The sequence below is a fragment of the Ahaetulla prasina genome, chromosome 5, assembly GCF_028640845.1.
Source record: "Ahaetulla prasina isolate Xishuangbanna chromosome 5, ASM2864084v1, whole genome shotgun sequence".
Lineage (NCBI taxonomy): Eukaryota > Metazoa > Chordata > Lepidosauria > Squamata > Colubridae > Ahaetulla > Ahaetulla prasina.
The window spans coordinates 88,132,890-88,200,371 of NC_080543.1; the positions used below are offsets into that span (position 1 = coordinate 88,132,890).

General features: G+C 39.1%; 1 protein-coding gene across 6 annotated transcripts; it reads left to right on the forward strand.

Annotated features, from left to right (window-relative positions):
• The first annotated feature begins 13,983 nt into the window (after positions 1 to 13,983).
• On the forward strand, positions 13,984 to 60,742 carry PNPLA4 (patatin like phospholipase domain containing 4). 6 transcript variants are annotated; one of them, XM_058186151.1, is made up of 9 exons: positions 13,984 to 14,100; positions 26,336 to 26,529; positions 29,090 to 29,213; positions 41,651 to 41,835; positions 43,874 to 43,968; positions 44,145 to 44,280; positions 44,849 to 44,914; positions 48,936 to 49,088; positions 56,794 to 60,742. In XM_058186151.1, exons 2-9 carry the CDS (start codon positions 26,377 to 26,379, stop codon positions 56,923 to 56,925), a joined length of 1,044 nt encoding a protein of 347 aa, XP_058042134.1. In that variant the 5' UTR covers positions 13,984 to 14,100; positions 26,336 to 26,376; the 3' UTR covers positions 56,926 to 60,742. The 6 variants fall into 6 exon arrangements, with proteins under 6 accessions (XP_058042134.1, XP_058042133.1, XP_058042136.1 ...); XM_058186150.1 differs by lacking the exon at positions 13,984 to 14,100 and adding an exon at positions 14,239 to 14,364 and having other exon boundaries at positions 26,339 to 26,529; XM_058186153.1 differs by lacking the exons at positions 13,984 to 14,100; positions 56,794 to 60,742 and adding exons at positions 14,239 to 14,364; positions 50,152 to 50,618.
• The last annotated feature ends 6,740 nt before the right edge of the window (positions 60,743 to 67,482 follow it).

Below are 67,482 nucleotides of genomic sequence, written 5' to 3' on the forward strand. Positions count from 1 at the left end.
AAGATACCATAAGAGTAAAAATATTTTTAGAAGATCCTTACACTTAAATAAACTTTTAGAAAAGTAGAACATTTCTGAAATCAAGTTTTTAAATATGATCTTAAACACTATTAATACAAATTCTGCTATTGTGATTTGCCTACACACCTTCCAACCCCCACCCCCCCCAATATGGTGGAGAAATATAATTATTTACAACACTTAGTCAAGTCTGTCCTATTTCTAAATGGAGAAAAGAATAAATTTAATGAAACATCTTTTTTATAAGATAGCTGTATGTTGAGTCAGATCAGTAAATAAAATAATTATGATAAACAAATATAGTAGATAGTTTTTAAATGTTATGTTAAACTATTGATACAGTTTATGTTTTGATACAGATGTGCCTGCCCACATGCACAAACACATAATCCATCCTTATTATTACTATCTATTCTTCCATCTCTTACATTTTTAGGTTTTGGGAGGCTTTTTTCATCACAGAAAAGAAAATTGTTCTATCCTTCCTAATAGCCAAATATTCAAATCAAACTATTTGAAATGTAGCCTTTTTATTTCTTTTACTCTCTTTTTCTTGTGATTTTTGGATCACAAACTAACTGCTTCTACCACAAATTCATTTCTATCTTTACTCCCTTTTACTTTAGTTTTGGCATAAAAAGCTCCCTCCACCTTTTACTATTTGTGTTTCTTAATACATACTTTTTCTTTCTAGGTCCTCCTTTACTGTATTATCTGCTCCTTTCTTCCTTCCTTCCTTCCTTCCTTCCTTCCTTCCTTCCTTCCTTCCTTCCTTCCTTCCTTCCTTCCTTCCTTCCTTCTCTCCCTCTCTCCCTCTTTCCTTTGAAACATTTTCTAATACAAAATGTTTTGCAATTTTCATTTGGAATGACAAGATGGCACAGTATCACTGCCTGTTTTACACTCAGATTAATTTAGCCAATGATTCTGGTATTGGAGAAAAATTAACAATTTTTTCCCAATTGATTATTAATGATCTTCTATTTTTCAAAGAGAAAACAAAGATAGGGGAAGTGATTATTAATTTCCATCAGTAAAACTTATAAATATAACAACTGCTTTCCATAATAACATCATTTTTTCCTAACTACATTACAAAAATATATAAATAATATTTATTTTAGTTCTATATCGTTTCAATTTCCTAATATTCTGCTTTTGACTGTGTTATCTACAATTAAGACATTTCACATTTGACAGAACAAAATTTCACTGTTATAATTCTGTTTTTCCAAAGTGAACAATTTCAGTTCATCTTATCTAAGCCAATACTGATATTTCTTAATGACCTGTCAATTAATTATTGTTTGAAGTTATAATTCCTCCCCCCACCAGGTACTTAGGACATGATTTTGATGTTATGACAGCTGCACCCACTCCACATTCATGTGATCACTTTTTGAGGTTCTTGGGAACCAGTTCATATTTATGGCCATTTGCACTGTCCCATGGTCACATGACCGTCATTTTTGACATTTTTTTGCGAATTTTGGCCATTTACCTCTGGTTTCTGGCAAAAACAACCATTGGATAAAATGGATTCACTTAGTGATCACCACATTCGCTTAACAATGTTGTAAAATGTGTCATAAAAATGGGTGAGGTCACATGGTGACCTGTTTAACAACCACAATGACTTATGACAGTAATTCTGGATTCAATCTGAATTGGTCTTTGTACACGTAAACAGCAAAACAATTTAAAAAACTGTGGCTGGGATATAATTAGATGAGACTAATATTCTTTACTGAGGGACAGAGAAGACAACCTTACAATTTCTACATTGGGATGCATAATTCTATAATAAAGAAAATGACTACATGCTGATATAGAATTAGAATTCTTAAGCTAAAGCTGCTCTTTTCATCCTTCAAAATTCTTCATCAGTTTTGGGCATAGAAATTGGTTGGAAATTTCTTTGCTTTTTTTTGTTTTGTACAATGATAAAAGACATTTTCCAATAAGTTATCAAAGGCATGGCTTCCCCACTGTAGTTGAAAATAGCATTCTGAAAGGAAAACAAAATTCCATGCAAGAGTTGGTTTGTTTATTGAATTTACACAATATTATCACAATATGCTGACTCTCCATTCCTTAGGGATCTCTGCTTTTGAAATTTAATTGAAGCCTGGGGAGTCAGGGAGGTTGTAGGAGGCAGAGTTCATTGCATATAGGACATGCACAAACTTTCATTGGCTATGTTGTTCACAAAATAAATACAATAATACCATCTTCCATTCACAAGAGCATTTACAAAATTCTTTTCTCTTTGAGAAGATTTTTCCAATGAATTCTTTCATTAAATTTATTTTAGAATTGATAAGAAAAATTAAACATATTTTTTTTCTTTCTCTTTCACATGCAATGATTGTTGTATATAAGTACAACGGAAAGCAGATTTTCACCAGAACAGAATTTCAGTCAAATTTTTAATAGTTCATTATGTTTCTAATGACAAAATATCACTAATGTGGCTGCTGAGAACCTCACATGAAGGGCTGTCCAATCCAACTTTTGTGTGAAGGGGAAAGTTGGATTGGATGAGACTATTGCCTTACACAATGTAAGCCGCCCTGAGTCTTTGGAGAAGGGCAGGATATAAATGCAAATAATAATTTTAAAAAAGTCTAGTGGCCTAACAATAATCAGCACCTGGATAGCACACTGACCGGGATTTAGGTTTACCTAATCACTGCAGGGGTATTTATTGCATTTCTATTTAAAATTTAGTAACTTTATTGTTTTATAAAATCTGTCACTTTTATGTATTTCATGCTCTCTATCTCTTTCTTCTTTGTTTGAAAGGTGAGGCATGTCTAGTTTAATGAAAAGAAGTACAAGGGAGTGACATGATAGCAGTGTTCCAATATTTGAGGGGCTGCCACAAAGAAGAGGGAGTCGGGCTATTCTCCAAAGCACCTGAAGGTAGGACAAGAAGCAATGGAGGGAAGCTAATCAAGGAGAGAAGCAACCTAGACTAAAGAGGAATTTCCTGACAGGTAGAACAATTAATCAGTAGAACAATTTACCTCCAACTATGGGTGCTCCAACACTGGAGGTTTTTAAGAAGAGATTGGACAATGATTTGTCTGAAATGGTATGAGATTTCCTATTTGAGCAGGTGGTTGGACTAGAACACCTCCAAGATCCCTTCCAACTCTGTTGTTTATTCCTTTTAATAGGAATAGGCAATTTAAGGCTTTCAAGATGTTCGTAATCTGCATTGCTCAGCAATGTCATTCCATACTTTATAGCTTCCTGAAATATTATTGATATCAAATACTTATCCAACTGTTTGGGAAAAATACTTGAGGATTAGCCAAATATTTCAGAAAAAATATTTCCTGTGAAAGTGAATCTGAAAATACATTATAATTCAGATCACAAATTTATGCAGGGTTTTGAGGACATACATTATATCAAATATAATATATGTCCCCAAAATTGTATATAAACATATGTCAAATCAAACGTTTTGCTATCATTGTGGGTTTATGCACAATGTTTGTGCTGCTGGGATTTATGATTAGAAATGTATAGCCTTGAAATGTATAAAAATGTATAACCATTCATTCAATGACTGAAGTTACAACAGTGTTGAATGAAAGAGACATATAATGGGACCTCATAGCTGCAGCTGTCTCAGCAGCCCTGTGGTGACATGACTGTGATTTGGGCATTTATTCACAATAGTAAAGAATGATTGTGGCATCCATGGCTATGGGATCATCATTAGCAACTTTCACTGTAGGTTTCCAACAAAAAAGGCAATGGGGAAACTTCCAGGGGGGCTCAACTGGCAATTGGGTAACTGCCTGATGCTGTAACTACCTAACAGAATTTATCTAACAATGGCAGCTGGAACTGCTGCAACTTCTATCATAAGTCAACATGGTTCCATGACATTGCACATGGGTTGCCAGTTCATATTACCATCTTTAAGCAAGGATTCCCTGCAATATATAATGTGGATATTATTTTATTATTTGTCTGGAACCCAAGTCTTTTTCCCCAGACAGTTGTAGCATCGAGTAATAAACAAACTAATTTATTCCATTGTGATCTAATAATAGAGTTCAGTTTTTCTTTTCATAATTGATGAGTAAGTATAGCATGATGGTAGGCAATATGTAGCTGCAATTCCCCCACCCCCCACAAGATTTAGGAAAGCATCAGTTATAGACCAAAAAAAGCCCTAATTTTTTTGAAAAAGCATACCAGTAACTTAATTTTCTTCCCATTTTTCTGAAAGTGTTTACCTAGGACTATATACTCTGGCTTAATTATTTCTTCATTCTATTTAACTTTGTTTAGGAGTCATATAATGTGTGCTTGAAGTGGGGCCATGCACATTGGAGATTTTCTTAAGAGCTTTTTAGTTGCTATAGATTACCTCCTCATTTTTCCAAACAGTTGGAATTTCAACTTATTAAAATAAAAATAAGAATAAGAATGTTTTACAAAGTTAAGGTTTCCATGAAAAAAAAGAATTACTTACGCCAAAATGCAGCAAAAAGTTTAAGCTTAAAAAGAACTCATTTTTCCACATGTGTTAAATATTTTGTCATCACTGGGGATAATAGAAATGCTTAAGAATTGCTGAGTCCTCATGATCAAGGATAGATTACATATAATTATACTAAAGTTTAAACATTTTGAACAATAATGTGAAAATAGGAGATACTGGGAAGATGAGGACTCTTGGGAAAAATAAAAGGAAAAAAAAAGCAAATAAGACTCAATGTGACTAAATATTATCTCTGATGATACAAGCATCAGCTTCCAAGAACCTATGATGTAGAATTCTGACAAAAGGTATCTTATCTGATCATGAAAAGTTATAGCAAATTAATGACTGAATATCAATATAAAATGAATTTGAAATGAAGCATAAATACAACCTCTTTTTCTTAAAGACAATTGCTGTCCTTTCTTTTAACATCTAAGATGATTTTTCTCTTGTTCAGCAAAAAGCTTTTCAAAAAGTATAGCATGCAGCATGATAGAAGCAAAGAGGATAAGGCTTTTTTTTAATGTCTTTTTTTTTTTTAACTAAAGTGAGCTTTACTGGACTATAAAACACGGAATAGAGGGAGGGAAAATCTCAAATGCCTTTCTGTTATAAATTTATATCACATAATCTGGGGAAACTAAATAACCTGGTATTCTTCAACTTTCTCTTTTATTGTGGTGCACTGCCCTCTGCAGCTGGAAACTAGTATTTTTGTTACTGAATATGAATATTTGTCTGTCTGTCTTTAGAGTCAGTCTAATATCTTTAATTTTATTCTCAAGTCTGAGGGGGGAAAGGTGGCAGAGAAGTTATAACACTCTGAATTTCAGTTGCCTTATATTTTTCACTACAAGATATTATAAAGCTTAACAAAGCTTAGTAGGATATACAAAATGAAAAATACCATAAACAACGGAATTCATGAGGAAGATAGTACAAAGGTTATTGAAAGTCATTAAGTGTCAATCAAATGATACAGCGTGTACTGGTTCATATTTCAAATCAGGAGATTTTTGATAAAACTATGGAAAATCAGAATCAATGTTATGACTGGGTTTTAATCATGAACTATTTATTGTATTATTTTTGATAACCATTAATTGGATATATTCTTAATGGTATTAATATAGTTTTTAATAATAAAATTTCCCTGGTTTTACATAAAGTGAGAATGGGAAATGCAATCAACCATTTCAGCTAATTTTCACTAATGAATAAACTAGTATCTAGATTATAACTACCTATATAAGTGAGTTCTTACAAGAAATCTCTCTATGGCCTACATTTGCAATATCTTTTTGGCTGATATGTACAGAAACTCCTGAACCTAGAAAACCGAAGAGAGAAAACACATCATTTTATCTTCACTGTTTTATTAAGTTCAGTTAAATGTGTCTTTGATTAAAACTATATTTAGTTTTCCTAATCGACTGCCTGCCAGTTAGGTGGGTTTTCACCTCCCATCATCCCTAGTGAGTATGAGATTGAGAATTTTAATTAAAAGCTAAAGAACAACTCCCTTTTTATGACCCTGTAATCCCTTAATTCAGGTTAATGTCAGGGGGACCGGATGAATCCAAGAGTTTACTGGCCAGATGCTCTTCCTGATGCCTATGCAGAGTTCACAGCAGACATTTTTTCTTGGCATCCTACCATAGGAAAAAAAAATCTGTCTCTATCTAGGATTGAACTCTCAACCTTCTGAGTGGGATGCATGTGTGTTCAACATTACGCCATGCCACTCTGAAAACTCTCCCATAATACTGATAATTCCTTTCCTTTCTTCACAAGGAAGGGGGACATATTTGATTCTATTCATTCGTAGCCCAATGGATTCTGCCCAATGGATTTTTAAGTCAGTAGCATGACAACTTTGTTGGCAGCATATCAAACTAGCACCTAAACTTACTGTAGATCTAATCAGTATTTGGGAAAAGAGAGTTTTACTCAGAATTTTAATTTGTCAGTTAAATAGCAATGTGCTTGGCAGCACCAGCTATAGCATTTTAAACTGTGTGTCTCTTGATGCCCTTGGGAGTGTTAAAATTAGATTTAAAAAAAAATTCTAGGTCATTGAGCCTTGACTTTAAATTTGTAAATAAGTGGTAATGACCATGATGACATATTGGAGTCCTATGGGTATGTTACTATTTTAATTTTACCATACTAATTTTAAAATTATTATTTGAAATCTTATGTAAAATAGTAATCTGGGAAACTCAGTGTCCAGCTACTTGACTGAGGGGAGACTCCATCTACTGATGGAGGAAAAATTATTTTCCTTTTTTGGCTACTTATTTTTTTTTTACTTTAATTTTTATTACAAGGCCAACTTTGTCATATTAGATATGGAGCCGACCTCTTTTTGCAACAGATTTTGGAACATCCTTAATATCCAATAACTTATCAATATTGTCATGTGCCTTAAAATAGTTTATTTCATCATTTCAAGTAGTCTTAATTGAATAACTACTCATTTGGTGACTGTTTGAAGTTATAGTGGCATTGAATGTGGAGGATTACACTAGGTCCTCATAGTTGTAGCACCCTTCTGGTCCTGTGATCATGATTCGGGCATTAGGCAAACAGCTTATAATTATATCATTGCAGCATTCCATAGTCACATCATCCCCATTTGAAACCTTCCTTGCTAGCTTCTGACAAGTGACATCAATGAGGAAGCCAACAGGGAAGGTCACAAACGGTGATCACATAATTGCAAGACACTGCAATTGCGCAGGACTTACCTAATGACAGCAAATAGGTCTCTCACAACTGCCATCATGTTAATGCAGTCATGTATCATCACACCACACAACATTGCTTAGCAACAGAATTGCTGATCACTTTACCATTGTTAAGTGAGGACTATGCATATGGAGTTTTGACTCAGATTCTAAATCGTTTGAGCAGTTTTTGCTTCAGCATAATCATGTTATTTCATGGAGTGAAATTATTTATTTATAATATCCCATAACTGCTTTTATTTATAATATAAACAATAACTTAATATAACACTTGTCACTATTTATGTTTTGTAGGACCTTAGCATTATAATTTCATTATGTTACAGTTATTTCAAGTGGGAAAACAAAGGCTGGTAAAAGAAATTTGTGCATTGTTGACCCAAGGGCAATTACTGACTCCATCCATAGATAAAACGTTAACATATAACATACCTGGCAGTTCTGTACAGTATGCCTATGAAAGGGTATGGAAGTGGAGTTAGTTTCCATAAAAAGTAATATTCTTATTATATTGTATTAAGGCAAATTTAAGAATACAATAAAAGGTCAGTTTTACCATTGTGGGAGAGGAATACATTCGGATGACAGTTTTCAGTCTATTATTTTAATTAGATCATACTGGTAGGATTTCATTCTCCCTTTTTGTCTAGAACACTTTCAAATAGAGAATGTATTTGTATATTTATTAACACATTTTGAACACTCTTCATTAAAAGTAATCCTCAAAGAGATGTATTAAAGAAAAGTTTAGAGTTTTAAAAAGGATGTATACAAGAAAAAATTATTCTGTGAGGGTAACTTGGAGAGAGTGAATTTTAATAGTGCACTTTAAAATATGCATGTTAAGAGGAAGTTAAAAAAAAGATGTATTAAAAGGTTTTGATTTCAGAAATGTTTTTAAAGAAAAATTTCGTGTTTTAAAATGGATGAAAAAAGTATTTTCCCTTTAAGGTTAAAGAATCTAAAAGAATTTTGTTAATATAAATGGTGATATTTTATAAAGATTATTAAGTGCAAATAGAAATAAATATTTCCACAGCAAGGAAAATAAAGCAAAAATTGTTAGATTGTTTTATTCATAGAGGAGAATATATTTAATTATGTTTTTTATTTGGATATCACTTCTATATTTTGTGCTTATGATGAAAAAAAGATGAAACTTTGACTTTGGTTTTGCTGATTAGATAGAATTGTTATAGAAATGGCTACCATATACACTAATGTGTAAAAGTAAAAAGTTGAGGCTGGAATGTTATCTTGTACTGTGCTAAAGAGTTGGAAGTCAATGCTTTTTTTCTTTCTTCCCTTGTACCTCATATTTTATTTCCCTCTTTTTCCTTCCCTTAATTTCCTATTTTTATTTTCCTTTGTATTTTATATATTGATAAAACAATAAAAGTCATTAAGTATGCCTTATTAGGCAATCTTCTATTTGCACTTCATAGGTTAATGAAATAAGTCAGGGATGAAATCCAGCAGGTTCTGACAGGTTCTGTGGAACTAGTAGCGGAAATTTTAAGTAGTTCGGAGAACTGGCAAATACCACCTCTGCTGGCCACAGGAGTGGGGAGGGAATGGGGATTTTGCAATATCTTCTCCCAGCCATGCCCACCAAGCAATGCCCACAGAACCGATAGTAAAAAAAAATTGGATTTCACCACTGAAATAAGTTCTGTCAGGAACTACTGTTGTGAGGGCTAAGAGTGAAAATGAATCTAGACAAATTGAAGTGGTAATAGTACAATCTTGGAGTCGAGTGATTTAGCCAGAAATAATTCTGCTAAAGAAAGTTGTTTTGAACCCGGTTTATCTTTTTATCTTTTAAAAAAAAGGCTAAAGCCACTTTTAATCATCTGTTTCTTGCTAGCACCTTTATCAATTGAGCTTCATAATCTGGAAACTTCACTACTGTGATATGTTCCACCTTGAAGGTATCTTTGTGGAACAACAGTAAAGCTTTTACTAGAGCAAATAGTTATAAATGAATATAAATTTAATAAATAAGTAAAGGCTGACCACCTGCCATGCTTCTTATGGATAGGTGATATTCTAGTCATATTCATTTGGACTCAACATTTAAATATACTGCTAAGTTCAGTTAAGGTGCTGATGTCCTTCACTGATAAAGTCTCACTATTTTTTTTTTTCTCTCACAACTGTTTTTGATTTTCTTGAGCTTTATGTCATGAAACAAAATTTCTATATCAGCCTTCTTCAGATGCATTCTAGATGTATTAATTAGACAATACTCACTGGCATTGTTAGATGAGGATGTGAATATTAGTCTACCATAATAGGAAGGCACTATATTTAGAAAATACGGCTTTAAATCAATTGCTGTTAGACTGTGAAATGAAGTCTTTACGTGATTCTTAGTGCTGCCTTATCAGCATTCTGGATTAAATAAAAACATGTCTGCTACTTTGCCTGTCACAAGTTTTGCTTGTTTTTATTTGTGACAGTAACTGCTTCATTTATCTATAAGTTGCAAACAAGTTTCAAATGGAATATAAATGTATTCTTATTGAATCTTAAATAGTTTTTATTAAACAGATGGTATTCAGGATGGTAGAATTTTTTTCATGTTGGTTTCACTGCTTTCTTTAATGTGGGATACAGCAAATCCATATTAATTAGTATTTGCATTATAAAAGAAGTAGCAGGCAATTAAACTGTTATAAAACAAATAATTAAATTTAAATTTACAGAGGAGACAGTGAAATAATTGTTTGTTGTTTGCAGATTTTATTGAACTCTTGAAGATTCTGTTAATGTAACCTTACAATAAAAGCAGAATTAGTTCATCCAGTCATGTTACCTTGGAGGGACTGACTTGCAAGTTTCTATTAATATAACCGTCAGGGTTCCAAGTAACAGGCCATAGGAAATCATGACTCCAAGGTAGGGTTCCTCAAAGTATAGATTTATTAGGCATGTCATATTGGCACAGCTGATTGAAGCAGTCAGTGTGAGCTTAAATAGTCTCCGGGAGATGGTAGAGGACAGGAAGGCCTGGAGGAAAGTTGTCCATAGGGTCGCGATGGGTTGGACACTACTTCGCAACTAACAACAACTATTGGCACAGCTGGTGAAATCCCAAATCTGAAGTCCCCCAGGTTTTCCCCACCTAGTTCAAAATCCAAAGTTCTTCTCCACATTACACACAACCATCACATGCCCCAATCAGGTCTCTCTCCTCATACTGGATGCGTCCCATCCGCACCCCTCCAGGTGCTGGTGAGAGTGTCCTTGGTTCTCAGGAGAAAGAATGTTATTTTGGCTACATATCCCCCTCAGCTATCTTTACTCCCCCCTCCCTTTCCGACAATTCCAGTGAGCCTTGCTGTGGCAACTCTGAAGATGCTCCAAAGATTGCTCCAGGGTTGACAATAACCTTATAATAAAGTAGAATTAGTTCATCTAGTTGTATTTCCTGTCTGGTTTATCTAAGAGGGCTGACATCAATCATGCAAGTACAAACTTCCTGCCACCACTTTTAACTTAGGGTGGATGCTTCCTAAGTTTCTGTCTCTGAATGTTAGTTCCTTGGGGCCCCTCCCTATCTTGTCTGATTTTTTTCACAGGCAGCATCTCTTTTTCCCATTTCCCAAGGCCATCCACACATTCAATTTCAAATGTAGATTTAAACTAATTAAATAATAAAACACTGCATGATATGCAGAAGTATACTAATAATCTAGTTCTGAGGGTTTTTTTAAAAAAAAGTCCACATAGTATATTTCTCAACAGTATAACTCAACAACAGATTACATTTGCTCATTTTAGCAGAAAGTGTAAACAAAATTGTTTCAAGATTAAATTGCAATCCAAATTTTACACTTTTATTCCAAAACTTGGGAATGTCTCTTTCAATCTATGAACTAGGAAGGTTTCCTTGGTCTGGTGTCTTTCCACCGAAAAGAGAAACAAAAAGTTTTGCATTTCTATGTTCTACTTTATCAGAAGTGTTTGGTAAAGAGTTTTTGAATAGATTTCTGTCATTTTCACAAAAAATCAGATCTGACAGCATCTTTTTAAACAAATGTTATTAATGTATATATAAGCATACACTTTTTGATGAAATTTGGAAATCAGGAAATATGCTCTCAGTCTGATTTTCTACCACCATAGACTAACGTGGCTCTATTCCTACAATGGCTTTATTTTCATGAGAAAAATTCAGGATCTTATTGTTACGAATACTGATCTCTTTGTTTTATAAATATAGATGCTAAGATTTCACAGCTATCTGGGCCTACAGAAATTATTATCTGTGCTTGGCTTGTATGACATTGTCAAGGTGGTGATAATGTTAGTATTTTAATTGATCTAATTGCTTTAACTCATCATTAGCAAAAGTGTTTTTCATAGGATAAGGGAGGCATGGGCTGCTGAGAAAGCTTTTAATATTCTTAAGTCTAATCGTTAATTGGCTGATTGGGTTGGCTTGGAGGACTATGTTTTGTTTAATTCATAAATAATTTATAATTATTAATGGTGGTATCATTAGCTTTGTTAAAGTGTTTAGCTGGTTTTAAAATATTTTACTGGTGCTAATAGGAAATGGATTATACTAACAGAAGCTTTGTATGAAAATCTGTTATGTCCAGATGAAACTTCCATTCCTGGACTCATTTTGATAACATTTTGTTTATTATTCAGATTATTGAAAACAATGCAATGGTTTACATGTGTGTGTGTGTGAGAGAGAGAGGGGGGGGAGCTGTATTCCAATAGTAATTTTAATTGTATTGGCATTATATGTTCTGTCTCTGTCTCTCTCACACACATACACACAAGGTATGCACGCATCTTGAGTTAATAGCAATAGCAAATCCCGTCGCTACCAGTTCACTCGTGGGCATGTGCAGAAACGTCTGGGCGGATCTTCTCCCCACCGCTGCTACCAGTTCACCCAATCCGGGGCGAACCGGTAGCAACCCACCACTGACTTAGACTTATATACCTCTTCACAGTACTTTTACAGTCTTCTCTAAGCCCTCTGTAAGAGGACTCTTTTACAGCCCTCTTACAGAGTCAGCATATCGCCCCGAACAATCTGGGTCCTCATTTTACCCACCTTGCAAGGATGGAAGGCTGAGTCAACCTTGAGTATGGTGAGATACGATCTGTCAAATTGCAGGCAGCTGGCAGTCAGCAGAAGTAGCCTGCAGTACTGCATTCTAACCATTGCGCCACCACAGATATAGAGATATAGATAGAGATATAGATAGAGATACATATATACACATACACACTATCATACACACACAAACTAAATACACACACAGTGTCACAATTCATTATTGTATTATACAGGAAAAATAGGTGTCTCTTTTGGCCACTGCTGATAAATACCATTTAACATTTCAATCATATGAAATAATTGCAGAAGACATTCTCTGCTTTTCTTTAACTTGTTTTAATGGCAAAAAGGACAATTAAAAAGTTTTAGAAAAATCCATTTAATTTTTGAATGCCATTTTGTTTGTGAGTTAAATTTCATATCCTTTTTCTTCCTTTTCTGCTTTTTACTTTGTTATATTATTAATTCATTCAAGTTAGATATGCTCCTCCACTTAACCACACCACATCTCTACTTTGTTAATTAGTTTGATGAAATAAAACAAATTATTATCTGGATTCAGGGCAAGTCATTTGTAAGACAATTTCAGCCTGTGAAAATATATTGGAAATGTGATTGTAAAAATATGTGTGTGGCCCCAGTGAGGATCAAAATTGAATTTGGGGTAGTTCCATGCTTGGAAGATGTATTAATCACTGCTTGGAATAAGAAAGCAATAATGGCTTAAACACACATATACACAAAGAAATGGCAGAGGAAAAAAATCATTTAGTGTTTACAATATACATTAGCAATCTAATTTTCTTTCCACGCTATATCCACATGATTTACTATATCTCCTCATTGTATATTTAAAACATTCTCATGTGTTTACAATACACAATAGAGTTAATTTAAATAGTTCTACATTTTCAAAGCTTGCTGTGTCAGTACAAACTTTCTTTTTTGAGCCGTAAGAATTAATAGCTAAGCTGACTTTATCTTCACCTCTGATTCTCTTGGGAATCTAAAGCTATCTTGTGGTTTTAACAAAAGACTATAAAGCACCAGTGTGTCTTTTTTGTTGTTTTATTTCCAGAATGCTACTATTTCCTCCATTTGAAAAATAAAGGCAAATACCTTGAAAATTTATTGAGCTTTTGTATAAGAATTGTAGAATTCTCTCATTAAGCTTCAGCCACTGTCAGGATCTTATAGATTAAGAGGAGTCAAACATTTTGAAAAAGTGAACATAGATGGAGGTCACTTGTAGTTACGATCCACCACCAGATGATGGAATTTATTAGATGTTTATGCTTTGCCACTCGGATTATCCTATTGTACATTTGCCTTTTTTAATAGGCAGGCAAAGACAGTTATAAATATATCTCTGGATGACAGCCACTTCTCATTTTTATTTTCTGGGAGTGTCTATATGGGGACATATAAATTTTCATTTATATATTTTTTATATAAATACTAATGTAAACAAACCAGTTATTACAGCTTCTTACTCCTTACATGTTAATAATGTCATCAACAAATATTAAATGTTCAGACTACCAGATCTGGGTTGGAGGATTTAGCAACCTGTAGTATCGTACGGGTCTTTATTTTGTTGGCGACTAGACGTTGTCCGCAAGCAAGCATAATAACTCGTCTATTGATAGCCTGCTACATCTTCCTCCTCCTTCAAATTTTCCCTTTCCACCCAATCGCAGCAGCTCAGACGGCTGTTTTACACTTGAGAAAAGGTAAGGATCTTTCGCGAACTGCTAAAAAGAGCTAATTAATTTAATATAGCAATTAATGTAAGAACCCCACTTGCGAAGGCCCAGCGAGAGTGGAATAGAAACAAAATTTTCCTTTCGTGCGGGATCTGTCTCTTTAAGAAAGACGCGGTAGCTGTGTGGAATCAGCCGCCCACATTAAGGTAAACGGAGGGCATGAAAAGCAAGACGCTGCTTTCTTTGGAGGAAGAAAAGAGGCGAAGAGACGGAAGGGAGGAGTAAGCGGAGGTATATTATGGAGATCTGTTCTTTGCCTTGCACTCCACCAAGTGCTGAAATTTAAAAATGCGGATTCAAGCCTTTTTCTCAGCCTTGGCTACGTTTCTTCGAAATTGATCCATTTAACTCCTTTCAGCTCCAAATGAGTTTCTCGGAATAAAATAAGATGCTAAAATAGATATTATATATAGATATATCGTTTGGAGATTTGACCTGTTGCTCGGGTCTCGCTTGGAGATTAACGTCGCCATTAATCATCAGGCTCTGTTTGCAGAGACGAGCATTTCGGCTTCTGAATATTGCCTCAACCCACTCTTTTCTACCTCTTGTTCAGACGTTCAGGGCCCTCTGGTGTTGGTCATTTGGCCAGCCGTGCTAGCTGTCAGTAGTACGCAAGGAGGACTCTGCCCCAGTGAGTCCTGGCTTTTAAATTGCTAGATTATACTAGTTCTATAGAGAGAGCGCCCGATTATTTATCTTTTTGCAGCAGGAAACAGTTGAGTTTTGTGTCACCTTAAAGGCCAGCACCATTATCCTAAAATAATTCCGTTGAATGCGATTCATTTGGTGGAGTGGACTTGTCATTAGTACTCTTATAAAAAGAACAAAGGTGAATTAATACCGGTAGTTTATAAAGGGGAAAAGTTGCTGAGATACAGCTGAATCTTTTTCCATTTCTCCTCCCTTATAATGGCTTTAATAGGCTGGAAGCTTTGGTTAAAGTGTATGAAAAGCTGTAGCAACATAAAAGGAATCTTAAAATTCAGAGACAATGACCTTTCAGCATTGATTCTACAATATTCCAGCAGAATAAAATTCATCTTTTGAGTCCAGCTGGGAAACCCCATTGAAAATTACTGCCAAATAAGATGGTTGTTCAGCCTGTGATTTGCTAGTTTTATAGCAGGCCCGATCAATATGGTAGCAATGATTTAAATTCAGTTACTTGACCAAGCTCATTAGATTTATTATTCTTGCACAAAAGCGCTGGGCTGTTTAGCTGAAAAAGTGATAAATTATAATGCCTTAAATCTCTGGACTGTTGGTTCAGTCTTTGTCCTTGTTAGTAATGCCTTAATAACCAATTGTGAGTGACACTAATGGCTGCTGCTCTGTTCCAGATTGAGGCATCTTGGCCTCAAATTCTTTATTGCTCTATTTTTTCTGTTGAATAAGTAAGGGAAAGCCAAAACAGATATGTTGACTACAGGGAAGAAAAATTGGTGCTTCATCTGATTATACCAACTGAAAGTTTGAACAGTGGCAAACTGGATGCTCTAATACTTCCTCATCAAGCAACATGGGTTACATGTGCTATGTGTTTAAAATATGTATCGGATTATTCTGTAGTCAAAAATAAGAAATCTGCACACTTGCAAACTGGCTCCTATCTAGAAGTGAAATGTGGTTATACCACTTCCCCAAGCCAGGTTAGTTGAATCAAAGCAGTGTCAGTTTTTTGCAAATAGTTTAGTTTTATTCATAGCTACATAGCAAAACAGCAATATACAAATTTTAAATAAAACTTGGAAAATTAGAAGACTAAGCTAATAGAAATCAAGAATGAATAAATAATAGGCTTTTTCTAACCTTGCATTTTGGTACAACAGCAAATATCATTTCTTGTGTTGTTTTGAAGTCTTGTGTCTTTTTAAACTGCTATAAGCAGAAATCTGATTGATAATGGTTTATCTCATTTTAATATTCTGTTTGATAAACAGATAAAGAAGTTGACTGGGAGAAAAGGCAGCCTGAAGTTATGAAAATTTAATATAACATTATTAAACATATATGCACTGGGTATCGAAAGTATAAATAGCCATTACCAACCTTGTTAGATCTGTTGTACTGGCAATAATTCTGATTTTTAAAGTGGAGCGTATGACCTGTAGTTCATAGAACTGAGTTGCATTGTTAAGGATATGGGAATAGCCTTACTAGATTAGATTCCTTAATGCTTCTTTTCATGCTTCTTTGAGAGTAAAATCTGTTAAACTTTGTGAGGATTACTTCAGAGAAGATAAGGTTTGAAATATACTTTATGTGTTTCTTAATATTCATGATTCTTAGCCATGAAGTTTATGAGATAGTTGTTGAATTTCCCCTCTTAGATTTAGTTTATGAATAATGAATTGCAACAATCTGTCGCTGTCCTCACCTTTCACTAAGGAAAGCTTTTTTAAAAAAAAATGCATTTCTGTTCTGCCAAAACCAATTAATAAAATTGTTGTTCTGGAAGAAAAATTTAGTAATGAAATTAATAATATAAATGCCTTCTTGGCAGATTCTGCAATTTGTATGCAGAAATGATAAAACTCCTACAAAGCCTATTTTTATTTAAAATCCTAATACTGGCATGACTAGGATATCTATTGCATTAAACTTTTTATGATATTCTGAGCTTGATTTTTATAAAATTTTAAAATCTTGTTTTCATGTATATGCAATTTGTGTTTAAGGCATGGGGTTGAATCTTGAACATAATAAGGTTATTTTTAAAACGGGGTCATCCTTGAATGATACTAAGGAGGCTTGGAACTTCTGATCTTGGAACCCTTAATGTATATATTTTCCTACCCAATTAGTTCATTTTTGTTGTATCTAGTTTACTGCAATTAATTACACAATTAGTTTATTATAACGTCTTGATAACCATTGTTTTATGTGATGAAGTCTGTTAGATTCGGGCAATAACGAGGCAGGAGACCAGGATAGTGACAACAGCTCTTTACTATATGGTGAACCCAGCAGCCAGTGCTGGGAAAAACCTCTCCTTATATACAGTTTAACCGGGGGCTTCAACCAATCAGCAACGTGCTATTTTCCCGCCAAAACTTTTAAAGATACATTACACTCCTTCCCTCCCAGAAAACACTTTACCACTATTTACATAAAAATTTACATATTATTTTTCAACGTAATCACGCAAGTAGACTGGGCGTCTCCTGACTCTTTCGGACCTGCGCAATTCATTCTCTGGGAGTGAGTCGAGCTGACCGGAGGGACTGTCTGTTCCTCTCAGCTCCTCCTCTAGGCCATCCGGCCCTGGATTATTTGCAGAGTCGTCCCTGCTGTTTTCTGACGGAACCTGTTGGCGTCGCTGGACCTCCTGGAAGTCAGATAAGTCCCGCTTGCCCCGGGTTTGAGTCAGCTGCGGATTCAAACATTGTATAGTCAGGGCCTGTTTCGCCTAATTCGGATTGTTCGTTATGCTTTCTTATTTGGTCTATGTGGCGCTTCCATACCCGCCATCCTTTATCTCCACTAAATATGATTTGGTCCTGTTATTTCTAGGATTTTCCTGCTAACCAGGTCGGGCCCTCGCTATAGTTGTGTGCCCACACTCGGTCGCCTATTGCCATTCCTCTTGTTTTTTCGAGTCCCCCCTTGTACCCGTCTGGTGTGTAGTTTGGGTTTAAACGGTCTAGTGGGCACCTGAGTTTCCGACCCATTAATAACTCTGCTGGGCTTCTGCCAGTTGTGACACAGGGGGTTCTGTGTTGGACGGCCAGGAAGGTATCGATTTTTGTTTGCCAGTCGCCTGGCTTGATTCTGGACAATGCCTCTTTTGCACTCCGGACGGAACGCTCTGCAAGGCCATTCGTCGCAGGGTGGAAAGGCGCCGAGAGGACATGCCGGATGCCCTCTTCTGCCAAGTACCCCTCAAACTGGGTTGCCGTGAATTGCGGGCCGTTATCGGATACTAACGTGTCAGGCAACCCATGGGTTACAAATAGGTGCCGTAGGACTGAGATCACTGCCTCGGCTGTCATGGATCTCATGAGAATGATTTCCAGCCATTTGGAGTAGGCATCGACTACCACCAGAAAGGTTTGGCCGTGGAAGGGGCCGGCAAAATTGATGTGGATCCTAGACCAGGGCCCTTGGGGTCTCTCCCATTCGAACCGGGGCCGTTGGGGTAGCGGTCTAGACTCCTGGCAGGCCTGGCATTTCCTACCCTCTCAGCAATTTCCGAGTCCATTAAGGGCCACCACACATAGCTTCTCGCTAGACCCTTCATCCTCACGATCCCTGGGTGACCTTCGTGAAGGAGATCCAATACCTTTTCCTCAATCTCTGGGATCACCACTCGATCCCCCCATAGCAGGCACCCCCCTTGAGCCGAAAGTTCCCCTCGTTTCTTTACAAACTCTTTAAAACGTTCGCCCGGCGCAGCGGGCCACCCTCTTTGTACCCAACCAAGTACAGTTCGTATTGTAATGTCCTTATACGAAGCCCGAGCCACCTCTTTGGATGTGACTGGGCCAGAGTCCAAAGAGTCAATTAGCAGAACTGGTATTCCTGGAGTGGGGTCTTCAATAGTCTCTGGTAACGGGCATCTGCTTAGTGCGTCTGCGTGCCCTAAATCCTTTCCTGGCCGGTGTAGCAATTTGTAAGAATAGGCTGCCAGGAAGATAGTCCATCGGGTCAGTCTTGGCGAAAGTGCCACGGGCGTTGGGCGGTCGCCTGCCAGCAGACCTAGCAAAGGTCTATGGTCCGTGATGATTTCAAAATCACGACCAAATACATACTCATGGAATTTCTTTACCCCTGCGACTATAGCCAAGGCTTCCTTATCAAGCTGGCTATAATTCCTTTCAGTTGGTGACATGGTTCGGGAGTAGTATGCAATAGGGGCTTCTGTGCCATTAGGTAACCTGTGGCTGAGCACAGCCCCCACCCCGTAGGGAGATGCATCGCAGCTTAACACTAGAGGTAGTGTGTCATTGTACTGGATAAGGAGGCTGTCACTCGTTAGGAGATTTTTTACCCCTTCGAATGCCCTAGCTTCCGCCTTTCCCCAAGACCATGCAGCCGTCTTAGCTAATAATTTATGCAGCGGCTCAGCTACTGTTGTCTTATTCCTTAAGAATACTGCATAGAAGTTGACCAGACCCAAGAATGTCTGTAATTCCGTTTTGTTCTTGGGCACCGGGGCCTTCCTGATGGCCCGTACCTTGCTTTCAGTGGGGTGAATCCCTTCCCTGTCTATCCGGAAGCCCAGGAATTCCACAGACTCAACCCCGATCTGGCATTTGTTTAGTTTAACCGTGAGACCGGCAGACCGGAAAATGCCCAAAACTTTTCGCAGCCTTGCCCCTAATTCCTCTAGGTTTTCAGCGGATACCAGTACATCGTCAAAGTATGGTACCACCCCTGGCAAGCCCTGCAATAGCCGCTCCATCAGGTTCTGAAATAACCCTGGAGCCACACTAACCCCAAACTGTAATCGGGTACACTTAAAAGCCCCTTTGTGAGTCACAATTGTCTGCGCTTCGGCTGTGCTGCTGTCTACGGGCAGCTGTTGATAGGCTTGGGCCAGGTCTAGCTTGGCAAAAACTTGCCCTTGCCCCATTGAGTGCAGTAAGTGCTGTACCACCGGAACGGGGTAAGCACTCTTTTTCAACTCTTTGTTAAGCGTTGCCTTGTAGTCAGCGCAAATCCGGACCGATCCATCCGGTTTGATTGGGGTGACTATAGGGGTCTCCCACTTAGCATGGTCAACTACTGAGCATGTCCAAGATGGCGCCGCCCTGCTGATCGGGGGAGCGGCAGTGGGCCTTTTCGGGCCCTGTCCGGTTCTGGGGGGGGCCTTGGTGACATCTTGGGCCCCCGGACCTGATGGACGAGCATCCAGTCACCCGGAGGAGGGGTGACTTGGCGCAGGACGACTCCGGGGGGCGTTGGGAGGAGCCCCGGAGCGTCCTGCTGCAGCGGTGGTCATGGCGGCTGGCCGGGCGGCTTGCCGGCTTGCCGGGCGGTCGCGGCTTGCCGCCGGCCTTTTTCGGCGGTCTGGCGGCGGCGGTGGCGGCGGCAGCGACGGCGACGGGGGGTCACTGATGTCCAGGCCCCCTTGGACCCCGCCCGTGGGTGGAAGCAGTGGCGGCCCTGGCAGCTAGCCGGGCGGCTTGCTGGGCGGCCTGCGGCTTGCCTGGCTGCCGCCGGCCCTTTTTGGCATTCTGGCGGCGGCGGCGGCGGCGGCGGGGGCCTTTGACATCTTGGGCCCCCTTAGATCCCCCGCCCTGATGGAGGAGGCTTCAGTCGTGGAGGAAGATGGATGACGGGCGACTTCAGGGGCGAGGGGAGGAGCCCCGGAGCCCCGGAGGAGGAGTTGTGCCCAGTGGAGATCTGGAGGGCCTACCGGGCCCCCGTCGGCCTTTGTTGGTTTTCTGGCAGCGGTGGCGGCCTGGCTTTTTCGCCTGGCGCTGGCGTTGGTGGAGTGACTGGCGTCCCTTCCTAGTTGGGGGGGGATGTCGGTGGCCTCATCGCGGCGATGGGGCGCTTTGGTGACGACGGCCGGGCGGAGGTGGCGTGGCGCGGCCTACCTCGGCGCTTCAAGGTGGCGGACGGCCTGTTTAACATCTCTACCATCGCTCCGCCCCTCTCCTTCTTCCTTAGTCCACCCCTGACTATTTATAGGTGGGTGGCGAACTGACTGAATGAGTGGTTTTGTTTTCTACCCCACGAGGATCACTATTGACTGCTTCCCATCAGGACTGACTGACAGACCGGTTGTGGTCACTGTATCATCTGTTACCATCTTGACCAGCCCAGGATGGGCCTCCTGCGGACTTTCTTGGTGATGCGAACGCCACGGCGGCTGACCTTCTTGCCCTGCGAGACGCCTCTCTCGCGGGTTTGGCCTCCATACTATCGAGGCCCACCTTGAGGACGGGCTTTGGAGCCCCGAGAGGTGGCATGCTAAAATAGGAGGCTTAGGGCTTTTAATTAGTTGTTTTAAGAAATTTTTAAGGGAGTTTTAATGGGGATTTTAAGGGTTGGGAGGGGAGGGATCTGACGGGTAGGGGAGAGAACCCGTCGGGAGGGGGTGGGAGGTTAGGGCGGGTATTGGGAGTAGCCCGGGTGGGAGCCAGTCCTTGCAGCTCGTGGCGGTTTAGTAATGGGTTCGGAGGTTATAGGGGGATTACGTTCCTTTTGGTGAGGTGGTTCCATTTGCACGGTAAGTGGGAGGGGCAGATATGGCGGAAGGGGACCGCATCGTTTTGGGGGCGCGCTCGATGTCTGCAGGCGATCGCGCGCCCGATCCCTCCCTTCTCCGCCCCCGGATGGTCAAGACCCTCAGAGCCTGGGCCTTCGTCTGATGTTATGCAACGACGGTCCGTGGCCAATAAGGCCCCCTAATACATGATCAGATTCAGGGGTGCCGCGGATATTATAGGCGTTATGGAGACCTGGTTGGGCACTGAAGGCGTGCCCTGGTCGAGATGTGCCCACCGGGTTTCCGTGCATTCCATCAGCCGAGGCCAGGGTAGGGGTGGTGGGGTGGCGGTTGTTATTAAAGAGAGTCTAGAGCCGAGGAGACCACTGTACCTCAGATTGCCGGTGTGAATCCTCTTTGTGAGGTGGGGTCATAGGTGTCAGATGGGCTTGCTGGTCACGTACCTGGCTCCTTGCTGCGTGACAGCCGCCTGCCCGAGCTCCTGGAGGTGCTGGCTGGGGTGGCAGTTGAGACCCCAGACTTTTAGTCATGGGGACTTTAACTTGCCATCTTCCGGCTCGCCATCGACGGCAGCTCGGGAGTTCATGGCTTCCATGACGGCCTTGGACCTGACCCAAGTAGTTGATGGCCCTACTCACATTGGGGTGGCACTCTGGACCTGATTTTTGTCTCTGGTCAGTGGTTGAGAGATCTGGACTTAAAGGAAATAGTCATTGAACCTTTGTCATGGTCAGATCACTCTCTTCGCCTGGACTTTCTGACCGCCATTCACCACCGCAGGGAGACGGAGCCGATACGCTGGTTCCGCCCCAGGCGCCTGATGGACCCGGATGGGTTCGGACGGAGCTTGGGCCATTTCCTGAGGATCTGGCTCACGGCTCGGTTGAGGAACTTGTTGCGGCCTGGGAACGGGCCGCGCGGGGCCTTAGACCGTGTTGTGCCTTTGCGGCCTCTGACCCGGCGCAGGTCCCAACCGGCTCCTTGGTTCTCCGAGGAGCTGAGAGGATGAAGCGCCGGAGAAGACACCTAGAGAGTTCCTGGAGGTCAGCCGTTCAGAAGCTGATCGGACACTAGTGAAGTCCTATACTAGGACTTACCTAGTGGCATTGAGGAAGCGAGGCGTAGCTACGCCTCCTCCTCATTGCATCGGCAGATAACCGCCCAGCCGCCCTGTTTGGGTGACCCGCTCCTCCTACACCAGGGGAGCGGATGACCCGTTGCAGGACCGTGCTGAGGAGTTTAACGGTTATCTATACGATAAAATCGTTCAGCTTCGGGATGGTTTGGACCAAGATTGCGGTGATACGGGTGAGACGGCTGAGGGTGGTCTTGGTGACATTTTATGGGATGAGTTTGACCCTGTTGCTCCCGAGGACATGGACAGGTTGTTGGGGAGGCTGAATGCCACCACATGTTTACTGGACCCGTGCCCCTCCTGGTTGGTGCTGGCCACACAGGAGGTGACCCGAGGCTGGCTCCAGGCGATTACGAGCGCTTCTTTGGTGGAGGGTGCCTTTCCGGCCGCCTTGAAAGAGGCGGTGGTGAGGCCCCCCCCCAAGAAGCCTTCCCTGGACCCGGCTGTTTTAGGTAATTATCGTCCGGTCTCCAACCTTCGCTTCGCGGCGAAGGTTGTTGAGAGTATGGTGGCATATCAGTTTCCCTTACACCTGGATGAAACTGTCTATCTAGACCCGTTCCAGTCGGTTTCCGGCCCGGTTACAGCACGGAGACGGTTTTGGTCACGTTGGTGGATGATCTCTGGAGGGCCAGGGATAGGGGTTGTTCCTCTGCCCTGGTCCTATTAGACCTCTCAGCGGCTTTCGATACCATCGACCATGGTATCCTGCTGTGCCGGTTGGAGGGATTGGGAATGGGAGGCACCGTTTACCGGTGGTTCTCCTCCTATCTCTCGACCGTCGCAGTCGGTGTTGACAGGGGGCAGAGGTCGGCCCGAGGCCCCTCACTTGTGGGTGCCGAGGATCGATCCTCTCGCCCCTTCTGTTCAACATCTACATGAAGCCGCTGGGTGAGATCATCAGTGGGTTCGTGTGAGGTACCAGCTGTACGCGGATGACACCCAGCTGTACTTTTCCACACCGGACCACCCCAACGAAGTTATCAAGTGCTGTCCCGGTGCCTGGAGGCCGACGGGTCTGGATGGGGAGAAACAGGCTCAAGCTCAATCCTCCAAGACAGAGTGGCTGTGGATGCGGCATCCCGGTACAGTCAGCTAAGTCCGCGCTGACCATCGGTGGCGAGTCATTGGCCCCGATGGAGAGGGTGCGCAACTTAGCGTCCTCCTGGATGAGCGGCTGTCTCTAGAAGATCATTTGACGGCCGTCTCCAGGAGAGCGTTCTACCAGGTTCGCCTGGTGCGCCAGTTGCGCCTTTCTGGACCGGGAGGCCCTTTGCACGGTCACTCACGCCTTGTGACGTCTCGCCTGGATTACTGCAACGCCTCTACATGGGGCTTCCTTGAAGGGCATCCGGAGGCTGCAGTTAGTTCAGAATGCGGCTGCGCGGGTGATAGAGGAGCCCTCGTGGCTCCCGTGATAACACCCATCCTGCGCAGGCTGCACTGGCTACCTGTGGCCTTCCGGGTGCGCTTCAAGGTTTTGGTGACCACCTTTAAAGCGCTCCATGGCATAGGGCCGGGTTATCTACGGGACCGCCTACTGCGACCAGATACCTCTCACCGACCCGTGCGCTCTCACAGAGAGGGACTCCTCAGGGTGCCGTCAGCTAGGCAGTGTCGGTTGGCGACGCGCAGGGGAAGGGCCTTCTCTGTGGGGGCTCCCACCCTCTGAAACGAACTCCCCCCAGGACTCCGTCAACTTCCTGACCTTCGAACCTTCCGTCGCGAGCTCAAGACACATTTATTCATCTGTGCAGGACTGGCTTAGATTTTTAAATTTAGAGGGGTTTTAAATTGATTTTAATATTTATATTTGATATTTATATTTCTATTTTTAATAATTCGGGCGCTAGAATAAGTTTTTTAAGGATTATTTTAATTTGTATATTGATATTGATGTTTTATATGCCTGTAAACCGCCCTGAGTCCTTTGGGAGATAGGGCGGTATATAAATTCGAATAATAAATAAATAAATAAATAAATAAAATAATAAACTGGCACTAGAATTCCCTGGTTTACTAGCTTGTCCAGTTCCCGGTCAATCCTGGGCTTAAGGGCGAACGGGACCCTCCTAGCCTTTAGGCGGATAGGGGCAACTTGGGGGTCTAAGTTAAAGGATATAGGGGTCCCCTTGTACTTGCCCAGGCAGTCTTTGAAAACGTCCCCAAACTCCTTCGTGAGTGCGTCTTTGAGGTCGACTTCGTTTCTGAAGATTCCGGTCACTCCCATGCCCAATGCTCGGAACCAGTCCAGTCCCAACAAGCTTGGCAGGGTCCCATCGACGATGGTGATGGGCAGAGTTTTCTTGTAGTGTCCATACTCGACGTGGACGGACGTTACCCCTCGAACAGGGATGCGATTCCCCTGGTAGTCCTGTACTTTTAGTCTTTGTGGTTGCAGCTTGCGCTTTGCGATGGCGGGTAAGGCTCTCACGAGGTTGTCCCAGGACATGATCGTGATCGATGAGCCGGTGTCCACCTCCAGTCGGCATGGCACCCCCTCAATCTTCGCTTTTGTGAAGATTTTCTTTTCTAGGCGAGTTGATGCGTGACCCACTCTCACGATCGTTTGGTTAAGTTTCGCGCCTTTTTTAAACTGACCACTCGCGGGCCGCTTCGTCGTTCCCGCGCTCTGATTGGCTGGTTTGAATTTTTGGCGGGAAGGTTGGGGAGCTCGACAGACCTGTGCTAGGTGCCCCTTCCTTTCGCATCGCCGACATGTTGCATCTTTAAATCTGCATTGTTGTCGTTGGTGTTGCCCTCCGCAACTCGCGCAGTCGCCCCGGTCGTCTTTCTCCGGCCTCCCGGCGTGGGAGACCTCCTCCTCGCCCTCCCCCTCCGATTCGGCCTGGACCTCTTCACTGTGGACCGGGGTTGATTTCGCACCAGCCGTTGGTGTGACCTGCTTCTGTAAGGTCTCTGCCGCTTGGGTGGACATTTCGTGAGCCCTGGCTTCGTCCAGGGCGTTTGCCAGCGTTAGGTTGCTTTTAGCCAGCAGCCGCCTCCGCAAACGGATGTCCCTGACCCCTCGGATGAGTTGCTCCAGCAATGCCTCGTCTAAGTCTCGATATTCACAATGTTTTGAGGCTTTTCTTAGGGCGGCCATATATGCACTAATGGACTCGCCTTCTTGCTGTCTGCGCTCTCCGAATTCAAACCGTTGCACATACTTGGATGGCATCGGTGCGAAATGCGCTTTCAGAAGAGTTTGTAGAGTTTGCCACGGTGCCGACTGTACCGGCGTTGGCTCAGCCAGGGATTCTGCGGTGTCGAAAACTTCTGGACCGCAGTGGCTCAGAAAATAGGCTCGTTTCCTGTTGTCGGAAACCCCTTGCAGTTCATTTGCTTCGAGGAAACACTCGAAGCGAGCCATGTATGACCCCCATTTCTCTTTGGCTGGGTCGAATGGCGCTGGCGGTGTGTAGCCGGACATCGCTGCTTTCCGCCCTTGTTTTGCTGGGTTCGCGTCTTCCTGGTGAGTTCAGCTCTTTTCCTGGCGCTCTTAGCCTCGAGATCCCACCTTCGTCGCCAGTGTTAGATTCGGGCAATAACGAGGCAGGAGACCAGGATAGTGACAACAGCTCTTTACTATATGGTGAACCCAGCAGCCAGTGCTGGGAAAAACCTCTCCTTATATACAGTTTAACCGGGGGCTTCAACCAATCAGCAACGTGCTATTTTCCTGCCAAAACTTTTAAAGATACATTACAAAGTCCTTGGTGTTCTCTGAGTTAGGTTGTTTGCTTGCAGATATTTACTTAACCTGACCAGGTAAATTTCAATTGTTTGTTGTAAACAGAAAACATCAAGAATGTCATGTTTGTATTTTTCCTGAATAACATTACTAATAATCCTTTAAGTGCCTCATTCTTTTTTCCTGACAGCAGCAAGATTCATATTCTATAAACTGGACTCATTTAAAGGCATGTGGGCTACCAAGAGGATATATAGATCCCTAAAACAGAGGCTGCAGTTGAAGCAATATGGACTGCACAATTCTCTATGTAGAGCCAAAAGTTTTGAGAAATCTGATCAGTGTTATGTTTTACAAGCTTTTCATCTTTTACCCACATGCAGTGTAAGTATTAATTCTTACCTTTATCTTCATGTGAAAGAATAGGAAATTTTAATTATATTCTACCAATTCTGAATGTTGTGTTAAATTTATCATGTTGTGAAGGCTTTTTGAAAAACTTTTACCCTCTAAAATGTGGCCTAATAAATGCATGCATTTAATTTTTGAATGCATAGTATGCAAAGAATCCTGTAGGAAGGGGAAAATTACTGTATATTTTATTAATTTATATAAATTATCATTTGTGTAAAACCTACTTTTTTAGAAAATGAATTATAAGAATATTCTTTGAAGCCCATGTTTTATTTGGGGAAGCACCTCACAGGTACATGGAAATGAAAAAAATGCTTAAAGTAGAAATATTTCAAGATTGTCAGAATAGTTTGGGCTGTTTGATGGGATTTCATGGTATTGGTCTCTGTTTATGCAATCTTAATCTTTTAATATGGACATATATAGAACATATATTCTCTGTATCAGCGGTCACCAACCACCGGTGGTCCACGAGAAAATTTTGGTGGTCCACAGAAAAATTATTTGCATTTTTTTATATTGCACTAAATCAGGGGTCCTCAAACTATGGCAATGAACATTTGTGTTGCTGCAGAGAGTCTCCCCCTTCGGGGTCTTTTTGTGTTGGTCGGAGGGGGGCAGAAATTCCAACTTGGGGTCTGCTTCAGCCTCCTGGTGCGGGGCTTTGGATGAAGGCTGGAGGGAAGCGCCACTGGTGGTGAAGCGCCGGAGGGCCACGTTCCAGTGGGGCTGCTTCATGGCTTGGAACTGGCTGACCATCTCAGCCCGCTGAGCCTCCAGGTGCCAGTACCTGGCCTTGCACACCCACAGGTTTTCCCTCTGCTTGGAAAGCCTATGCTCATAGTCCTCAGTGAGGTGCTTCTGCTGAGCCTCCTTCTCGGTCAGATCCAATTTGAACTGAGCTGTTTTGCCAACTCTTTCTCGAGGTGGGCTGCTTAGCTCCAGCAACTGCTTCCTGTTGGGGCCGTAAGGAGCCCAGGCAGGCAGGCAAGGAGTGGCTGGGAGGGTGCGGCAAGTAGAGGCTGGCAAGGTGCCCCTCAATGTGAGTGACATTGAGTTGACCATGCCCGCCCAGTCACATGACCACCTAGCCACACCCACCCAGCAGGTCATTAGGCAGATCATATTAGCAGTCCATGGGATTTAAAATTATGAATTTAGTGGTCCCTCTGGTCTGAAAGGTTGGCGACTCCGCTCTGGATCATTACCTATCTTTGCTTTTTTGTGGGTGCATGGGGAAGCAATAATAAAAAAGTCCATAAGTTAATTACTTTGTCATTTCCAAACAATTCTACTATAATTCCTTAAAAACATTTCCTGAATGCAGAAGTTTAGAATAAAATATGAATACATATTTCATGTTATGTGTACTCTTTGACCTCTCTGTGCCCTTTAATACTGTTGATTCTGTGGACACCTGGATTGGGTTCTTGAGATGCAAGTAAAAAGCATTATACTACAATTACTTATGTGCAACCTGTAGGGTTACTACTTCACAATTTAATGCCAATTATGATATGAAATACTGCAATTTACGTGTATGAAGGCTCTGGGTAGGTAACGAGGGCCCTTTTTTCAGGGGTGAAATGCTCCCGGTTCGGACCGGATTGTCCGATATGGTAGCGATGGCAGCGGGTGGTTTGGAGAACCGGTAGCAAAAATCCCGCTCCCCCCCCGCCCCAGCTGAGCCACGCGATCATCAGACTTTTTTTTTTACTTTTTTTAAAAAAAGCCTCTAATAATCACGCGGCTTAGCTGGGATCATCAGAACCCTTTAAAAGCATTTTTTCTCCAACCTTTTCAGCCGAAGAGGTTGTTAAAAAAAAGCTTTTAAAAGGGGATCCCAGCTGAGTTGCCTGATCACCAGAACCTTTTAAAAGCATTTTTTAACAACCTCTTCAGCCAAAGAGGTTGTAGAAAAAATGCTTTTAAAAGGTTCTGGCAATCAGGCAACTCAGCTGGGATTGTCCAAACCGTTTAAAAGATTTTTTTCTTCTGGCGATCCCAGCTAAGTTGCCTCATCATCACGGGCTTTTAAAAGCATTTTTTTACAACCACTTCGGCCGAAGTTGGCCACTCCCACCCAGTGAAACTTACCCCCCAACACACCAAGCCATGCCCACAGAACCAGTAGTAACAAATTTTACATTTCGCCCCATTGCCTTTTTTCCTTGTGAGATCACAGATAGGATTTATTCTGTGTTTGGGCTGAGGCTAGGTAAATATGCGTACTCCAGATGAGCATTGCTGTGAATGGGAAATTAATTTTGATGACAAGCTCTACTATCTTTATAAGATAGTGTAAACTTTCCAAGACTTTCCAATTCTTGTTTCTAAAAATAGCAGTGGATAATCACCTGATCATTCAGAAAAAATATAATTTAGATTGCAACTGAATGGTTCCATATATAGGGATAAACCAAATCTGTACTCTTACTTTTGGAAATTAGTGATTATTTTCTACTGGTAAAAATATGTGCCCAGTTTTTAAATTTATTTTTTCGTATTAACTTTCTTATGATATTCATAGGCATCGTCTCATAATACATGGTTCATGACGGATATGAAAACTAATCTCAATGTAACAGAAGGAAATAAAGTAAATAAGACATCATCCAAATCACTAGATGGTGGAAGACATCTTGAGATGGAAGGTATTGAGCTTCTTTTTTCCTAGTATTTTTTTTTAATAGTAGCATCTTATAGACAATGTTTCTCTCATTTGAATTTTCTGATCAGGCTGTCTTGAAATTGGGATTTTAGGCGATCTCTTAGGAATGCTGAAATTGGTTATGGTTTAATGCTCCATTGGACTGGAAAATCAACTTTTGAAAGAAAACTATTTACAGGGTATGATTCATTAAAGAGTGTTATTTATTAAATGTGTAGAGTACTCCTAGTAAACGTTTGTAATAGAAAGTAAAAATAAAGCTTAAATCTTTGTTCTTCTTTTGAACAGGTCTTACTGTTAAAATGCTTCTGGGATTACACACACACACACACACACACACACACACACACACACACACACACTTACAAGTACATTTATTGGTTCTAATCTTGGCTTCTAATGAAAGTTGGTTGCATGCCTTATAGAAGAGGCCTACCCAATCTTCATTTGACGTCTGCTTCTTTAAAATATAGTATTTAGAACATCTTCTCTAGATGACGTGAAATAAGCTTTATCATGTATTTAAAAAAGGAAAGAAAATATGATGGCACCTATAATGGTGGCCCAGCCTTTATCTAGCTCCATTTGTTTCTCTGTATTGACATGGAATCTAGATATGATTATGAGCTGCGGTGGCACAGTGGTTAAAATGCAGTACTGCAGGCTACTTCAGCTGATCACCGGCTAACAGCAGTTTGGCAGTTCGGGTCTCACTGGCTCAAGGTTGAATCAGTCTTCCATCCTTCCAAGTTTTGTAAAATGAGGACCCAGATTGTTGGGGGCAATATGCTGATTCTGTAAACTGCTTAGAGAGGACTATAAAGCACTGTGAAGCGGTATATAAGTCTAAGTGCTGTTTCTATTATGCTCTTGGTAGATCTTTTGAAAGTAGTGAGTACATCCCCTCTCAAGTGGTCAGGATTTGAGAGTCTGTCTGTGCACATTTTATTTACCTGACAATAGTTTGTTATTTCCATGATCTAAACCTAAGATTACATTGGCATTTTTTCATCACGGAGCCATACTGTTGGTTTGGATGACCACATCTCATTATGTCTCTGAATGATTTACATGGTTTTGGCTTAGAGGGAGCCATGCTAGAGATACAGACAAAAGCATTGGTACCCTTCCACTTTTTTTTTCATAAGAATCCCAAATTCCCATGAAGTGAGTTGAAACTAACACAAGTAAATGGCATCCATTATTCTTTACTACATAGTAGATAGAGTGTACTTTTTAAATTTGTGCCATATCAATTTGATAAAAGAAAATATTGCATTTGATGTATAAGTTAACATATTTTCATAGATAAATGAAATGGGGTAGATGCCTCTAAGGCTGGGTGTGTTGTAGACTGGGTGCCAATGGTAACTGATTTTAGCTTGTTGCAGCATGTGCAACAAGAAGAGGAGTTAGATTAAGAGATGGTGGAATTTCTATGAATTGGGGCTTTTTCTCTATTGGGCCCAATTGATGCTGTAATGATTATCGTGTTCCTTTAATCTCATACTCAGTCACTCAGCCCATTTGGAGAAAAGTCTGCATTGTGTCTTTTTGTGGCATTGTTTATGGCATTAGTGAACATGGATAAGAGAAAGAAAAACAGAAATTGGGATTATTTGGGAAAGTGTGAATAATACTTTTGACTATATCGGTAGCTGTTCTACTAGACAAATCTGATAGCTAATAGCTTCAGGCATTGGCTGTCAAGATAGAGGGCAGGTTTTAGCTAAGTTATTGTAGTTGTACATTTATTGACATGGACAGGTGAAGCACATAGAGGATTTTTTGCTTTAGGAATTAAAAAGAATTAGACTACCTTGAAAACATGGGGCTGAAAAGAGATACTTATTGAACTGTCTTTGTGGTCCCATTTCCTACTATAGAAAGAAGAAAATATTCAATGTTTTGCCATCTTAAATAATAAATTCATGGAAACATGACAGTAACAGCAGTGAGAAAAATATAGCCCAATAAAAATTTCATTGGGGATTAATTTAATTATGCATATTTCTACATTCGGTGTAGTCAGTTTTGCCTTTAAGACAAAAGTTATAAACTTCAGATAGTTATATCTAGACCTGCAAATCAGCTCAAATCAAACCTTTATTATGACATTTGAACCAGAAAACACAGCAATAAAGCACTTAGATCTGTAACATGTTTTTTAAATACAATAACATTACATGAAATATAACTGGTGCAAATAGAAATGGCAAAGACTAAAATGTGCACTAAACTTCAACTGTAGGTAGGACAGATGCAACAAATGATAGCACAATTTTGGAAAAAATGGAAGAATATATCAGGGTCCCTGGTTAAATAGAAACAGTGACAGATGGACATTATGCTCTCTATGAAGATAGTTCTTTAAAATGAGAAGTATATATTCCTAGTTCCATATAGAGAGAGCAACAGAGGAAATATGGCTTAGGCCAGTGATGGCTAACCTTTTTGCCATCACGTGCCAGGAGGGAGCAGGGCGAGGGGGGGTCATGCGTGTGCGTGGCCACACCCATAATTCTATGCCTCCCGCCCCATGCATGCACGCGCGACCCCCGCTCCCCTCGCTCCTGGCACATGATGGCCTGGTAGGCCCATTTTTCTCCGGAGACCAGAAGTGGCCCTTTGCCAACTTCCAGTTGGACTGGAAGTGACTTTTTTGCTGTCCCTAGCTTCCAGAGACTCCTAGAGAGGCTCTGGAGGCTGGGGACAGCAAAAAAGTAACTTCCTGTCCAATCAGAAGTTGGCAAACAGGCCGTTTCTGGCCTGTGGAGGAACTTCGGGGGGGGAGGCTCCAGAGAGGCTCTGGAGCCAGGTGAGAGAGAAAAACGGCCGTTCCCCATCAACCCCCAGGCCCACCGGAAGTAGGAAACAGCCTGTTTCCCTACTTCTGGTGGGCCCCAACAGCCCGAAAATCAGCGCTGGAGCTGAGCTCGCATGCCCACTGATATGGCTATGCGTGCCACCTGTGTGCCACCCATAGGTTCGCCATCACGGTTTAGGCATCCCACAAGTAATCAAGCAATGAATATTGGACTGAATTAACTGAAACAGATTAAAGTCAGTAGAATCCATTTTAGGCACATTTGACACTTTACTCCTCTCTCCCTTCAGCTCCCACTTTTGTCAGTCTGGGTTAGTGTCTCAGAAGTAAGGACCAGCTTTCAGTACCTTATATGCTACTAGCTCATATGGACAAATTTGTGCTTCACTGTTATGCTTCCTTTCAACTATTGCCGTCTCATTGACTTTTTTCCACACAATATCCCAACCACTTCTCTCTAGAAGAACTGCATTTTGATCCATAACAACATGGGTTTTTTTGGTCCACGTGTGTATTTTAGTTTGGACATGGATCATTCAAACTATATGTTCAAAAATATTTTGCAAATATGTAGCCCTGCTTATGTCTTAATTAAAGGCATACCAGACTATGGAGTTTAATTTACTTTGAAGTACTCAGTAAATATCTCTTTACAACTTTTAAGGTATGATTTCTGAAAGACAGAAATCTGTATTTGCACATAGAAAAATCAGACTTCATAAGGGATTTGAAACATACCCTTAATGATAAATCAAATAAATAAAATTCTAATCCCCATCTCCATTTCTGAAGTATCTGTTTCTGACTGTCAAACTCCTTGACAGTGTTTAACAAATTTATTTGGGCTTCCATGTACACATTGGATTAAAAAGAATTCCCTTTTTTAAAAAATTAAAAGCTCAGTTGTTTACCTATTTAATTGCCAATTTTGTATTGTATTTGCATGCTTAGCTAAGCTGACTAGACGTCCCGCTTTTGGCAAATTTGTCCCGCGTCCCGCGGTGTTTTAAAAAAGCCCCGCTTTTTCCTGCGGAGGCAACAACTTTCAAGACATGTGGACTTCAACTCCAAGGATTCCCAGCCACGGCTTCCCGTGCTGCATCGCGATTGGCTCCCTCTGGCCACCTCTCAAAAAGAGAGCTTTGCCATTGGTTGCTCAGACGGGGCACGCTGGCAATTGGGCGTTGCTAGGGAGACGGAGGTGTGTTCCTGCTCCGCCCGGGCCCCGTTCGACTCTCCGGCCTTGCACCTGCCTGCTCCGGCCTTGCACCTCCGGTGGATGAAGTTCTCTCAAGCCAAGCCCGTCCTGACGGCAGGGAGCAACCGAGCCCTCATAGCAAGGTGGGTGCATGGGAAGGCCCGAGTGTGTCGCTCGGTTCCTGCAGGAGGAGGAAGGTCTCCGCGCCTGGACTGGGCCGCGAAGCATGTGTCGATCACCTCGGCCTGCTGTCCACCCAGCAGGACTGTCCTGCGGCCGCCTCCCACCCATGCAGCGCCAGCCTACCCTGCCCCATCTGGAGAAAGAGTGATGGAGAGAAAGAGGGGGGCAGAAAATGATGAAGGAGAGAAAGAGAGATGAAGGATAGAAGGAGAAAGATGAAGACGAGAAAGGGGGGAGAAAGAGAAGGAGGGAGAAAGAGAGATTAAGGAGAGAAAGATTGAGAGAAAGAGAGGGAGGGAGAATGGATTTGTTCTGGTAATTGGTTTAACAAGCATGGCACTGAAAAAGTGACATGACTGTTTTTTTACACTTAAGAACATTGCAGCAAACAGTCATTAGGGCAAAGAAGCTATGTCACATGACCACCTGGACATGCCCACCCGGTCACATGAAGCACCGCAGTTGTGACATGAGTGACATGGTTATTAAAAATGCTGCAATAGGATAATGATGACGGTCATAAGTGTGAGGACTGATCAGTGCGAGAACCTGTCAGAAATCACTTTTTTCAGTCCTCTGGGTAGTCCTTATGTGCATAGGGACTACCCAGACGGCTGAAAAAAGTGATTTCTGACAGGTTCTAACACTTTTGACCAGTCCTCACATTTATGACGGGTCATCATTTATCCCTGTTGCAGCATTTTGTGCATAGGGACTACTCGGAGGACTGAAAAAGTTATTTTTGACCTGTCCTCACACTTTTGACTGGTCCTTACACTTACAACTGTCTTCACATTTTACATTTTGCACCCTATCTTGTAACCGTGGTGAAAAGAAGCAGTTGTGAAATAAGTGACATGGTTGTTAAAAATGCTGCAATGGGCATAAATGTGAGGATGGTCATAAGTGCGAGGACCGGTCAAAAATTACTTTTTTTAGCCCTCTGAATAGTTTCTATGCCCATAGCCAGGGCCACCCGGTCACATGAGCAGCTAGCCACACCCACCAGTTACATGGCCACCAAGCCACACCTCAAAATAAGCCACGCCTACAGAACCGGTACTAAAAATTTTTAGAAACACCCCCCCCCCCCCCCCGCCCGGTCAATGGTTTCCCACTTTACCAATGTTAAAATCTGGTCACTATATGCTTAGCAAGAAAGTACTTGTACAGATATTCTGGTAATTTATCAATCAGGAACCTATTTATAATAAGCAGCTACAGCTTGCAATGTTCTTTTTATCCTGTTGGTGTTAATGAAAGAATTGCAGAGTCATTTGCATATCATAGAACTGTGATTAACTAGGCAGAATTGTGATTAACTTACTATATTTTATTTATTGGTATCCTGGCCCTATTGCTTTTACAAATCACTCAACCCTTCCTTCTTCTATTTTCCTCATAACAACAACCCTATGACATGAATTGGGCTGACAGGTTGTATTCTTTTTGGGTAAGGGCCTATAGATATTGTTAATATAAAAATTAAACAAAACGCTAACATAAGATGCAGCTTTGTTTCACTTTCTTATGCACTGGGATGGATGAAAAAAGATGTCTGTGCTTATTATTTCTAATCTGAATTTAGACTTTCCAGTTGAGTTGTGTAGTCAGTAGAAGCAACCAACAACATGCCCCAAACCTATGAGTTTATGTTTGCTGATCATGGCTTCAAGGAATCACCAGTTTTCATTTAGCTAATATCACCAGGTGATATTAGCCTATTAACAATTAATGTTTTTCATAGTCCATAATTCAAATGCATCAATCTTTTACGTTTTCTTAATGTCAGTTTTTGTAGCTGAACATTGCTACTAGGACGTTCATGGCTTTAATCATTTTGATCTTCATCCTATATAATGTTTTCCTTGCAGCCTTACATTTAGTGTCCTCCTTTTTTCTTAGGTACTACCCATCTTTATGTTTTATTGAGTTTTACGTAATCTGTCCCCTTTACATCTTGATGTAAATAATAATAATATATTTGCAAAGTTCAGAAGAGATGCAAGTTTATTATCCTTGTTAATAGTTGATTTAAATCCAGATTTTTAATTTTTCTTTTAAAATTTTATAATTCACTTTGGCTTAACAAAATAATGTTCGCATATTTCAGATAGCATTTCAGCCTCCTATTTTGATTTCACTGTAAACTGTTCCGATCTCATAGTTTTATAATGTACAGTGGTACCTCAGTACTATATTATGCTTTGGATACTTACTTTGGATGCTTACTACTTTGGATACATATACCACTGCTTCAAAATTTGTCAAATTTGGTACCTGTTGCATTTTGATTTGAAAATGTTGTCCCAGTACTCGTTTGTTTGATACTTGAAGCACTGCAGTAAGAAGAGAGGGATGGCCGCAAAGAATAGACAGGAAGTCAGCTATTTCAGGAAGGTTGCTGCAAAAGGAAGCAGGGGCCCCAGAGGGCGGACAGGAAGTCACCCATGCTGGGGGGGGGGTGTTTGCTGGCATAGGAAAAGGGACAGACAGGAAGTTCTTCCTGGCTGAAACAAAGGGTCATATGGTAAGTCATATGGTTTGTTTGATACTCATTTTTTGCACTTGCCGTGCCTTCTGGAACTGATTAATGATGAATACTGAGGTTTCACTGTATATAATAAGCAGATATAGGAACAGTAGCCAGCTTTGTCCTTTTTTTTTTTTTTTTTGCAATCTGCTTTGTTTTTCCATTTTATTTCTTATAATAGGAGTTTTTACTCTTCTGAACAGTCCTTATAGTAGCAGGTATTCCGGCACACAAACCAGCCATAATATATTCCATTTTCTAGTGGTATACTACATAAAAAAAACCCATGCTGTAGTAATAAAGCTTTTTCTGTTGTCTTCATTAGCCATCCTTTGTGTATTTTATTGATACTTATTATTCAAGGTATAATTAAAGATGCTATTTTTATCATCATAAACCTCCAAAAGCAAGTTGGAACTGGCTTGCTATAAAGAATATGTACATCTCATTGCTTTTTTCCCTTCCATTTTTGAAATTTGGGAATATCTGTTTTCTGCTACAGTTTTTGTTATCTTCTATTTCTTTCCATAGCTCCTCAGATTCATGTGAATTAAGAACAGTTGCTGGAACTGGGCATGTCTAGTCTGATGGACTGAGGTGACATGATAGCAGTGTTCCAATATCTCAGGGGCTGCCACAAAGAAGAGGGAGTCAAGCTATTCTTCAAAGCACCTGAGGGTAGGACAAGAAGCAATGGGTGGAAACTAATCAAGGAGAGAAGCAACTTAGAACTAAGGAGAAATTTCCTGACAGTTAGAACAATTAATCAGTGGAACAACTTGCCTGCAGAAGTTGTAAATGCTCCAACTGGAAGTTTTAAGAAGAGATTGGATAACTGTTTGTCTGAAGTGATGTAGGGTTTCCTGTCTAAGCAGGGGGTTGGACTAGAAGACCTCCAAGGTCCCTTGCAACTCAGTTATTCTAAGCATACTGAATTTGTTCTGTATCTCAATCTTATATTTAGACTAGATTTCTATAGTAAAATCTACTCTCTTTAATGCATATTCGCTAAGTTTACCATACTTATTTGATATAGTTTGATACACTTCAGACACTCTCCCACTGACACACATGGTTGTTTCATAACCTTCAACTGAAGTAGGCCTGGCTGACTGAATTGTATTTCTTCATTTTCTGTTTCCTCTTATGTAGTTGATTTATTTCCAGTGCTGTATATCCAATGATGTCCTTGTATATGGACTTTGAAGGCTAGTATTGAAGAACTGGAGAATTCTCTTTGAAAAATTCTATTAATCTCTCACCAACATTATTCTGTTTACTCAATTGAAAATGAAATTACATGTCATTAACCTATTACTACTGTTTCTTGATAATGTATTTAATAAATTTTCTGTAGAATTTCACAATGGTTTGTATTATTGCATCGGCAATAAACAGTTTCAGTTATGTACTACTGAATTTTGCTATATGTCTACTAATTCAAGCAGATAGGATGCTGCATATAGTGAGTTGTGTATGAACCCCCCCCCCCGATTTTTTGCACTGAATGATTGCCATTCCTTTCTTCATATGGACTTATATCTTCAAAATAAAGCATCATCTAAAAGGTCAGTTTTGATCCATCTTTTTTCACTGCCTTTCTAAAACATACAATATGGCAGAACTGATGGTTTAATGAAGTATTTTTTCCTGCCACTAGAAATCCTCTTCACTGAATTGAATGAACTTCGAAGTTTCTTTTTTCATCCTGGCACATTACATTTTGAATTATTTATGAATTATTTGAATTGTTTATGAAATAAATAAAAGTCATTAAACATTGATATTATTTCATTCATGCTCCCTTTCTATTGTACCTTCATAAAGTGTGATGTCTTTCAATGCAAATATTTGGAAAAAAATCAGAAAATCATAAAGAGCTAAAATACTTTTCTTAGAAATATTAAGCAGATTATATGAGAAACCTTTTTTTAGCCAATAATAGCAAAAATCTAAGCACAAAACTCATGGTTTCTTCCTGCATTCATTTACCTCATTTCAGTTCCAGTTTCTTTGCTGATTATATGAATGATTATGAATCAGAGCATAAATGTTAGTCTTGTCTTTTCATTAAAAAAATATACACCAGGCACCATTAATAAAATTCTCAGTTGTAAATCCATGCTAATATGGAGTTTATGAAAAGCACCAGAAGCATCATTTTCTTCTGTTCTGAACTATAGCTGTGCTCATTGTGTTGTAGAATAGAATAGAATTTTTATAGAATTTTATTGGCCAAGTGTGATTGGACACACAAGGAATTTGTCTTGGTGCATATGCTCTCAGTGTACATAAAAGAAAAGATACATTCATCAAGGTACTGATGGTTATTTATATATTTTAATGTTTTCATTAGAGTCTCTGTTGTTGTATTTGTGGGTTTCCCCCCCCCCCATCAAATAGGCTAATCATATGGCTGAATGTGCAAACTAGCATCCCCTGTCATCTCATTCTCTTGCTGTGGTAATATTTACTACTGTGAAATGTGTTGTGTGTAAGATTTACCTTACACTGTAAATCTTCCACTTAATAAGTTGAATCCTGAAAAAAGATGCATTGCAATAAATATTCATTATGAACTATTTAAAATTAGTTAATTATATTGCAAGGAATTAGGAAAGCCCAGAGTTACTTATTTTGGTGATTTTCAAAGATATCCTATAGCCATGTTAGCAGGCTATATGACCTGAAATAGTTACCACTGGTTTATTTAAAATGTTATCTATAATGTGTTCTTCCATCTCCTCCAAATAACGAGGTTGTTTTTGCTACTAAGTACCAGCTGTTAACTGGAGACAGAAAAATACCTCTTAACCTAATAATAGCACACAAATCAACATATTGTGATAGAAAAGATTATCCCTAATGATAAACCACATAGTACAGTGCATTCAGAAAGTATTCAGACCCCCTTCACTTTTATCAATTTGGTTATGTTGCAGCCTGATTCTACAGTTGTTGAAATTCATTTTTTCTCATTAATCTACACTCAGTACCCTATAATGACAAAGTGAAAACACATTTTTAGAAATGTCTGTAAATTTATTAAAAAGAAAAAACTGAAATATCACATTGGCATAAGTATTCAGACCTTTTGCAACAACACTTGAAATTTAGCTCAGGTGCCTCCCATTTCTCTTGATTGTTGCTGACATATTTTCACCCCTGATTGGAGTCCACCTGTGGTAAATTAAATTGATTGGACATGATTTGGAAAGACACACACCTCTCTATAAAAGGCCTCCCAGCTGACAATGCATACTGTAGCAGAGCAAAAGCCATGAAGTCAAAGAAACTGCCTGCAGAGCTCAGAGACAGGATTATTGCAAGGCAGAGATCTGGAGAAGGCTACAATAACATTTCGGCTGCAGTGAAAGTTCCTAAGAGCACAGTGGCCTTCATAATTCTCAAACAGAAGACGTTTGGTACAACCAGGACTCTTCCAAGAGCTGGTTGCCTGGTCAAACTGAACAATCGAAGGGCCTTAGTAAGAGAGGTGACTAAGAACCTGATGGTCATTCTGACTGAGCTGCAGAGATCCTGGATGGAGATGGGACAGAGTTCCGAAAGGACAATCATCACTGCAGCTGTCCACTGATCTGGGCTTTATGATAGAGTGGCTAGTCTCCGTGAAAATACATGAAAGCCTGCTTGGAGTTTGCAAAAGTAACAATAATAATAATAATAATAATAATAATAATAATAATAATAATAATAATAATAATAATAATAATAATAATAATAATAATAATAATTATTTAATTTGTATACCGCCCTCCCGAAGGACTCAGGGCGGTTTACAGCCAAAATAAAATACAGCAACAACGCATACAATATTAAAACAGACATTAAAAAACTTATTCAATTTGGCCCCATATTAAAATACAATCAACCCTATAAAATTAATAAAAATTTCAAACCCATAAAATCAGCTAAAAGATTTAAAAATTCAAGCCAGTCCAGCAAGACAGAATAAATAAGTCTTAAGTTCGCGGCGAAAGGTCCGAAGGTCAGGTTGTCGAAGTCCAGGGGGAAGTTCGTTCCACAGGGTAGGAGCCCCCACAGAGAAGGCCCTTCCCCTGGGAGCTGCCAGCCGACATTGAAGACTCTCAGACTCTGAAGAAGCCGCCAGCCGCCAGCTGACACGTGAAGACTCTCAGACTGTGAGGAACAAGATTCTCTGGTCAGATGAAACCAAGATTGAACTGTTTGGCCTTAATTCTAAATGTTATGGCTGGAGGAAACCAGGCCCCACTAATCATCTACCCAATACCACAACATTGAAGCATAATGGTGGTAGGATCATGCTGTGAGAGTGTTTTTCAGCAGCAGAGACTGGTCATGGTTGAGAGAATGCTGACTGGAGCAAAATACAGCCATATCCTCATTGAAAACCTGTGTCAAGACTGACTTGAACTTTCGCCTATATTCTGCTTTGCTCTCAGCTTGATGAAAGGGTGGTGGTGGATTGGAACGCAAGGGTGGGGGAACGGCATCCAAGCATCATTGGTTTCCTTGAGACATTTCTCCTCCCTTCAAGGATACCCAGAGTAGATGTCACAGTGTGGCTGGCTGATTCTCATAACGAGGGCTGGGAAGTGGTTCACCAGGCTAATGCAGCCTGTTATTAACACACAGCTGCCTGCAATTACTGCAGGCTTGAGTCCCACCAGGCCCAAGGTTGACTCAGCCTTCCATCCTTTATAAGGTAGGTAAAATGAGGACCCAGATTGTTGTGGGGGCAATAAGTTGACTTTGTATATAAATATACAAATAGGATGAGACTATTGCCTTACACAATGTAAGCCGCCCTGAGTCTTCGGAGAAGGGCGGGATATAAATGCAAATAAAAAAAAATTAACAGGAGTGATTGGTGGACTTGTGGGTAGCCTGAGTAGAAAGGGAATGAACTATGCATGTTTTTGCATGGGAAGCCCAGATCTGATTTTGCTTCTGTGCCAATGTGGATTTATTCAGTGAAGTTTATACTCTTGGTAAAATAATGTTCCAGGAGTTTCTTTTTCTGGATTTGCCAACTGGACAGTTGACAGCATGTTCCACAGTGCTCAGGACCTCAGACTGGGCCAAAGGTTCACTTTCCAACATGAAAACGATCAACCAGGACAACACAGGAGTGGCTTAGGGACAACGCTGTGAATGTCCTAGGGTGGCTTAGCCAGAGCCCTGACCAGAACTCTATTGAACATCTCTGGAGGGACCTGAAAATGGCTGTCCTCCAATGGTTGCCATCCAACCTGACTGATCTTGACAGATTTTGCAAGGAAGAATGGCAGAAAATCCCCCAATCCAGGTGTGCAAAGCTTATTGCATTATACACAAAAAGGCTGAATTGCTCCCAAAGGTGCTTCAACAAAGTACTGAGTGAAAAGTCTAAATACTTAATGACAATGTGATATTTCAGTTTTTTCTTTTTAATAAATTTATAAAGATTTCTAAAATTGTGTTTTCACTTTATCATTATGAGGTACTGAGTGTAGATTAATGAGATAATGAATTTCAACAACTGTAGAATCATGCTGCAGCATAACAAAATTGACAAAAGTGAATGCACTATATCTCTGTTTGGTTTTAATTTAGTCTAATATATGTCATATTTTGGAGAAAATGCTTGGGAAATCTTAAATAGCTCTATTTCCTTTTGAAATTTTCTTTCCACAGCAAAGATGAAACATCTCAACTTATCCTTTGCAGCCTCTGGCTTTTTGGGGATCTACCACTTGGGGGCAGCATCTGCTCTTTGCAGACATGGTAAGAAGTTATTGAAGGTTGTGAAGGCCTTTGCAGGAGCATCTTCAGGAGCTTTGACTGCCACTGTTCTTTTAACAGTGCCAGAAAGTATTGAGGTAATTGTGAAGAAGAACTTGTAATCTTGAAAACACAATTTAAGTCTACCTGCTTTGGATGATCTCAGCTAAGCTTTTGAAAATAAGACCAAGACACTTTATAGAGGAGAAAACTGCAACAACAAATTGATTTCACTCATTTTTATTTGCATTTGCAGATAATTATTTTGTTTTTGGCTACGAATTTGAAGAAATAAAGATTACAATGATGAAGATTAGAAATAGGGTTGTTATTTCTACAGATTTAAAAAATATTATGTAAGATATAATGTTAACACCATAAGTTATAATATGAACTGATTAATTTTGACATTACACATCTGGTTAAATCACTTATTGTGGCTTGTAAATTTGCAGTATTAACTTGTTCTACAAAACAAAAATTAGATTTTTTTTCCAGGTACCACTATTAAAATGCAAATAGATCTAATGATCGCTTTTCCTGGGTGCTTTGTCAGTTCACTGAGCACAGGGGTCTCTTGTCTGTGGGGATTCTTCAGTCATCCAGGTCATGGTTGTCCCAAAGATGCTTTTTTCAAGAGGCAACTGAACTTTCTTGGTTTCCAGAAAGTTCAGTTGCCACTTGAAAAAGCACCTTTGGGACAGGAGTCACTTGCATTGCTTTGGAGTGGGCAAGGCACATGATTGCTCACTGATAATAAGTGGATCCTCCTTCTAATTTGTTTTAGTTTTCTCTTACGATAATATGGCATAGTAACATAGCACCAATTGTAGAAAGTTAGCACCCACCCCTCTCCTAGAAGAATGAAATATTTTGAGAAATATTAAAAAGGAAGAATATATGAGATGAGAAATGGAGAAATGGAGAAATGGAGAAACATGTTTTCTTAGAGGAAGAAAGCATCCTCCACCTTCCTTAACAGCCTACAGAAGATGTCAGCAATTAAGAGATAGATAGCTATATTCATAGGCAAAAATTCCCTGCAGCAAGGTCTGAACAAAGGCAGACTAGGATTAACCCTCACTCAAAATGTTAATTTGTTAATTTGTCTCTTTAGCTCCACATTTTGTAGACCAAATATGCCCTGGAGAAAGCATATACTTTCTGGAGAACTTAAATGATCTCTCTGCTAAAGGGTTTCACTTTATGAGCAAGAGTAACTTTGCTGCTGATAGTTTAACTATTGTATTTTAACTATTTTAATTCCACAATGTACTCTGGCAACCTGCCTGATTTGTAATTCCGGGTTGCAGGTGTTGCTGAGGAAAAGGAAGGTATTCAGACAGAATGGTTTCGGTTTCCATGACAGCTGTGACTCATGTATTCCCCCATTTCTAATCTAATCTTGTGTTTAGGGTAGCTTTTTGCAAGCCAAGAAGCTTTTTGTATTTTTGTACAGGTAATCCTTGATTTACAACAGTTCATTTAGTGACCATTCAAAGTTACAAGGGCACTGAAAAAGTGACTTACGACAGTTTTTCACACTTATGACTGTTGCAGTATCCCCACAGTCATGAGAGGGTGAGTGAGATGAAGCGCCTCTCGACGTAAGTGATATCGAGTTGGCCACACCCACTCAGCCACAGCCACCCAGCAACACATTAGGGCAGAGAACTGGTTGTTAAACAATTTGCAGCCCACCACTGCATATAAGGTATATGTAGGATAGACACCCTTTTTTAATCATAGGAGCTTCACTAAAAAAGTTTTAAAAATATTTAACCAGTGAAAGAGTAGAGTACTGTAGTAACACGATTTTGGACCCTTCTCTATTTGAGGCTATATCTTTTCTTAGTTGTATGATTTTTCTTTTATTAAACAGAGGTCCAATAATATGGGCTCACAGTTTTCTTAAATGTATTCTAATTAGTATGCCTGCTTATTAATATGTAGCATTTTAAAAGTTTGGAGTGTATAAAAAAGAAACCTTCCCCAAACGACATTGCTGTTATCTGTCTGTCTGTCTATCCATCCGTGTGCATACATAAGTTGAAAAATCAGTTAAATGTTTCACATAATTAGATTAATGTGTTGAGAGGAGCTGTATTTACATGTGGCATATGAATCTTTTTTCAGAAATGTACAAATATTACCTACCAACTTGCTGAAGATACTAGAAAACTCTATTTTGGAGCACTAACACCTGGTTATGATCTAATGACAAAACTTAGGTAAGATTGTAAATATTTATACTGCCAAATTTGGTTTTCTGTGAATTCTCCAATTCAGTACATCAGAGATACTGCATTTGTGATAACTGGAGAAAGGCAGCATTCATGTTTTTCTAAATTATTTAGAACTTGTTTAATTATTAAAGTGGACTAATATTTATTCTGTTTTTCCATAGGAGCTACATTGATTCAATCCTCCCCCCTAATGCCCATGAGATAGCAGAAAATCGCCTCTTTATATCAGTCACTAGTACTAAGAATGGAAAAAATTATTTGCTTTCACATTTTGCCTCCAGGGAAGATCTTGTTAAGGTAGGAAAGTTGCATATTTCTCCTATAAGTGAAATCACCCAGTTCTCTCCAGGGTCTTAAGAGTTTAGGTTTTATTTGTTTTGGCTTGCAAGCTCTTCATGTTCCTTACTTGAACAGCTCCCTTGCTTTAAAAATGAAGACTGTTGATATATTTATAGCCAGGAATTCATGACCTAATTGTCTTGGAAATCTTAACAACTGGCGTTTATGGGTAGTCCTCAACTTACGACAACAATTGATTTTTATTGCTTAAGCAAAGAAGTTTTTAAGTGAGTCATATCTGTAGATGTTTTTCTTTAAAGTCTCATGCTAAGATAATATAGGTGGCTTAGTCCAGGACTGACAGAAAGGATTTTAAAAAAGATCTTACATTGCAGACAAATGGATTTTAACTCTAAAATGGATCTACTCTTTTCTCTTCACTCCCATTTAGCCACGTATACATTATTTGATAATTAAAATTATAAAGTGTATTGTCTGAAAGAAGAGTTAAAATAGAATTGTTATTATTCAGTATTTCTCCTCAGTTAAGATAAGAATTATTCATATTTTTTCCTATGTTTTCTAGGCTTTGTTAGCCAGCAGTTTTATTCCTCTTTATGCAGGAATAAATGCAGTGGATTATAAAGGACAGGTCTGTATAATTAGAGTTCTTATTCTGGATACTGTGTTTTTATGCATGCTGCAAAAAAATCCTCATATCAATTAGGCTGATCATCACTATCTGATATTTTTAAGAACTCTTATTAACATGTCACCTTTGAAGCATTATGGCCTTGAAAACCAATTATCTGGTGTTATGCTTCAAGACTTACTCTGGCAAAAATATCACTCATCATGGGTTTCTGAAATGGCAAGGAATGTTCCTGATGTTAAAATTAATGAAATACTGTAGATGTCTCATGCAATTGACACTTCTGGTTATTATTAAAGCAGCAAAAATATCATTACAATATGGACGGTTTTCTTTGTTAGTAACAACCTAGGAAGTAACTTCTGTATTTGTAATGCGTATGTGAGAATAACCTTGGGAGACAAGGAAAGAGCTGCAGGCTAGATAACAGTCAGATAAGAGACAGCTTAGCCCAAAGAAGAAATGGAGGCATGACAAATGTCTCAGAAGGGACTTTCCCTAGCTTCTTGAACTATAAAGGCAAGGAGGAACAGATGTACTTTCAGACTTGCAACAATATGTTAATGTAACTTTACAATAAAGTTAGAGCTAGCATTTCTGGGTATGCTTCTTTGTCTGGAGTATATCACAAGGCTGAGAGAACTAGATAAATTTTTGCCTAAGAGAATGCTGTCATAGACACAACTTGCTATATTTTGAGCTACGGAGGTGTTAAAATTCCTTTTGTTGTGCAGGCCTTAAAAGTCTAGTAATTATATTGTTTGCTATGTTACAAATATTCCAACAGTTGTATGGTCATCAGTTTTTTTCTTGTGCATTCTCTCTCATACTGCAAATAGCTGAGATTCTCTTTATTTGAATAGAATTGTTTAATGCTGTGCACTAAAGTATATTACTGGTCTCCAGATAGTAGTGGAATTTTTAAAGTGCTTTTTTTTAATGAGCTTCATGTTGTGGGAGTTTATACTGACTTATAAGGGATAAGGAAGGCAGACTTACTCATTTATCCTGATTATAAATTCAGTGATCCATGAAGCAATGTATAGCAATCTAAAACAAATACTTCCATAGTTACACAGGTTTAAATATTTAGTATATATCCTAAACATTTTCGTCATGGTCCATGATTTCTTTTAAGTAGATTTTAACTCTACATTATGCTATAGCATCTTCTTTGTAATAGTATATATATGAACTGCTGGAGACAAAGCCTGAGGATAAAATAGTGTCTGAATTTTTTAAAAAATGAAATTGATGATTCTATGGTGTAGGAGAAGAAAAAGAGTGAGGGTTTGTTGTGAAAATATGTCCCTCTAATGTTTTGTTACAGGGGACGTAGTGGCTCAGGGGCTAGGACATTGAGCTTGTCGATCGAAAGGTCGGCAGCTCGGCAGTTCAAATCCCTAGTGCTGCCGTGTAACGGGGTGATCTCCCGCTACTTGACCCAGCTTCTGCCAACCTAGCAGTTTCGAAAGCACGTAAAAATACAAGTAGAAAAAATAGGGACCACCTTTGGTGGGAAGGTAACAGCGTTCCGTGCGCCTTTGGTGTTGAGTCATGCCGGCCACATGACCACGGAGACATTTTCGGACAGCGCTGGCTCTTCGGCTTTGAAACAGAAGATGAGCACCGCCCCCTAGAGTCGGCAATGACTAGCATGTATGTGCGAGGGGAACCTTTACCTTTACCTTAATGTTTTGTTGGGAGGGTTTTATTACTATTTCAATTAAAAAAACCAACATTGACATACATGTAGTCCTCTACTTATGACTACAATTGAGCCAAAAAAGTTCTGTTGCTAAATGAGACAACTGTCAAGTTAATTTTACCCCATTTTATGACCTTTCTTATCACAGTTAAGTGAATCACTGCATTGTTAAGTTAGTAAGATGTTGTTAAGTGAATCCACATTCCCTATCGACTTTGCTTGTCAGAAGGTCACAAAACGGGATCACTGATCCCGGGACACTACAACCATGAGTCAGCCAAGTGTCTGAATTTTAATCATGTGACCATGGGGATGCTACAATGGTTGTAATTGTGAAAAATGATCATAAATCACTTTTTTCAGTGCTATTGTAACTTTGAATGGTCACTAAATGAACTGTTGTAAGTTGAGGACTACCCTTACATGGTGACAGCAGAATAAAAGAGAAAGAATGAGAGAAAAATCACAAAATATAAAGACCTTAATATAGAAGTAAAACAACTGTGGCAAAAGATAGCAAAGTTTTAGTACCAATAATAACAAGGAGCTTGGATGCCACAGTACCCCTTGAATACCATCAGCATTGACATTCTGGAAGTTGAAGTGCTCAAGTCTTAAAGTTGCAAAGTTTGGATACCCCTGATTTAGAGCATTATGTACCTGAAAAGATACATGCATAAATACAGTATCTTTCTGTTCCCTTTAAAAAAACAATTGCAACCATCTTGCCTATGGAGGAAAAAATCGAAAATCCTTATCTGAACAAAATCTTTGGAAGGATAAGTTAAAATATTTCAACAGAGTGTTCAGGTTTAGAAGTTTTCATCAAGAAAGGACTAAAAGTAATAGGAGAGAGAAGAAACAAGGAAAACTAGAAATTAGGTTAGATGTTGAAGCCATAAGGCTTTCTAGATGACATACAGATGATACAAGTTAGAGAATTAAAAATGCATAATACAGATTAATAGTTGTGATTCTCTCCCTGAGAGAATCCCTGAGAGAATCAAGATTTTGACACAGAAAATGCTATCCAGATATTTATTTATTTTTTTTATTTTTTTTATTTATTTTGACACACAGTATATATAAGCATAAGCATGAAATGACTATACAATATATAAGCATATATGTAAGTATGAATATGTAATAACTATATTAATTGGATATAACGAAAGGGAACAAAAGGACAGGAACAGTAGGCACGCTTGTGCTCTTATGCACGCCCCTTACAGACCTCTTAGAAATGGGGTGAGGTCAATAGTAGACAGTTTTTGGTTGAAGCGTTAGGGATTCTGGGAAGAGACCACAGAGTCAGATAGTTTATTCCAAGCATTAACAATTCTATTACTGAAGTCATATTTTCCGCAATCAAGATTGGAGCGGTTAACATTAAGCTTAAATCTATTGTGTGCTCGTGTATTGTTGCAATTGAAGCTGAAGTAGTCTTTGACAGGAAGGACATTGTAATAGATGATTCTATGAGTTAAACTCAGGTCATGTCGAAAGTGGCGTAGTTCTAAATTTTCTAAACCCAGGATTTCAAGTCTGGTGGCATAAGGTATTTTGTTGTATTCAGAGGAGTGGAGAACTCTTCTTGTAAAATATTTCTGGACACGTTCAATTGTATTGATGTCCGAAATGTGGTATGGGTTCCAGACAGTCGAGCTGTATTCAAGAATTGGTCTAGCAAATGTTTTATATGCTCTGCTTAGTAGTGTAGTGTTTTGGAGAAGAAGCTACGCAAGATTAGGTTTACAACTCTTAAAGCCTTTTTGCAATGTAGTTGCAGTGGGCTTTGGCACTTAGATCATTTGATATGAAAACTCCAAGGTCTTTAACAGGGTGGGGGTCATCTGTAAGATAATGTCCATCAAGCTTGTACTTGCGACGCCCAGGGGAAGGGCCTTCTCTGTGGGGGCTCCCGCCCTCTGGAACGAACTCCCCCCAGGAGTTCAACTTCCGGACCTCCGAACCTTTCGTCGCGAGCTTAAAACTCACCTATTCATCTGCGCTGGACTGGGTTAGTTTTTAAACTTATGGGTTTTTAATGGGTTTTTATTCTAAATTTTAACCGTGGCCAATTTAATAAGTTTTTTAATTATATTTTAATCGTATTTATATTGCATTATTTTGTATTTTTTATCAGGCTGTGAACCGCCCTGAGTCCTTCGGGAGAAGGGCGGTATAAAAATTTAAATAATAAATAAAATAAATAAATAAATAAATACTTCGTGTTTTGGTTCTTTTTTTTTTATATACATAAACAGTTAATAAAGCAGTTAATTACTGACAGAGCATAACTTTTTCCACTAGAAATGGATTGATGGTGGCTTAACCAATGGCCTCCCTATCCTGCCAAAAGGCCGAACTGTGACTGTTTCTCCTTTTTGTGGCCGGCTAGACATTTGCCCAGAAAACAAAGGACGAGTGGATATTTATGCTAAAGTTGCAAAGCAAGACATCATGGTGAGTTATGCAAGGAAAATGATTTATTCCACAGTTTTAGAATTACTCTTTGTTATTTAGGAAGATGTGCTTTAAAAAAGTAACCTTTTCATGTCTTTATTTTTGGGTATATACAGTAGAACTATTATATAGTATATTATATCCAGCTTCCTATTATTATGTGAAGCTAGGAAAATCCAATCTGGTCACTTTGTTAAAGGTATGAGGGGTCTACCAGGCAACAGTTAATTTATTAAGGAAACAAAATCTTTATTTTAGAAAGTGTTCAGAAAGCTTGATGGGTTTTTTTTATTGCCCTCAGTTTCAGTACTGGGAAAGATACATAATTAACAGGAAATATTTAAAAGTATTTAAAAGTTTGAGAATTTCTTGAAATTAATACCAAGATAATGCCATTGCCTCATTGTGTTTCTCTTTTTTCAAATACTTTTATTAAAGTTTATAATTGCAATAGTAAAAATCAATACAAAGTAAAACTAAGATAGAAAAATAGAATGAAAGGTATAAAGTGGACAAAAGAAAATATGTAAAGAATAGAAAGAAAAGAAGGAAGAAAGGAAAGTAAGAATATAGTAAAGAAAAAGAAAAGAAATATACAAAGAAGTGATTTCCAAACTTTAATCACAAGTATAAACAACTTTAGTAACTTCATCCCTTCTTAAATCATTAAAACAAATGATTTTTCTTCCCACATCTTATCTATATAAAAACACATAAAAAATGCTATTTCAGTGCTGGTGTCAGCAAAAGTCTATTAAGAGTTATCAGAAATAACAACATATCTATTTTAACTTTCATTAAATAAAGCAACCTTATATTCTGTCCTTTTATTTCTAACAATCTTAAACTTTAGTCCATTTAAATACTGTCATAGAACTGGATTTCATTTCTTCTTTGTCTCTTGTGAGATTCTTCAAAGCTTTGTCTCTTTTATAAGTCCAACATAGAAAAATGGTCCAGGTCTCTTGGTTTATTGTTCGAATATCCCTTTTAATTTTTACAATATTCAGCATAACATCTTTTTCCATGTCATTCTTATCACCTCTGCCATAACATGTTTTAGGCATAATCTATCAAGTCAAGGAAACAATTGGCCCATTGCTGGGAGAAAGTGGCAAGAAGATGACAAGCAACAGGGAGAAAGCAGATCTACTTAACTCATATTTTGCATCTGTCTTTACACAAAAGGAAAAAACAATCCAACCTATCAAAAACAGCACTACAAAAAACAGATTAGAAACACAAGTTAAAATAGGGAAGAAAATGGTAAGTGAACACCTGTCTACCCTAGACGTGTTCAAATCACCAGGACCGGATGGATTACACCCCAAGGTTCTGAAGGAACTGGCAGACGTGATCTCAGAACCACTGAACTATATCTTTCAAAGATCCTGGAGCACAGGGGAGCTGCCAGAGGACTGGAAAAGAGCTGATGTAGTTCCCATCTTCAAAAAAGGAAAAAAAACAGATCCAGGAAACTACAGACCTATCAGTCTGACCTCAATACCGGGAAGATTCTGGAAAAGATAATCAAGCAACGAATCACCGAACACCTAGAAGCAAACAAAGTAATAACCAAAAGCCAACATGGGTTTGTCAAAACAGATGATGCCAGACTAATCTTATCGCATTCTTTGACAAAATGACAAAATTAGTAGACCAGAGGAATGCTGTTGATATTATTTACTTGGACTCCAGTAAAGCATTTGATAAAGTTGACCATAACCTACTACTAGATAAAGTAGAAAATGTGGGTTAGACAGCACCACCACCAGATGGATTCGTAACTGGCTGACCAACCGCACTCAACGTGTAGTCCTCAACGGAACTACATCCACATGGAGGAAGTATGCAGTGGAGTACCCCAAGGCTCTGTTTTAGGCCCAGTACTCTTCAACATCTTCATCAATGACTTGGACGAGGGATAGATTGGGAACTCATCAAATTTGCAGATGACACCAAGCTGGCAGGAATAGCCAACACTCCAGAAGATAGGCTCAAGTTACAGAAAGATCTTGACAGACTTGAACATTGGGCGCTATCTAACAAAATGAAATTCAACAGTGAAAAAAGTAAGGTTCTACATTTAGGCCAAAAAAACAAAATGCACCAGTACCGTATATGTGGTACCTTGCTCAATAGTAGTACCTGTGAGAGGGATCTTGGAGTCCTAGTGGATAACCATTTAGATATGAGCCAGTAGTGTGCAGCAGCTGTTAAAAAAGCCAACACAATTCTGGGCTGCATAAACAGAGGGATAGAATCAAGATCACGTGAAGTGCTAGTACCACTTTATAATGCCTTGGTAAGGCCACACTTGGAATATTGCATCCAGTTTTGGTCGCCACGATGTAAAAAAGATGTTGAGACTCTAGAAAGAGTGCAGAGAAGAGCAACAAAGATGATTAGGAGACTGGAGGATAAAACATATGAAGAACGGTTGCAGGAACTGGGTATGTCTAGTTTAACAAAAAGAAGGACCAGGGGAGACATGATAGCAGTGTTCCAATATCTCAGGGGCTGCCACAGAGAAGTGGGAGTCGGGCTGTTCTCCAGAGCACCTGAGGGTAGAACAAGAAGCAATGGGTGGAAACTGATCAAGGAAAGAAGCAACTTAGAACTAAGGAGAAATTTCCTGACAGTTAGAACAATTAATAAGTGGAACAACTTGCCTTCAGAAGTTGTGAATGCTCCAACACTGGAAATTTTTAAGAAAATGTTGGTGAGATGGTGTAGGGTTTCCTGCCTGGGCAGGGGGTTGGACTAGAAGGCCTCCAAGGTCCCTTCCAACTCTGATGTTATGTTATGTTATGTTATGTTATGTTATCCATAAAAGCAAATATTGATGTTGAAATTTTTAATACTAAGTGTTGACTTCCATTTTTGAAAATTCCCCTTCAATATTTCTAGTGTTAGAATATTTGCCATTCTGTACTTGATAATAAAGTTTTCTGGTTTTTTTCCTTTAATTGAAATTTTCAGTTCCCTCTAGCATTCAATTTTTAAAACCTTATTGTATTCTTTAATTGAAAACAAAAGCATTTTTTCTCAGGAAGGATTTTTTATAATTAAATTCAAGATCTTATTTCAAAATTGTCTGGATCCTTAGTTCCTTTGTAACTTTCTAATTTTAATCAAATTTTTGCTATATGTTTTAATTTAAAACTTTCAACACTTAAAACAATCCTTTTGTGAAACTAACCAGGTGCTTTGAAAATTATTATCCAAAGATTTCTAATAGCTGAAAACTACATAACCAGCAATTTCCAAAAGTGATTATAAAAGGAAGTATGCAAACTTTATAAAGTTGCCTACTGTGGTTTGAGTCAGATACATTTGTTTGTCTCCCACATTTCTATACTTGCTAGATTCCACTGTCTTGCAGTATCCTCGTAAGGAACAGCTGTTTTAAGCAGATAGATGTTTTTATCAAAGTAAGTAATTAAATGTTAGTGATTTGGTTTTACCTAATTAAAAATAGCAGTGATGATTAAGAGTGTAAGATATTAGACCATGGGTGTCAAACTCACGGTGTCACGTTGCCATCACGTGATGTTTCACGATGTTTTTCCCTTTGTGAAGCTAGGGTGGGTGTGTCCTGTGCGTGATGCATTTGGCCCGCGAGCCACCAGTTTGACACCCCTGCATTAGACAAACTATTACTGGTCACCTCTGTGGTGGGGGACATCAGGGCCAGGGTCATGAATTTGATCGTGATGCTTCAAAATCAAATCACTAAAATTTAGTAGTAAACTATTGGATATTTGTGCAATTTTCCCTTGGCAGTACATCAAATAAAAATAGGTATGAAAACTATATACTTAACATACCAATGAATATTTTAAAATATGTTTCAAATGTTACAAAAGGGGAAAAATATTTGATTAGCTTTTTAAAAATATTTTAGAACTGTCTGTTTTCTGTTTCAGTTTTCTAGGATGGTGAAAATAATTAGATTACGAAAACCAGTTTGCTTCAGATTTTAATTTAATTAATGTTCTAATTAATGTAATTATATTTAAGTGCTGTATGTTGGGTAAATTTCGTGAAACCTTGCAGTCCTTAGATTCTCACAATAAACTAAGCCATGATTGTTTCCCCATGGTTTATTAAATACACCCCATTTGATTGGCCTCAAATATTGCAAGTCATAAGATCTTCCTGTGGCTCCGCTGGTCGTTGAGGACGGTCTTTTTAGACCGCCAGTCCTGGATTGTGTAGAGCCACTAAGACAGAAAATCAGCTGTCTAGCGGCTTTGAAACCTTTCGAAGAAGAGGGAAAGGTGAGCAATCGGGTGGAGGTACAGCTCCCCCAAAAGCACCAGGAATGATCCTGGAGGCTTGAAGGGAAGAGCTCCCTTGGTAACCCGAAGAGCTCCGGATCCAGGACGCCTCTGTCTTTTTTGGCAGAGCAAAACACCGCGACCACATCTGCAGTCAATATTGAGATTAAATGGATTTTTGACTTAACCAGACAGAGCAATGTCAGGAGGCAAGGTAGATGTGAGTACCAGACCTCAACCCTGTGTGTGGATTCCGTTTGAGAAGAAAGAAAATGGCGTCTGAGTATAATGGGTGTGAAAGTGGAAGTCAAAGAGGTGTTTATTAACACTGTTTTAGTTTATAACTTTGCTTAAACTTGCTGGATTTTACGTTTATATGAAGAAACTATAAAGTGAAAGCTGGAAGGATTATACAACTGATTTATTCAACTTAAATACTGTGTTTACGAAAAGATTTGACTTTGTTTTAAATTATAAAATCAAAGTAAGATGGCTTCTGTACAAATACAGCCTGTTGTCTTCAAGGAAGTTGGAGCCCTGTTAATTCAACTACATAAATTACAAGAGGAGCTGACGGAATTTCTGAAGGCTCAAATTTCTGTTCGGGATAAAAAAAATTAAGGAACTTGAGGAGAAAATATTGAAAATTAAAGATTTTGTTGCAGCTGAGGATGAAGAGATAAGAGAAGAAGTGGTGGCAGCATTTAAGACTCTGGTTTGAAATAGATTCTGAAAGGGACTTGGTAAAGGACTGTATGATAAAGTGGGCACAAAATTTTCAGGAGCCAATATTATTGGAAACTTGGGAAAAAATTTGGGTTAGAAATGTTAAATTCACACAGGCACAGAATCTGAGGGAAAATTTTTATAAAATGTTTTATAGATGGCACTTAGATCCTAAGAAATTATCGTGTATGTACCCAGATATGCAAGCAAAATGTTGGAGATGTAATTGTGATGATGCTACATATTTTCATATTTGGTGGACTTGTAAGGATATAAAGGCCTTTTGGATAAAAATTTGGTGGATTTTACAAAATGTTTTGAAAAAGAAGATAAAGTTCCTGCCGCAATTTTTTTTGTTGGGAATTATTACGGACTTTACAGTAATTGAGACTAAATTGATTTTAAATTTAATAACAGCAGCAAGATTACTAATAGGACAATATTGGAAGAAAAAAGAAGTACCTACAATAGAAGAATGGATATTGAAAGTTGCCAATTTGGCTGAGATGGCGAAGATATCAGCCTTTTTGAAAGACAATACGCAAGAAAGATACTTAAAGGAATGGGAAAAATGGATTGACTATATTCAAAGTAGATATCAGACTAAGAGTTATCAGACTGTTTTTGAATGATTATGATGTATTATTTTTGATTGTTTTTGGGGGAAGTTAGGAATTGATGATTGTAGGGGTATAATTAAGTTGGGACAAAATTTTTTTAGCATATGTTTGTTTTATTTTTAACTATACCTTGTGCTCGTTCCGGGAAGTCGGGGGGGGGGAGGGGGGTTGTGAAGGGAGGGGGGAGGGGAGGTGGGGGGAAAGGGGGGGAAAAATTTTTCTGTAAAACTTTTGAATTAAAAAAAAAAGACTCTGGTTGAATATATAAAACAATTAGATGAAAAAGTGGAAGAGATTGATCAAGTTAATTTGAACTTAAAAAGCAAAATAGAGGAGTTTCAGACCAAGGCGGAGAATATAAAGCAGTTGGATGATAGAGTTGAAGAAATTAGTCAAGTTAATTTGGACTTAAAAAATAAAATCAATGTGCTCCAGATGAAGGCGGAGAGAGCAGAAGAAGAGCGGGTTTTATTGCAATACAGAGTTATAGAATTTGCATTGAGAGTAAGAGGTCTGAAAGAAAATAAACGAGAGGACTTAAAAAAGATTTTTGCAGAGGCTTTTGCACAGTTGATTGGACAGAAACCAGTGGATTTTGAAATCCAAATTGAAAAAAATTACCGTGTTAATTCATGGGTTGCAAAGCAGAGACATTTACCAAGAGATGTAGTAATTTATTTTACATCTAGGAAGATTAGGAATGAAATTTCACAAGTTTCTTATAAAAACAAAATTCAAATATTGGGACAAGAGGTATTGGTATTGAAAGAAATTCCTTCTAAAATGTTAAGAAATAGAAAAGAATATGCTTTTTTGGTGGATCAGCTTAGAAATCTCCAGATATAGTATAGATGAAATGTACCAGCTGGATTAACAGTAAACAGTAAACTATAAGGGAGGGAAATATTGTCTTAATACAGTTTTTAAAGTATTGAAGGTTGGAAGTTTGCCATTGTTAGAAGTTAAGATGGAAGAAGAGGTAGGAATGGTTAAAAAAGGAGAAAAGGAAGCAAAGCAAATACAACCTAAAATTGGGGCTGTAAATTTGGGAGAAGAAACACAGAAAGCCGCAGGGGAGGATCAAAGTATGATTGTAACGATTAAACGTAAAGAGCAAGGAGTAAAGAAGTAATATCTTCAAATGAAAAGACTTTCCTTTCATGGGATAGGGTAAATTATAAGGGATATTTCCAAATATAAAAAAGGATAGCTAAACTAGATAGTACAAAAGTTTTTAGGGTATGATGGATATATAAATTTGAGGAAATATAAGATATATTGAAACCCTTTGATAGTGTAACATTGTGTAGGGATAAGAAATATAATTAGTTATGGATTGTATGATAAATGGGGTGTAAAATGTTTAGAAATTTATAGTATGGGGAATATGGGGAAGAATATGAAGTAAATGTTAAAATTATATAAGAAAAGATGATGTTTATTATTATGTATGATGGATATACAAATATGATGGATTATAAGGTATACTGAGGAATAATTTTTGATATTACAACATTGGAAGATGGGATATTGTTTATTATAGAAGATTGGACTTTAAACTTAATGGACTTAGATGAGAAGGTAGAATTATCAGCATATTGGATTGAAATAACCAAATACTAAATAGCTTTTAAATGAATAGAATGTAATTGTATTAGTATTAATATTTTCCTTTTTCTTCTTTTTTATGGAAAAGGGGAGTTGAGCTTCAAAAAGAGGGATGGGAGTTTATGTCAATTAGCATATTTTCATTTATGATTGTTATATACGATACCCTGTATTTGCTCTGGGAAGTTGGGGGGAGAGGGGATGGGGGAAAGAGGGAGGAGGGAAGAGAAGGGTTAGGGTTGGGGGAGGGGGGATGTATGGGGGGAAAAAATTTGTAAAACTTTTTCAATTAAAAAAAAAATTGCAAGTCATAAGCCATGTTTTATATATCATAGAGCCCATTAACAAAATCAAGCACTTTATGGTTTAGCAAATGCAAGAATACTATCTATATGAAATAATGCATTATATCAAAATGTAATTAATTAAGCGGAAAATATCCTGCTTGTTTTTCTTTCTTGGAGGCAGTTATCTATTGGCAACTTTATAAGACTTCATCAAGCTCTGTTTCCACCAAGCCAGGAGAAAATGGAATCGCTATATCAAGATGGATATGATGATGCCATACAGTTTTTATTGAAGGAAAATTGGTTTGAGTAGATTATGCATGATGAAAATAAATAAAAAATTGATGGCTTGTCAATGCAAATCTTTGAGCATGCCATACAGAACCCAAAGGGCTGATTTCACCGTTTATGTTTATCTCAAAAAAATGTCACTGGGATTTCATCTATTGATGCCAGACAAGTGTTTTATATGCTATTGTGCTGGCCTGAATTTGTAGAGGGTTTCAAATGCAATGGAATTGTGTTTGGTATAGAAGATAAGCTGCTTCTTAGAAAAGATTAAGAGAAATCAAAACTTCCATTGCTTTATTTTCTTTCTTTTTTCATTTTTCATGCAGATGTGAAAATGCTAAAAATATGATTTTTTGGCTCATTAAATTTATTCATATAAAGTCATAAATATGTGCAGTTTGCAGAAAATTGAATACTTGTGTTATTTCATAAAAATACGATTAATGTGTTCATTAATTAGTTTATTCATTTTGTTTTTTTTTAATCCAGTGCATTCTCATAAAGTAATTACAATGAAACATGGGAAACAAAACAACTTAACAACTCATTTATCTACAGATATATTTTACCATTAGTAGGCTTAGTTTTTCAGATAGCCTATGTATATTTTAAAATGTTGATTTCAGTGGGTTTATTTATCCTTTGTCATATAAAATTCATTGTAGAAACAAAAGAAAAAAGTCAATTAAACATACTGCATTTTTGTTTATGCCATAGTCACCTAGAAAATTGATCAGAGCAATTGTTAAGTATGAATAAAGCAAGTTGCATCATACAGTTCTATTTAAAACATTGTCTCAATTTGCTGATTTAATGAATATTGCCCAAATTATATTTTCACCTAAAATGCTTTCTATGCCGTTGGAATCCCTTGGGTATGATTTTCTAGTGGCAGAACTCCTGTTAGCATACTCTAAAAATAGTATTGATTCTCTTTATAGTAAACATTGCATTTTAACTGTTTAATTTAAAACAGTTAATTTTAAATTACTGTTTGAATAAATTCTTATTGCAAATGTTTTGCAATGTTCTTTTTAATTCATTGTAAACTTGTTCTTTTCAATGATTTGCATGGTGTTAATGAATGTAGTTTGTGTATAAACCCAAAAGGTGGTGGTGTAAAAGCCAAGATTTCACTCTTTATTTCCATTACAGTTAGTCCTCCATTTATGTCCATTCACTGTTCAAATTTATGATGCCATTGAAAAATATGACTTACAACCAGTTTTCAGACTTATAAAAATTTCAGTTTCTCTATGGTCACATGATTATAATTCAGGCATGTGTTTATGACGATTGCCGTGACATTGGGTCACATGATAACTATTTGTGAACTTTCCAGCTGATTTCCAACAGGCAAAGTCCATGGGGAAATCTGGATGGAGTTTGTCTGGAGGTTCTAGCAGAGGAGCACAGTATTGTATACCCTTGAACAAAGATTGGTACACCCCTTCTGTCTGAGATGGTCATTCTTTTCCACTGAGTGTGCAGCTTTGGGAGGGATACACATGGAGCAGTGAGAGAGGGAGGGGTCATGTCTAGCCAACTAAATCAACCTGGTGATCGATGGGGTGACATGTCGTGGCCATATCGCCCTCACCCAAACCTGGATTTGTTTAATGACCCTATGATTCAACTAATAACTGCAGTGATTTGGTTAACAAAAAAGTTGCAAAATTAGGTGGGTCTCACTTAGTGACAGAAGTTCCAGTCCCAAATGCTGTAAATTGAGGACTACCTGTATAGAAATTATGCTTATGAATGCCACTGTTGAAAAGCAAGTTTTACCTTCATCAGCTGTTTCTCCATATTCACAGGTTAACATTTTATACTGCAGCAATTAACAAATGAATTGAACTGGGGCTTGTGGGTGTAACACATGTATAATGCACACTAATTTGGATATTTGACACCTACCCTTTTTATTATAGAACATTTGCATTTTTAATCCACTTGACCTGAACTAAATGTAATCTTGCTATAATCATCTTTATGAGCTTCTCTATGTTTGCAAGTGCTTTTCTATGCATTGAAAGAAAATAGAATGGTGGTAGTTAACAGATCAGTGCCCCCCTTTTCTACAATCCAATACATGTAAAAACTCAACAAGGATATTTTATGTAGAATCATTTTGAGCAAAGCAAGTTTAGTAATATTCACAAAAACACTTTTAAGCTGTAATGATGATTAAATGAGAAGTCATTAGCAAAATTTATTCAATGAAACTCTGATAAGATACCTCCCTTCTCCCTCACCCGTCATTCCCCAATCCCAGAAATAGTCTGAAGAAAAAGAATTTGAAGAAGTGGGAGAGCAGTCTTTGCTTGTGCCCTCAGAAACATCTTCAAGCAAACATCTTCAAGGAGACTAAGTTTCATGAATGGAAACAATGTTTCATTCGTAAAACTGGACCTCCCCCATGCACTAGAAAAGCACAATAGCAGAATCTCCGAATAAGCAATACAACAGAAGCAAGCTGAAAGTGATTAAATCAAACTGATAGGATTAGGCCACCCTAGGGGCCAGTCAACTTTGAGAAAGCAACAAAACAACATTAGTTAAATAATAAAAGACACACAAATCCTAATTGCGAAACACCAAAAATTTATAAAAGCCCATCAATGCACCAAGCCGACTGTCAGCTGTCCCAGAACCGATTGCTGAAGTCACTTCTGACCACCATAATTGGATAACAGCGTTCCTGTCAAAAAGACAACAAGTGGTCAAAATAGGCAGTGCCCTATCAAATCCTGCTCCTGTCAATAGCGGTGTCCCCCAAAACAGCGTTCTAGGACAAACACTCTTCATATTATACATTAACGATCTTTGTGACCATATTATAAGTAATTGTGTTCTCTTCGCCGATGATGTTAAACTATTTAACACTACCAACAATATGGCTACCCTTCAAAAAGACCTTGACTTTGTGTCGGAATGGTCAAAAACTTGGCAACTCCAAATCTCAACCAGCAAATGCTCTGTCTTACACATTGGAAAAAGGAATCAGAACACTAAATACAAGCTCGATGGACATTACCTTATCAATGACCCTCACCCCGTCAAAGACCTTGGAGTTTTCATATCAAAGGATCTAAGTGCCAAAGCCAACTGTAACTACATCGCCAAAAAGGCTTTAAGAGTTGTAAACTTAATCTTGCATAGCTTCTTCTCCAGAAAGATTACACTACTAACCAGAGCATACAAAACATTTGCTAGACCAATTCTTGAACACAGCTCACCTGTCTGGAACCCACACCTCATTTCGGACATTAATACAATTGAACGTGTCCAGAAATATTTTACAAGAAGAGTTCTCCACTCCTCTGATCACAACAAAATACCTTATGCCACCAGACTTGAAATCCTGGGTTTAGAAAATTTAGAGCTCAGCCGCCTTTGGCATGACCTGAGTTTAACTCATAGAATCATCTGCCACAATGTCCTTCCTCTTGAAGACTACTTCAGCTTCAATCGCAACAACACACGAGCACACAATAGATTTAAGGTTAAAATGAACCGCTCCAATCTTGATTGTAGAAAATACGACTTCAGTAACAGACTTGTTAATGCCTGGAATGCACTACCTGACTCTGTGGTCTCTTCCCAAAATCCCCAAAGCTTTAACCAAAGACTATCTACTATTGACCTCACCTCATTCCTAAGAGGTCTGTAATGGGCATGCATAAGAGCACCAGCGTGCCTACCGTTCCTGTCCTAATGTTCCCTTTGATTGTATCCAATTCATATAGTTATTTCATGCTTATACTTATATATACTGTTGTGACAAATTAAATAAATAAATAAAATAAATCTTTTCAAGCAGCTGGTTTCTTTCTTCATTCAGCATTACTCTTGTTTTTCCCAGACGGGAACTTGAGCCAATTCTTCCTACAATTTTGGCAATCATGAAGGGAATCCCAGCGCACCTAGCCATCAGACTTTCTTGGGTAAGCCTTCACCTAGCTGGCAGCAGATCTTTTTGTCTGTGGGTGGGTTCTTAAGACTGTGTCCAATCAGGAATAAGGTGGCAAAGGGAGTTCTGAGGCTTGCATTCAACAGCTGCTTGAAAAGAAGTTGAGCATCACTAAACTTACTGCCTTTCGGAGTCTGGGTGAGGTGAGTATGGAAAGTGTGTGTGGGTGAATAGGAAAATCTCGCTGCCACAACTGGATGTCACCTCCATGCTTTTCCTAGCTGCAACCAGACTGGCCAGTCCCACAGGACTGTGACAGATCCTGGAAAGCAAGGGGGTTTAGCTGGAGTGCGAGACCTGTAAACAGAAGGAAGTGGTGTGAAAGAGGAACAGTGCGTGAGAGATTCGAATTTGGGCAACACACCTGGAATCACTGAGCGGAGCCTTATTCTCCAAGGAGGAGCCCATATTCTGTAAAAAGCTATACTTCTACCAGACCCTTCTAGTCTGAAAACTGCAGATGGGACTAGGGCTGAAAGATTGCTTTGCTCGGGCAGAGGACTCCAGAGTCAGTCTTCAGTTGCGGGAGATCCAGACTAAAGGTCTCACCATGTGTAACAAGCTAGTTAAAGAGTACTGCCCAAAATTATGGGAACTCTGGCTTGAATGTCCTTCTGGCATCTCTATGGAGACTGTTAAATTTCACCTGGGTGAGAAGAAATTGCCCGACCATGCAGGAAGGAAAAAAAGAATGCACATCAAATTATGTAAAGAATGGGCTTTGCTCGGAAATGATGCAAGAGAACCAATTTAATCAGAACTCAGTACTTTTGAATACACGGTCTTGAAAACACTAAGACTTAGGCTAAAACCCTCCCAAATACCATACTGGTATTGCTGGACTGAACTTTCAGACCCAGAGCATCCCCAACCAAATGATGATCAGGTATTCCAACCAGAAATAGGTACCCCATATACTAGTGAAAATGCAGGAGCCAGAATTAAGCAACCCTGCTGCATAATTCCAGGACCAGGAAGGGAACAGCTAGAATATGTTCTCACGCATACTGCCTTCTCTTCACCTGACCTCGTAATATCGAAAAAGGCTACCCAATCTTTCCAGTCAGACCCACAAACAGCAATCAGGACCCTCCAATCAATCATAGACAGCCACAATCCTTCATGCGGGATATGATGCAGCTGCTTCATATGTTCCCCACAAAAGGTGAACTTCTCCAGCAGTTTGAAAAAATGGAGGAGATTGCCAGATGACCCATCATTATAACACTGGGGCAGGTAGCCCCAGTGAGAGTTGCCCAGACACTAAACCAACCCAACTGGGATTACAACATGGTTTTTACAACATGGTTTTTACAACATGTAATTGGGAAGTGTACAGCCAGGGAAAAGAAAACCTACTGGGGGCATTGCAAGAAATAGGGTGAAAGCTGCTGAATTGATCACAGTTTCAACATAAGGTATAGTGGGAGGGAGAGATGCCTGATGCCTTCTGGGTTTGTCTGCTGGAATCCAGGGTAGCCTATGCCCACCTAGACATGAACAGCTGAAGTACCAGCAGATCCTAGCCTCAGCTTTCATTGACCAATCAGCCAATGACATCTGACACAATTTTCACATTGTGCCAAATTGGGTCTCAATGGAAATATTGGACTTGTGTAGAATTGCCAACTTTGTATGAGCAGAGGGAAAATTTAAAGGAAGAGGATAAAGAGAGAAAGGAAGCAGAAAAAGAAAGAGAAAGGAGAGGAAAAGGAGAGCTGAGAGGAGGGAAGACCTGAAAATGTTTGCAATTATGCAAAATGACAAGTGATGCCCAAGCTTTCAGCTGCCAGATGAATAGCCGAGATGCTCTTGGTGTGAGGAAGACAGGATCTGGATCAAGGTGCTGACATTGCTTTAGATGTGGACGGGAGGGATATTTTCAAAAGGGATGTAGAGGTGGCTGTTCAGGACCCAGTAATCATCAACCCCTGCCGAGAGCCCCATTCTCTAGAGAATCCTCTGCCCCATATTGGGATCACAAGACTCTCAAACAGCCTCATCATGTATAGTTTCAAGATAACCCTGACATGTTATGACTAAACACTGAACTAACTGAATGCCATGCCACCTTCACCGGCCTTTCATATCTCTAAGGAGTGGCCCTGAGGGTGAACCTGATCTAATGTTATAACAGGAGGAAGGAGCCATGAGTGTTTGGTCAATCCTGGAGTAACATCATGATTACACAGCCATTGTTTAAAGGATCGATGGTACCAGGTGCAAGGGTCATTATTTTTTGGGGGGTGGGGGAGAATAATACCTGTAAAATCTATCAACGATATGTGGGTACAAATAGGCCTCCTTTCACTTGATCACTCCTTCACACTTTGTCTTCAATCTCTTCTTGCTGCTAGACAGCAAATTGGAAACTACCATAAAGTGCTCCCTAGGTGGGCTCACCTTAGATATTCCAATTAAACAAATTCACTACCTTGCCATCCCATGGCCCCAAGCCCTGCCCAGAGCCTTATTTCACCTTAGAACCAGACCCCAATGATACATAGGCATTTCACCCTTTTTTGCAAAACAATGCAAGTTGCTCTAATATTAAGGTTTAAAGACCAACAAAAGAGTTTCTAAGTTTGCTTGGGTTTTGGAAAGTGTTGAAAGTGACATCTCTTCTTCCTCATTTGTTTCCTTTTAAAACAATCATTGGTGGCCTTTTCAAGTATCAAGTACTGTCCCTAATAAGCATGGGTCTAATAAGAGCCAATTCAGAACTCAGGAAGATTCTTTTTTAAGCTGTTTGACCTCCAAATCTGTTCTAACAGTCAATAGGTAGAAAGTTACTGAAGGCATATATCCTCAGTGACCTGTATTACTGACAAGGTGAGAACTCAAGTTAGAAGCAAAGCTCTTAATATTATATCACTAGTTCCAAGATAGTAAAAAGAAAATTCTTATAGTTCACTATTGAAAAGGACAGTCTCCACTTCCCAAAAATTGTTCATCACGTAATAATATTTTTTTATACTTAGAGAACTTAGGCTTAGAATAACTTTATTGTCACTTTGAATGTACACTAATCGGTATACATTAAAAGGAAATTTTGTTGCACACAGCTCTCAAAGGGTCACCACCTCCAATATACACTACATAAACATGACAAAATAATAAATAAATAAATAAATAAATAAATACAGAATTATGCATATATTCATATATATTATATGACACAGAGGAACAACACAGTCTAATTTGGATGTATACATATACATGGTGAGAAAAATGAATCCTGCAAGTTTACCAGACAGATGGGGTAGGGAATAAAACTGTTACAGAATGTGGTAGTCCTGCTAGAAATACTTTGAAACCTTCTCCCAGAGGGGAGCAACAGAAACAGACGGTGAAGTGGGTGTATGGGTTCTCTAACAATGCTTTGAAATTTTCGTCCCAGTGACCCATTGACCCGTGCCTTAATGACCTGAATACCTTGCCACATATGTCTCGTTTCCATAGGATCTTGAAAGAAGTTCTGTACTTTCTGGCTATATGCCCACTTTGCTGTTTTTATAGCACATTTCACTATTCTAAGTGCTGCTACTTCACCTGATTTAAAAGCAGTGTTTCTCATCTTCACCATCACACAGACCTCCTGTGACATCCAAAGTTTCTCATTTGCTTGTATGACAAAAGTCTTAAGAACACTGACATCCTCCATACACTTTTGCATATAAGCAAACACAGTAGAAGCTTATTCGTTCACAACACTGTGTTGTCCATTTGTTGCAGCCTCTTTAAATATATTCCAATTAGTACACTCAAAGCAATCTTGTAGAGCTTCCATAACTCCTGCCGGCCACACTCTCACTTGTTTTCTAACTGGTCTCCCTCTAATTAACAAAAGCTTATATGCTGGCATATGTATCACAGAGAAATGATCTGAGGAGCCAAAATGAGGGTTGGGGCAGCCTTAATTGCTTTCTCGATGTTAAAGTAATCTAAGTCCAGGATATTCCCAATCCTAGGGGCAAAGTCTATATATTGATAGAAATTAGAATATTTATATGATTTTTTTTAATAATTGCCTTAACTTTATGTGAGCTGTAAACTTTTCGTATATTTTTTAATGAGAATCAATTTGGTATCATGGTTAAAGACTATCTGTGAGTTCTTCCGCCTTCAACCAGCTGTGGATTTGGGAGCACTCATATCTTTCTGCCCTGGAAAGGAGACAATGCAAAGCATTTCTGGAAAACCTTACCAAGAAAACTTCAAGGACTTGTCCAGGCAATCACCAGGAGTCAAAAACCGAGTGAAAGACATTTTTAAAAAATCAGTACATTAAAAAGATCATCTTTTTCTTTCATTTTCTGGCTTTGGGTAATATATAAAACAGTATGATTTATGTATATAATAGATTTTTGCTAAACCTTTGATAGCAATCAAGATTCAGGTAAGGTTCTTTTGGCAGGAATAGCCAACACCCCAGAAGACAAGCTCAAGATCTAAAAAGATCTTGACAGACTTGAACAATGGGCCCCATGCAACAAAATGAATTTTAATTTGGAGAAAAGCAAAGTTTTACATTTAGGCAGGAAAAACCAAAGGTATAAGTACAAATTAGGCGAGACCTGGCTCAAAAACAGTAACTGTGAGAGGGACCTTGGAGTCCTAATGGATGATCACTTGAACATGAGCCAGCAGTGTGGAGCAGCAATCAAGAAAGCTAATACAATCCTGGATTGTATAAACAGAGGCATAGAATCAAAATCATATGAAGTATTAGTCCCGCTTTATAAAGCCTTAATAAGACCCACCTGGAATACTGCAATCAATTTTGGTCACCACACTACAAAAAAAGATGTTGAGAAAAGTTCAGAGAATTGCAACTAAGATGATCAAAGACCTGGAGACTAAACATATGAAAAATGGTTGCAGGATTTGGGTTTGGCTAATTTAGAGAAAAGAAGGACTAAAGTTGACATGATAGTAATATTCCAATATTTGAGGGGCTGCCACAAAGAAGAGGGGATCAAATTATTATCCAAAACACCAGAGGGCAAGACAAGAAACAATGATTGGAAACTAATCAAGGAGAGAAGCAACCTGGGATTAAGGAGAAACTTCATAACAGTGAGAACAATTAACCAGTGGAACAGCTTGCCTTCAGAAATTGTGGGCACTTCATCACTGGAGTTTTTAAGAGACTGGATAGCTACTTGTCTGAAATGGTATAGGGTCTTCTGCTTGAGCAGGGGCTGGATTAGAAAACTTCCAAGATCACTTTCAACTCTATTATATTCTAACTAGTTTATTTTGTTTGTCTTTTCCATACCATAGAACAGGCACATAACAACCTGGATTCTGTGAGGGTTCGATGTTATTTTCAGTTCAGCTTTTTGAAGTTGATAGATACCCTCAAATAGATAGATACCTTCAAATAGAAAAGATGAAAGCACAGATGAAATTTTATGGCTGTAATGCAATATGCACACTTGAAATATGTCACACTGATAATTAATGGAGTAGGAATCTGAGATTTCTATTTGATTACAAAAAATAAATAAATTTGAAAAGATGGAAATTAGATAAAATTTCGGTTATAAAGCAGAATATAGGCAATAGTGGACAGATTATTTTATTTTCTGTTATAAAGTAAAAACCTTTATTTCCCTTTGGAGGAGATACGAATTTTAAAACTTGGAAGAATAATTTTAAAAAGGGAAATACTCATGGCATCCAGTTTAATACAGCACAATATAGGCAACCATTCAGTGAAAAACAGAGCAGATAAAATTATCAAAATGTAGAGAATATACAACTATAAAGATCTTGCTTTATAAAGGCTAAAGGCTAGTGAGATAAATGGGATTGCGGATAGCATGGAGAGGGAAGGATGAATAAAAATGATAGCAAAAAAGAAAAAGACTCCCTATGGTACATAATACACATTTGGGGGAGGGGGAGGGAAATGTAAAGAATTTGTTCAGTAACCATTCGAAGTTACAACAGTGGTGAAAAAAGCAATGACTGGTTCTCGCGCTTATGATCTTCTCAACATCCCTGTAGTCACATGATTATGATCCAGGTGCTTGAAAACCAGCGCATGTTTTCAACGTCCTGGGGTAAGTTATTGCCATTCACAATCTTTCCAGACAGTTTCCCACAAGGAAAGTCAATGAGGAAGCCAACAGAAAAAGGCATTTAACTGCTCCACTTAACTAATTTTCCAAACCCAATTGTAAGGCTAGGATTGCCTATGTTGCCTCCTTTCCAATCTATCATCAAAGGGGGTTATACTTCACTATGAATCATCTGAAGGTGATCTTAGGAAACCAACTACAGTTGAAATCAACCATCTTCCCTTTTAAAAGAAACAATAAGCATCAGATTCTTTTCAGCAGGGTGATTTCTCATTGCATTTACAGTGCCTGTACTATGCACTATAAAAATTTAATGTACTGTATTAATCACAACTGAAATATCTTTTTAAAAGAAAAAATCATCAAACTTCCAAGCCGAATCCTTTGATTAAATGACACTTTCACTACTTCAGCCTTACAAGAGCCAAATCATTATAAAGAAATAATTCCAGAGGAATTTATCATGTGGTTAGAAATGGTATGGAAGAACCCGAAGCACAGAGGCCACCATAACAAA

Coding starts and splice junctions, on each gene's coding strand:
- PNPLA4 (XM_058186151.1), top strand. CDS start 26,377: ATGTGGGCTACCAAGAGGATATATAGATCCCTAAAACAGAGGCTGCAG. Junction 26,530..29,089: donor ATCTTTTACCCACATGCAGT/GTAAGTATTAAT, acceptor TGATATTCATAG/GCATCGTCTCATAATACATG. Junction 49,089..56,793: donor TTGCAAAGCAAGACATCATG/GTGAGTTATGCA, acceptor TCTTGGAGGCAG/TTATCTATTGGCAACTTTAT.